The sequence below is a fragment of the Lygodium microphyllum genome, chromosome 9, assembly GCF_053477565.2.
Source record: "Lygodium microphyllum isolate KBCC chromosome 9, Lygodium_microphyllum_v1.1.10, whole genome shotgun sequence".
Taxonomy (NCBI): domain Eukaryota; kingdom Viridiplantae; phylum Streptophyta; class Polypodiopsida; order Schizaeales; family Lygodiaceae; genus Lygodium; species Lygodium microphyllum.
Genome location: NC_141143.1, coordinates 60637528 through 60709616, shown reverse-complemented (window position 1 = coordinate 60709616; position 72089 = coordinate 60637528). Strand labels below are relative to the sequence as shown.

Sequence of the window (72089 nt, the reverse complement as noted above, 5' to 3'; positions counted from 1 at the left end):
GGTACAACTATACTAAACGCACAATGTGTACGATGGTTAAGGTTGATTGGGAAATCCTGCATAGAACCGCACTAAGAGAATTGGAAGGATCGCATGAATCTAGACTGCATCTTGAAAGTCTAGATGAAGAATCGTGTGTTGCCATGTGTGTTAACTGAGCTTGGTTGGAATTAGAGATTAAAAGACCCTTGGTTGGGTTGCCAATAAAGCATGTCCGTTGCCTTGACTGACCGGCTAATGCTTGAGCTAGGGACTAAGATACCCTAAGGTAAAACCCAAGGGAAAAGGGCAAGTATAAGTCAACTTACCAAGACCGTTTGCTTCCGTAATCTTATTTGAAATTATTGGGTTCTTGCCAAGTCACGAAAAGACCCAAGATCGAATGCTGGGAGCAACCGGGGAAAAAAGGAGTCACATCTTAGCAGTCGGTCGTACAAACGACCTCCGAAATGTTCGTGCTTGTACTTAGGTTCATTATTTGATCCCTCTACTCAAGGAACTAATTCAAGGAAAACACTTAATGCTTCAAGTTGAAAGCCTGGAGGGAGAGGCAAGAACAGTTACCTCCGACTGTCTATCTGGCCCTATCCAAGGGGGTTATAGCCGCACCGGGTATATGGACCTAACTCGCCGCGAGAGGTCTCTCCGTGGCACCTGCTTGGAGCAGGAGGGCGCTTGGGTGCCAAGAGAGGCTCTGGCTATAAATCCCTTGCCTCCGGATCCCACACAAGGAGGTTGATGTGACTCGAGATGGGATCTCGAGGCCCATGTACTAGTCAACGGGTGGAACTTGGAGCAGCAATCCTATAGATTGCTGGGATAGCCTTTGGGCGTGATATTGAATGTACTCCAAGATTTTTCTATAAATAAAGAGCAGTTATTGGAGAAAAAGAAACTTGCCTGGCATTGTCTTTGTGTCAGTGCCTAAGTTACCTAAAGGAACCCGTGATTAATTTGTTTAATTAAGGAAGTTGATTTTGCATGTCAAAACGTAATGTGTTAGGTAATTAGATAACTAAAGCAAACTGAGGAAAGTGCGGTGGGTGTGACTTAGGTCCGTCCTACAGAAGGGTGGTCCCGGTTAGCTGGAAACTTTTCTCAAATGATGAGATAATAAGATAGTAGATGTAGAATTTCTGGTTTATTCTATTTTAGGGAAAAGGAATGGGACTATGCCGTATGGCAGAGAGGTTGACCTTCGCATCCCTCTCATTTTCCATTCTCCATAAACCAAGTCCAGCATGAATCCACTTCGACTCTATGGTTCCTACACAAAGTGGTACAGCTAGAGCTCGACGCTAGCTCCTTCCTAGAGATTTTACTGAAAGGAAAGGAACCTTGACCTCAAGTCGATCCCAAGTGGGAACGGCTGGACACTTCTGCTCGGGGCAGACTCGGGAAGACCTAGATCGCAAACCCTGTGTCATTCCCTGCAAGTGCGAGGCGGAGCCTTCTAGACACTCCTCCCGATGGGCTGCTAAGACGTGTCCCACAAGCAGACAAGCGGACACGTTACATTCAATGTGTAATCACTTTAATGAGTTCAACACCATTTTCACCCAATTCACATCTCAAAAGATTGTCTCTCATAATTCAATCAAGGCCACGTTCTTGTTAGTCACCTTGTTTGAGAGTTGGAATACTTTCACAATTGCCATTAGCAACTTCCCACCCATGGTCTTATGAGTGCTAATGTTGAGAACATCTTGCTCATTGAGAATGTGAACAAAAATAATAATGCATGGTGAAAGACCTCCAATGCTTTATGGTGAGTGAGAGAAATGTCAAATGCCAAGGGGAACTCTCATGAGAGAGATAAATCAAGAAGTGAGTCACATCTCAAAAAGAATGTAGAATGCTACTTGTGTAATAAAAAGGATACAAAAAAAGATTGCTACAAGTGAAAGAACAAGAAAAAATCAAGAAGAAAAATGAAGATGATAGCAAAGAGAAAATCAAGGTAAAGATTGAGAAGATTAATGCATGTGGCAATGATGATAATGATGTCGTGTTTGTATCCTCTTTTAGTGATGCTGGTGCATAGATCGGAAACTGTATGCATGCATAGTGAATGCCAGAAGATTCCCAAGAACAAAGAACTCTACAAACCTTCATAATTTCAAGAACAAAGCAAAAGGGAATTTGCACGACGTGAGACAAAGAAAAATTGGGTGCAATCTCCCCCCATGCCTTGTGTGAGCACTTGACAAGGCATGTATTTATAGATTTATTTATCTTCAAGCCCAAAAATAGCCCACTTTACAAATACCATGATTTTGCTTTTGCGTATGCATTTGCCCAATTATAGAGTAAGATGTTTGGGCGTCCAAAAGTCGACTTGTGCCCAAATACAAATATCAAATAATGAAATATTTAATCGAGTGCCTATGTGCATACAAGATAATAAATATTTTGTCATGTGCTTTAATAAATAAGCGTACTTAAATGAATATTGGTGCCATGCCTTTAGTGATAAGGCACACGCCCATCAAAAATAGTAATTCTTCTAGGCATGTGGATTCACACTATCGCCCAATGCTACCCAATGCCATTGCCGCTTACTCTACACATCAATTGAAGCATTCACAATCGTTAGAAAATAATTAAATAAAACCCAACAAAAGTCAATACCTAGCGATCTTCAGCTACAAAATAATTAAATAGGTTGGAACTCTATCCTAACCTTAATTTAATTCAAGTGCGCACTTTAAATTCATAAACATCTATTAATTTAATATGTATTTTACAAAATCACCTGTTATGGAATCACCCACGTGAACATTAAATTAATTTGACGCCTGAAAAGGACAGGCCTTATGTACTAGCCCTGGCAAATAAATAGTTTCTCACAGAATCCATCGTGGAATATACCTCATGGCATCATACCCCTAAGGTGGGATAGCAATTGTCCTCAATTGCTATTAGCTCAATGTGGAGCGAGCAGTAAGGGGTAAGCACTTAGGTCGTAGAAGTGCATCCATTGGGCCTTTTCAACAAGATGATTTTTAAATTTAACCAAACATCTAGAATATCTACAGCCAGTTTTAGTGGTCATAAAGTCAGTGTCTAGAATAGTTTCAGGTTCAATGATTTCAATTTCTTATTCTAACAAAGAAGGGTTTTCATAGACAAGGTGGAGAGGTAATTGGCCTCTGAAAGGTCATTAAAAACTAATATGAAAAGTATTATGGATCTTCCAATGTTTGGGTAGTTCTAATTTAAATGCATTATCATTGATCTTGTGAATTATTTTGAAATGTCCATAAAACCTAGGTGCTAATTTAACAACAAGGTGTTTCTCAACACTTTTCAATCTTCTCTTTTCAATGTGTAACCAAATATAATCACCAACATTGAAACTCATGGCTTGTCTTTTCTTATTAGCTTGTTTAGTGTATGATTGTTGGGCTTTTGCAATCATATTGTTAGCTTGAGCAAAAATAGTAGCATGCATATTGGCAATATCATCAACAACTTGAACTTGATTGTTGAGCTTTTGCAATCATATTGTTAGCTTGAGCAAAAATAGTAGCATGCATATTGGCAATATCATTTGAGCAAAAATAGTAGCATGCATATTGGCAATATCATCAACAGCTTGAACTTGATTCGATAATGATGTGACAGGTGTAGGTAATCTATGTCCATAAATGATTTCAAAATGTGCTTTATGAGTAGCTATGTGTGATGTATTATTGTATGCAAATTCAAGTAGATGTAATTGTGTGTCCCATGTTTGTGGTTTTGAAATTGTGTATGCACACAAAAGATCTGGGATTGTGTTATTATTAGCTTTTGTTTGTCCATTGGTTTCAGGATGGAATGCAAATGAGAAATCAATCTTAGTACCCAAATTAGCAAACAAAGTGGTCCAAAAATTATTACAAAATCTAGAATCACGATCAAAAATAATAACTTTTTGTAAACCATGATTAGTGAAAACAATCTTCAAAAATAATTATGCATTTTGAGATGCAGTTAATGTTTTATTGCATGGTAAAAAATATGCTTGTTTACCAAATCAATCTACTATAGTCCAAATCACATCATGATTAGCTTGTGTATTAGGCAAACCAATTATAAAATCCATTCAAATATGTTTCCATGGATGGTCAAGAATTAGTAAAGGTATTAACAAACCACATTGCTTACCATGGTGTCGCTTGACTCTTTGGCAAATTAAACACTCAAAAACAAAGTTAGAAACATCAGATTCCATTTGCGGCTAGTAAAAATCTTCAACCAATGTTCTTAAAGTGAAAATAATACGTCTATGACCTTGATATGGAGAACAATGAATTTCGTGCAACACAAATTATCTAAATTGAACAGTGACATGTAATCTTTTCTCATAAAACATAAATCCATCAAAATAAGATAAAGAATCAATTGGAATCCAGTAATTAGTGACTAATTTATTCCGCCAACTTGAAAACTGGGGTCATGGTCATAGATATCCTTCATAGGAGTAAGGGAATCAAAAGATAAAAGAGAAATATTATGGATACTTGGTCTTCTACTCAATGCATCGGCAACAACATTCTCTCTTCCTGGCTGATATTGGATAAGTGAATGAATACTTTGAATGAAAGTAGCCCATTTAATATGATGGTCAGAAATTTGTGCCTAACTAAGGAGATGTTTGATACTTTGCTAGTTAGTTTTAATCATAAATTCGCATCCCATCAGATAGTGTTTCCATTGACGTAAGGTTTGAACTACAGCTAACAATTCTTTATCATAGGTGGAATACTTCAACTCGTAAGGTTTAAGTTTCCAACTAGAATAGGATATGGGATATGAATATTGCATGAGGACAGCTCCTATTCCTAATCCGCTAGCATCAATGACTATTAGGAAGAATGGTTGATTAAAATCAGGTAATTGCAAGACAAGTGCATGTATTAAAGCATGTTTCAACAAATCAAAAGACTTTTGCTGTGTTGTTAGACCAACGATACACAACACATTTCTTCAACAATTTCATCAAAGGCAATGCAAGCAATGAAAAATTTCTCACAAATTTTCTATAATAGTTGGCAAGCCCTTAGAAAGAACGTAACTCATGCACATTTTTAGGGATTGGCCAATTCAAAATTGCCTCTATCTTTTTAGGATCAACATGAATACCATCAAAAGAAACAATGTGACCTAAGTATTCAATCTAGGTTTGGAAAAATTCACTCTTGTCAGGGTTAGCATACAATTGATTCTCTTTCAATAATTTGAAAATTAAAAATAGATGTTCACAATTCTCATTCTCATCCTTACTGAAAACCAAAATATCATCAAAGAAAACAATCACACAATTCTAACACTTCAAAAATATACGATTCATCATACGACTGAATGTAGTTTGTGCACTGGTCAAACCAAAAGGCATAACAAGAAATTCATAATGACCAAATTGAGTTCTAAATGGAGTCTTAAAAATGTCGTGTATCCAAGCGTACTTGATGATATCCAAATTTGAGATGTATCTTGCTTAAAACAGTGGCTCCTTATAGTTTATCCATGAGGTCATTTACCCTAGGGATCGGATATTTATTCTTAACAGTGATTTTGTTTAGGGCACGATAGTCAATGCATATCCTATAGGTATTATTTTTCTTCTTAACTAATAGGTCAAGTGCACCAAAAGGAGAACTACTATGCCTAATGAGTCCTTGTGTTTGGATTTCTTTTTGTTCAATCTGATTGTGTCTATAAGGTGCTTTACATGGTGGTTGAGAATCTAGGATTAAATCTATTTTATGGTCTTCAAGACGTGTAGTGGTAAACTAGGTGGTAAATCAGCAGCAAAACAATCTTTAAATTGTGAAAGAAATTGTGCATGCGTAGTATGGATCTGATTTTCCTTAGCTTCAATTTCATTCACCCATACTAAATATGATTTACTATCTTTTCTCAATGCATGTTAAGCTTGTGTGTGACTAAGCAGGGAAAAATTATCAAAGGTGTGTAGTCCATGTAATGTGATTTGGGTACCGTTAAAATGAATTTTCATGGAATGTGTAAAATAATCTATATCAAAGTTATGTTTGTGATGCCAAGGCATTCCTAAAATAATATCACTAACTTGCAAAGACACAACCAAAAAATTTCTGCGCTCAACATAATCACTAATTTTAATCTCTAAATCATGCAATTCTTGTGTACCATTGTATCTAGTGCCTAAGAATGTAGCCTTTATGCGATAATGAGTTGGAACATTAGATAAATTCAATTCTTTTACCAACTTTGCAGAAATAAAATCATGTGTGCTTCCATCGTTATGCAAAAAAATCTTTCCTTGACCATGCGCAAAACATTTCATTGTTAATAATGAATGAGGATTTGGTCTACCTAGTAAAGTATCTGAAGCATCGCCGATATCATCATCATCTTCAGTGAAGTTTGTCATATCTTCATGGTCCTCGTCATCAATTGCTTCCAAGTGATTTATTTGAACAGCTTACTTCTTGGACTAATAGTTCATTGCTAAGTGTCTAGGCTGATGACACTTATAGCAAACAATAGGCTCTGCTTTGGAGACATTGATGGTAAGAGCTGGAAGTTTGGGTATATTGGGATTTGGTTGGAGGGAAGGCTTAGGGTTTGAATTTGTATTTGATGGTAAAGCAGGAGGTCGAGTCCAAGGTTTACAAAAAGAAAAAGGAGCAAAAAAATTTTGATTGAATCTTCAAAAGTTAGAATTAATTTGCTTTGTACCAAAGTTACCATTAACCAAAAATTGTTACAGTCACTTTTCTCGTTCGGGAATTTTATCCTCCGCATCACGCGCTAAAGAAATCGCATCCTCCAAAGTCTTTCGGTTTAACATATTCATTTCTACATATAAGTGACCAAGTAAACCGGACATGTACTTGTACTTGTGGGTCACCTCTCAGGAACATCTTTAAGCATTCAAAGTTGAAGTAAGGCACTCCAGAAACGCTCAGTGTATTGCGGGATGGATTCACGATCTCTTTGTTGTTTGCAGGAGATCCCACTGTTTGATAGCTTTCTCATGGAATTGAGATGGAAGAAAATTCTGCAAAAATTTCTTTTGAAAGGCTTCCCAAGTATGCTATGTCTGCTAGATGATTAGTGACACATTTAAGTTTATCTTTTTCAGCATATTGCTCTTCATGAAAATATTCGTCAAATTGACTAATAAAAGCAAGAACAATTTTTCCATCACGTTGCCCATTAAAAGTGCAAAATTTAAATTTTATTTTACTTATCTTGGCCTCTTTCCTAAGAGCATGTGCATTGAGTGTCGCATCAATAGTACGTCGAATAACATCTTCAAGTTGCGCTCCATCTTGATCGATAATGGATTCTTGAAGTGTAGCTAGTTGTGCTTGCAAGTTTTGACGTTCCCTTCGCTCTTCTTGAAGTTGCATCATGATTAAATTCAATTATTGTTCCATAGTTGGCTCTAGCAAATCGCCTTCGCCCATAAATTTATCCATATTATGATCTGATATCATGCAAAAATCTCAAACAACCTAACTCAAAATCTCGTTAGAAGGATGAGCGTAGCTCAAATTTGGGTTTACGAGGCTTGCTTTTTTTTTTAATGGCTTTTGCTTTTACAATCTTGCTTTTCTCGTATATGACAATAGAAAATGGTCTTCTTCCAAGAAAAATAGTCTTCCACATAGATTGCGTGTCATAGCATACTTGCTCTAAATCCATTCATCCAAGTTGCAGGGTGAAAACAGGGGCTTACTGAAACTCCAAAACCGGTTTGAGAGTACCACAGTATGAACATCTGCTATGTAAAAGATTGATATCTAAGTTTTAATCTTAGATTAAACTTAATAACTTAAAGCTTTTAAAAAGCTTAATAAATTTGACATGATCTGCATAGGAGAATGGCATGCGCTTGCTAGATTCGATGCCAACAAGTGCATGCTTCCGCCACGATTCATTAAATTGTTTAGGCTTGTGCCTCTTTTAAGCTTATTAAGCTTAAATAACCTCAAACTTGATGACTTGTCTACTTCTCTGTGAGAAAAAAAAAAACAACTTGCGAAAGAACCTTCCTAAGTGGTCCTCCACCTACTATGAGAGGTCCTTTGCGATCAGAGGATACAGCACAGGGTTCTTCACCGCCAGGAACACACTTGTGTTGTCATTTCATCGTGAGACTGCCTGTAGAGTCCGTTCATTCCAGGAGCTTTGCCTTTGCAAGAGATGGTAAGACATTGGAAGCTCTTGATCTCAGCTTCACTCTGATACCACTGGTGCACAAATCGGATAATGTATCACATAGTGAATACCAGAAGGTCCCCAAGAACAAAGAACTCTACAAACCTTCATAATTTCAAGAACAAAGCAAAATGGAATTTGCACAACATGAGACAAAAAGATAAATTGGGTGCAATCTCCCCCCATTCCTTGTGTGAGCGCTTCACTAGACATGTATTTATAGATTTATTTATCTTCAAGCCCAAAAATATTCCACTTTACAAACAGCATGCTTTTTCTTTTGCGTATGTGTTTGCCCAATTATAGAGTAAGTTGTTTGGGCGTCCAAAAGTCGAGCTATGCCCAAATACAAATATCAAATAATGAAATATTTAACCAAGCATATATGTACATACAAGATAATAAATGTTTTGTCAAGTGCTTTAATAAATAAGCATGCTTAAATAAATATTGGCTCCATGCCTTTAGTGATAAGGCACGTGCCATCAAAAATAGTAATTCTTCTAGGCATTTGGATTCACGCTATCGCCCAATGCTACCCAACACCATCGCCGCCTGCTCTACACATCAAGTAAAGCATTCACAATTTTTAGAAAATAATTAAATAAAACTCAACAAAAGTGAATACCTAGAAATCTTTAGGTACAAAATAATTAAATAGGGTGGAACTCTGTCCTAACCTTAATTTAATTCGAGTGCGCACTCTAAACTCGTAAATGTCCATTAATTTCATATGTATTTTACAAAATCACCCGTTATAGAATCACCCACATGCACATTAAATTAATCTGACGCCCGAAAAGGAAAAATTTTCCCGTCAGCTTCTCCCACAAGGAATCCACCTCGTGTGCGAGCCCCGACAAATAAATAGTTCCTCATGGAATCCACCGTAGAATATGCCTCCTGGCATCAGATGCATTCTTGGTTGCCATAGATAATGGCATATCTCAAAATTGTCTTATGGATTTTTTAGCATCATTTCATGCTACTTCATGTAGGGAGTGATTCTCTACTTATGATGCTGGAAAGAGAGGATGTATTTGTCTTAGTAATAACTATGCATGTAACATAGGTGGCATTGAGAATATATACTTATCATTGCCAAATGAATGCCATATTGGGGAATATGTAAATTTTCCATAAGTTTGGGATACGTGGTCAAATCTTTGGATTTGTCATAATTTGGACACTATAACTCCAAATCAAGCGCTCTATAGCTCAATAGATTCCATTTTTCAAGCGTTTTCCAATGGTAGGTCACATCATATGATTTTGAGAAAGTTATGGGTATGTTATCCGGGTGCCACCTTTTTAGTATTGAAAACATGAAAATTGGGAGATTCCCAAACTCACTAATATTGTTTTAATGGTTCTTCTTTCATCTTGCATTATGTATAGCATGTTCCAAACTTAATAAAGAGTTTGAACAGTATAGGGCAGCTTGATGATTGTGGTTATAGAGTGATCTTTGGTGATCATGTATGGAAGATTTGCAATAGCTAAAGGATTAAAATTTGATACTTTGTATCCTTTTCATGTTTCTAATATTAAAGACCATATTGTAGCTGTCACTAACGAGCCATCTATCTCTTTATGCCATTTCCATTTGGAGCATATGTCAAAATGAAAGCTTTGTGTTATTTGGACTATCTTCTTTGTATAAATTTTTTAATCTTGGTTTTTGTGAGATCTTTGAAAAGAAAACTAAATTGTTGCATAAGAGAGGTAATGAAAGCAAAAGATTAGAATGTCTTGATTTGGTTCATATTGATCTATGTGGGCCAAAATTGGATGAAGTTTTGTACTTTGTCATCTTTATAGATGATGCAACAAGGAAGGTTTGGGCTTCTCCTCTTGAAAAGAAGAGTGATGTATTGGATGCATTTCAAAAGTTCTTGGCATTTGCAAATAATCGATCAGACAAGAAGCTTAAGTGCTCGAGGCCTAATAATGATGGAGAGCATACCTCGCATATCTTTATGAACTTTTGCACAAGATTGGTATCAAGGTAGAGTTGACAACTCCTAAGAATCCGGCTCAAAATGATATGGCTAAGAAGATGAACATGACCATTTAGGAAAGGATTCATAGTATGCTCTCGAATACTAGACTTATCAATGGATTTTAGAGTGAAGCTGTAAAGACAATAGTGCACTTATTCAATAGGTCTCCTAACAACTGATTGGATTGTAAGATATCAAAGGAGTTGCATGTTTTCTACCATGAAGCATTCATGCATATACCTAGGGACAAGTGGATTAAGCTTAATCTTAAGTCTAAGAAATGTATTTTTATTGGCTATGGACAGTCATGTGAAATGGGCTATCTCTTGTGGAATCATGAGCCAAAGAAGGTGGTACACAACCACAATGTTATCTTTAATGAGAATAAGATACATAAGTAGCCTATCAAAATGGTTGTGATCCATAGAGTGATATTTTAAGAGGATGAACAATCAACACATTAGCATATTGCATGACCTATTCCAAACATGATTGAGGGCTTGGACATCCTACTAATGCTAAGGTGGGAGTGCCACAAGATGGTAAACATCCTCACATTTTACAAGATAAACAGTTGGGATAGCCAGCGGCTCTAGTTGATCCAATTTTACACATGTCTATGAGGGTTTCTAGACTGCTTGACAAATATACTCCATCTATAGACTATGTCATGGTCATTGATTGTGGTGAGCCTTCTTGTTATACACATGCTATAAGTAGGGATATTAGTCATAAGTGAAAGAGGACGATGTAGTCAGAAATGCTATGGATACTAGTCATAATTGAAAGAGGACTATGTAGTCAAAGATGGATTCTTTGGAAAAGAATGCTACGTGGGAGTTATTCTCTTTACCTAATAAGGGCAAAAATGCATTGTCATGTGAGTGGGTCTACAAGTTGAAGGTGTCTCCATCTGATGCATTGCCTAAGTATAAGGTAGGATTGGTAACCAAAGCATTTAAGCAAGAGAAGGGGATTGACTTTGATGAGATCTTCTCGTCAATAGTCAAGATGACCACCCTTCATATGGTTCTTGCTTTCCTTGCTAAAGAGGATATGGAGTTGGTTTAGATGGTTTTCAAGTTTTCTTTCTTACATGGAAATTCGCATGAGGATATTTACATGTAGTAGCCTAAGGGGTTTGTTGTGGAAGGTAAAGAGCAGTTAGTATATAAGCTACATAAGAGATTATGTGGTTTGAAACAAATTCCCAAGGAACGATATCATAAGTTCATACCTTTATGATGTCTTAGGGGTACACTAGGAGTGAGACGATTACCATCTATACACAAGGAAGGCTAGGGATGCTAGCCTTATAATCTTCATTCTTTATGTGGATGACATGTTGATTGTTGAAAATTCATTTATAGATGTAGATGCTTTAAAGAAAATATTGCATGAGACCTTTAACATAAAGGACTTGGGGAATGTTGGTCACATTCTTGATATGCACATTATGCAAGATCGAGACAAAAAGATACTATATTTGTCTCAGAAGGAATACATTGGGAAGGTATTGTAGCATTTCAATATGGAGGGAGGGAAGGCTATTGATATTCCATTTCCTCCATATTTGAAACTTAGCTAAGAGGATAGTTCCAACTCATATAAATAGAAGGGTGAAATGGTCAAGGTTCCTTATGCATCCATAGTTGGTAGCTTGATGGACACCATGGTTGCTACATATCTAGACATTGCCTATACAGTGGGAGTAGATAGCATATATATGTCAAACCCTCGAAAGAGGCCTTAGAAGGTAGTAAAGAGTATCATAAGATACTTGAATGGCACTAGGTCTATGTACATATGCTTTGAAGAAAAAATGCATTTGTTCTTGGATATGTAGATGCTAATTTTATAGGGAGTGTAGACTCTAGGAGATCTACTATAGATTTTGTCTTTACTTTCATAGGTGGTGTAGTCTCTTGGATCTCTCAAATTCAACCATGTACGGCTTTATCTACCACCACTAAGGTAGAGTATGTTATAGCCATTGAGGCACATAAAGAAGCTACATGGCTTAGTCATCCAATGGAAGGCATGTATTATAGGAGAGGTACGTACATTGCAATTATGATAGTCATAGTGTCATTCAACTGGTATGGAACCATGTCTTTCATGCAAAGACAGCACATTGAGGTGAAATATCAATTCATTAAAGACATGCTTGAGGACAAGGGCATTGATCTTGTCAAGATCCATATAGATAATAACCATGCATATCTTCTCAATGAAGAGTTTACCTTCTAAGTGCTTTGCATACTACAAAGTGCTAATGGTTATTGGATAATACTTTTCAATTTATTCTTATACTCCCATAAATGCATGTTGGCCTTTAAGTGGGAGGTTGTTGGGGTAAAGGAAAATGGCCAACAATCTAATAGGAACCCCTTCTATATGTATGCATTTTATAGTCATATAAAAGAAAAGATAACAAAGAATAAGGGTACCATTCATTTTGTACCTACATAACTCTCTTTTGTTCTTATCTATGTCAACCCTCTTGAACTCCATAGCTTCTATCTCACATCCCACCAATGCTTTCCTCTCACTGTTTGCATTGTATACTTGTGTGTGGAATTGTGTACATTAGACATGCCATTCATACACTAGTACATACATCCTACTAGGAAAGGAAGGAAGGATTATAATAGATAGCATGGAAGAAAGGAGGTGAATACTACACTCTTGCCACACATTGGGCACATGCGCACCAATGAGTTGCACCATTGCACTCTATTTTACCATAAGAGCACACTTTAGTGTGCACTGCTTGCTCTGCACTTATTTTACAAAAGTGCTGCATAGTGCACCATTACTTTGGAGACACATACACATTCACAACCACTTGAGCCATCCCTAAATCACCTTGCATATCACTATGTGCATCCACTATATAGACAAGCTCATCATGCACACAATTGGAGGGGCATAGCCTTGTGTGCCCCAATGTCTCCTAGTTCTCTCTTTCTCCATTCTTGTGTGCACTTATGCGTGCTAGTATACACTCACATACACATGTGAGCACTAGCGTGCACTTGTGTGCACTTGTGTGCATTTGTGTGCATGAGGCTCATACCCATCTAGGTGCACTCACCCCTAGGTTAAAAGCATTCACATTATCATAAGCATAAAGAAACCAATTGCACTATAAATCAAACATATTGAAACTCACTACACACATAACATAGTGTCCACATTGTGCACTTATATAGTAGCTTGATTATCAAGCACTAGAGATGCCCACACATACATAAATATTAGACTACATGTTGTCCTCTGCATACTTGACCCTTGTGTTACATGTCCATTAATAGTGGGATAAATTAGAAGCACTCAAATGCTTCTATGTAGTAGTTGATATGCACAACCATCCATCCGTCACACACCCTGTACATCTTCCCTATTGGCAAGGGATGGTTGGAAAGGGAGTGAGACAAGAAGAACGTGTCTATGTGCCCCCATCACACACACCAATGCATATGTGTGCACTAGTGCACTACAATTGTGCACTATCTCTTATGCATAAGCTTGACTAGGTTTCACCCTTAGACTCACACATTTATACTTGCATCAAAGTTGCACTCTCTCAAAGGATCTATGAAACCTTGGCTATGAACTTAAAACTTGATCACTCCAACATCAATAATGTTCTAGGTGAGGCTATCCATGTGGACAATCTTCATCTCCATTGCAATAGGGGTAAAAGATCACATTAATCCCATCAAGATATAGTTGTAGGAGAAACCCACATAGAAATCATGGAAACCTAGGACTTAATAAGTGATATTAGGAAGCTAGCAAGAACTCCTTAAGATGGAAGAATCATGCAAAATTTCTAGACCATACTTCCAGAATGTGCAATGCACTCCCTGCAATAGGAACCATCGTCCTTCAAAATGTTTTGAGCCACCTTATTCATGCATTAACTATGGATGATTCGACTATGAAGTTGCATATTGCAAAGCCCCGCAAAGAATCCTTGCCCTTGGCTTTGCCTACCAACAATTTAATCATGGCCCAAATTATACTAGACAACCCCCACTCGCCCCCACAGTGGGCAGTATTGGCCCCTCCAATGGCTGTACAACAATCTAAGATTAACCTCTACGAGTTCCATAGACCCCTAGTGCCAATTGTCATGCACTTGCCCAATAATGGCAATACCCACTTTATTTAAGAACCAACGGAGGACAAGGAATATAGAAATCCTTTTGTTTGTTAGGTTGGAAAAGGACAACAAATCCTCAAAGACTACCATTCTGTACCCATTATTATGCTAGAATGAGGCCACATGCAAGGCATACCTAGAAATAGAGACCCCATTGCATGTTGGAACTGTGGGCAACCATGACACATTTCTCAAGGTGTTCACAGAAGGAGGAGCAATCTGAGGAGGATGGGTCTTTTTGTGGGGTGAGAGGTGAGTGGGGTGTAGTGACACATTGAAGGTTTGGTGTGTCCTTGTGTGAGCACCAGAAAATGTTCGATGACATGGTGAACTCCTTCCCCATGGAGGGAGGGATTAAGGTGGATTGTTGTGATGCACTGGCCTTGTGCCATGATGTGATACCGTGTTGTTGAATTCCATGTTGAGTTACCGTGTCATGTTGGGTTCCTAGCCTGAAGGGGGAGCCATGATGTGTTGTGTCGAGTCGTGTTATGGTGCCGTGTTGTGTTGGCATGACATGTTGAGTTGGTCCACAACACAACGTGCACGAGCAGGACCGAGTCGGCTTTGTAACAAAGCATTGCCACCATGAATGTGGAATCATGCATATACATCTCCATTGTCCATAGTGTAAGGCAAAAAGTAGCAAGAAAATAGTACCATCTATCCCCTTAAGCATATTCATAGTGTAAATTATTAGTGATGAAGATAGCATTCCCATTCCTATGCACACACACACACAAAGCAAGACTAGGGAAGTGAGCATTGAAGGCCCCACGATAATGAATGGACTAGTCATTGGCAAGAAAAGGAAAAACAACTAAAATCAAACTTAAGAGTGAAAGACTCTCAACACCACCACTAATAGTTGCCACCTCTAGTGTAAAAAGTGCTACAACAACACCACACATTGCTAACAAAAATATTTACAAGGATAAAACATACCCTAACCTGGTTCAACAGCTAGCTGCAATTGATAAGGTCAAGGAATGGGTAAAGGGGATTCAAGACAAGTTGCAGATAGGACAAGCCGACAAAATCTTGAGCATTCTAAGCCTATCCCACGCAGCTCTTCAAGAGAAGCCATGACAACCTAATGAAATCACGATTGAGTCCCTGAATGACCCACAACCATGCAAGTAGGTTATAGTATACCTATGAGATCATCAGTCCTACCATTATTAAAACCACTCCATATGTTAGAACCAACAACTCTAGCTATGAGAGCTCTATCTATAGGGATCAGAAGCTAGCTAGGAGATCACAAGGTGCTAGGGGGTTCTGGTGGCTATAAATCCCTTTGGCATCTACGACTAGTCTAGCCTCTTACAAGCCTGGGATGGTTCTCCCAAAAAGCTTAATGCTAGCTATGGGTGAATTAGTGGTATCGCCTTCAGGTAGAGTTCTATATGTATGATTGATCTAATATAATAAAACAAGTTATCATGTTTTTTTGAAAGGATTATCTTCAAAGTGTCTTTGTATTGTGTGACTAAATAATGTGAATGAACCTTTACCTAATGGGTACTTAAGGAGCCTATCTTTATGTGTCAAATTAAGTGCACTAGGTAATTGAACAATTAAGCAATCCCATCAAAAAAAGGAAGGAGAGAGGGAAGATCCCTCCTATGGTAGGGCGGTCTCGGTAATCCAAGAGGTTTTTCTCAAAATGATAGATTAGGAGCAATTAGGAATAGCTGCATAGGGAAGATCCAGAGCTCATGTCATTCTAGGGGAACAAGGTGAGACTTTTCTTATGGGAAAAGAGTTTGACCCATTAGCCCCTCCTCATTTCTCATCCTCTTTGAACCAAGTGTGACATGAATCTCCTTCAATTTCAGTTAGTTTGCACAAGTAGCTACCCATGACAAGTGCTAGATAAATGTTAAGGGATCTTAGCATAATTAAAAACCTTACTTGTAAGTCAATCCTCTTCAATATGGAAGCAGGCTTCCCTTGCAAGGTAGAGTCAAGTGGTCCTGGTAGGAAAAGTTTGTAATATTTCAAGAAAATTCGACATGGCATCATCTAGGCCTACCTCTTGATGGACTATTGAAATCATGCCGTCAAGGTTGCATTAGATATACACATTACATAAACCTCATTAGGGTTGCCATATAAGAATGCCATCTTATCATCCAAGTACATTAAGGTCCATATCTTCTTTAGCCACTAAGTCAAGCATAGTGTGAAGCTAACATTATCATGACAAGTGAGAGGATCTCAATAAAGTCCACACCTTTCTCCTACTTGAAGCCTTCGGCTACCAAATGTGACTTATGCTTTGGCTTAACATTAGCAACTGCAACCTTTCATTTATAAACCCATTTACATTGCAAAGAATTCTTTCCCTTAGCAAAAGGAACTAACTCTCAAGTCTAATTCTTTGTGATAGAATGCCTTCTTTACTGCATGAGCTATTTCCCACTTAAGCATGTCATCTCACGAGTCATGGCCTCTAAAGCAAGATGGCTCCCCACAATCTATCATCATCACATAGTCAACCCCAAGAAAAAACTCTATCAGGGAAACAAGAGATGTGAGTAGACCTCCATAACATAATGGGCTAGTATATTTAGTCCTATCATAAGGCTCTCAACCTACTGCTCAATAGATCTCATTGCTTCTTTCTCACTAATAGGAGCATCACTTATGCCCTCCTTTTGCACACTTGATGCACTATCACTTTCCCTACATTGGAAAATAATATATGGCACTATATCTTGAAAGGTAACCTTTCTTATTCTACCTCCTTAAGAGGTTGCTTATGCATCTTCTTCTCATTGAAGGTCACCTCCTTTTACTATGGACAATCTTTCTACCTTTTGGATCCCAAAGGCGATAGTCCATCTCATCACTCTATCCATAGCCCAAAAAGATGCATTTACAGGATTTTGGCTCTAACTTACCATGCCTTTCCTTCGGTACATTCTCGTAAGCTTCATGGCCAGATACTCTTAAGTGATCATAAAATAGCTTCTTATAGAGCATGCCTATTCAAGAATGTTATCATCCAAAGTAGTATTAGGTAGCATGTTTATACAATGTATACCAATCGCCCTAGCCTGAGCCTAAAATCCTTGAGTAAGTCCAACATTAGATAGCATAGTTAGCATTCTTTCATTTATCCTCATATTTATATGCTTTGCAACATCATTTTGGACAAGATAACCTTGAGTTCCCTTTCTATCACATATGCTTCATAAAAATTTCTAAAGTAATGGAAGCATATGCTCTACCATTATTAGTTCACACCTAAGTCTCTTATCAAATTGATTTTTTAACAATAATTGCCAAAAAAATTTAAAAAGACAAAGACTCATCTTTCTTATTCATAGCGAAAGCCCATACTTTTCTAATTGCATCATCAATGAATATGACAAAATAGGATTCCCCCTATGGACTTTATAGGCATAGGTCCATATATATCATTGCACCCTAAGTCAAGCAGCTCTCTTCTTTTGAAAAAGGTAAGTAAGACAAATGAGATAGCATGATGACAAAAGGTATATGAAGGGATGCATCGTGCCACATTTGGCTCCTTTAACAATAACAAATAATCCCTTATAGAATTTCCATTAACTCCCAAAAGAAGTTGTGTATCCCAAGTTATCCAACTGACCTACAAATATCAAGCTCTTAGAAAGCTTGGGTACATGTTGTACATTTTGAAGAGTAAAGGTAGATCCATTCTAAAAAGCAAACTGAACATCACTTGCATTAACTATGTCATATACAAATTCATTATATTAAGATGAACTAATCCACATATGCCTACTGTCATATGAACAGAACCACTCCTTATGAGGAGTCACATGAAAAGATGCACTACAATCAAGTATCCAATCTCAAGCCAACTATCAATCTCCTAAAACTAGCATGTGTGTAGCAAGAGTAGAAGTAAAGAGTACTTCACTGTCACTATTATGTGCAATTAATCATTGTATTTATTTCTTGAATCTTTACCTTTTCTTTACCTTATTTCTTGTCAACATCCTCACTATCCTTCCTCTTATCTTTTTTCTTTAGCTATCATTTATAATAGTTCTTTGTAATATAACTTGTTTTACCAAAGTGGAAGCATTTAATGCCTCTTTTGGACCTAGATTTGCTGCCTAACCACCCACAATCCTAGTTCTTGCCTTTATATTGTTTTCTATCTCTTTCTTTGTGAGTTGCCGATGCTTGACCATTTTTCTCTTGGCCTATGAATTTCCTACATATATCTTCAATCGATAAACTAGCAATAACATCATTAGACTTTCATTCACCCTTTGGAGTTGAATTACTTATGGCTACCCTAAAGGTGTCCCATGATGCTACCAAGGAGCACACTAAAAAGATTGCCTTAATCACATATTCAAATTTTAACTTTTGGGCATGTTTTTAACACTAAGTATGATGCTGAATTTATTAAGGTAGTAGTCCTCCATCATCTATAAGGTAGCAGTCAATAGTACTACCCTCCATCATCTATAACTCTAATAACTTTTTCATGAGATACACCTTATTAGATGCATTTTTCTTCTCATTAGTGTCACATAGCTTCTTCCATAAGCCATGTACAATGGCCTCATTTACAATTGTAAAATACATGCATTCTACCAAGTGTAGCCTAATAATCGATTTGGCTAATGTATCAAGCTCAAATCAATCCTCTTTAGGCATGTCTATTGGTTTTGCATCTATGCATCTTATGGACCTCAATTGCTTCTTCTAAATAAGGGCATCAAACTAAAGTTAGTACCATCAAATTTATTGATGTTATACAATTCCATGCCCCCATTGCATACAATGAAACATTGTGCAAAAATAGCAACTATCTATCAAGGAATAGCAATTGGAATATCAACAAATTGCACCAACCAGCAGAATTTTACAATGCCTACTTAGTATAAACAGAACTATAAGAGGATATAAAATGAATTGTTACTTAGAAATAATGCATTTATTACTATCCAAACATTGTAAAAATCACTAGATATAGTTAAAATATTATATTATTGTATCAACAGTTCCTCAGAGATATAGTACCATAATAGTATCCAGTTGTTTAGAAGTACATTAGACTAATCTCCCTAAAACCACAACAATATATCAAAGAGCAATGTTCTTGCTCATTCACAAGAAAGTATGCATGGACAATATGTTGTAGTTTACAATAATATATGTAGCTCAAAAATTGCTACACCAATCAAAGTCTCTACTCCAAAAAAAGTTACTACATACAATAGTAGCCAACAACAAACTCTAAAACTATGAAATCTGCAAATTGCAATCTATATCAAACAACATACAACCCCAAATTAATTATTTTTAATAATCATTATTGGTTACCAATACCTAGTAACTTATATATTATGTCCATACAATGAGCATTGTAAGCTGTGATCTATTTTGTAGATTTTAAACCATCTATGAAAAATTGCCAAAAAGACAAAACAACCAATGTAGCACTTACAAGTCAGAAATGGAGCTCGAAATAGCCTCATTTTGAAAAATGAACTAAAATAACTCTATATAGGCCTTCTTGAGAATTTGTCAACCGCTTCACACAAACCAAATCTTGCCTAAAATGGAGATCATGAAGATTTCCACTAGCAATGCTACCTAAAGACTCCCATCCATTCTGGTACCAATTAATGGAATCTCAATAAGAATTGAGATTGCACAAAGATAGGGAGAGATATATATAAACATGTATAGTTACTGAGTGAGATGGGCAATTGGCCAACTTGGCCCACATTGGCCTTTACCCCAATAACATGTTCCATTTTACTAGAATGAAAGCCCATAGACCTTATATCCAACCAAAATGAGAAGCAGAAATCTCTTAATTAGAGAGCTTGAAAAACATGGAACCAAACGTGGATATACAAAGATTCTTCCAATAGAAAAAAGAGAGATATTGCTTTAAAGTATTGATGTTTGAAATCTTGCCTAGTGATTGTTGGCTGTGAGGAAGACAATGATCTTGTGCAAGATTTTCTTGAAAGCCTACCAATGGAAAAAGGTTTCTTCTTATCAATGATATCCAATGGACAATGAATTTGAGATAGGAGACTTCCATTCATATGATTGTTGAGATATCGAGCTCCACTCGTGATATGTCAGGGTGACAGTTGTGCATTTATGTCACCGACTTGTTAGTTGCAGACGCGGTTGGTACACCGCCCATGAATAATAGCTAGATGACAGCTATCCTTATCTACTCTAGTTCGTGGCTCAATTAGTATGCCACCTTAGTTAGTTGAGTTTGGTTTGAGACCCATATATAGGGTTCTTCTATTTCTATGTACTTGAGTTCTTTTGGCTTACACAACTAAGAAGAGGAAAACTTTTTTCAGCCTCCACTTGTGTGTGTATTCCCCCATTGTGCAAGCAAGAAAGCTACAAGTGAGACTCCTTCCTTCTCTCCCACAATCTTGACATGGTATCAGAGCCTTGTTCATGGTAAGGAGCTCAAGAAAGCAAACCAAGTTCGTGGTGTTCTGGTAAGAGGAGCAGTGTTGCTTTCATTTTCTGTTTTGGGAGCAGATCTCTGCAGGTAGCACAACCGGAAATTGCAAGAGTGCATTGTCTCAGGTTGAGACGCCCTTCGCGATGAAGCAACAGGGCAATATATGCTGCGGGACAGGGCTTTAGCCCTTAGTGACCCTGTTTTTTTTATTTGAGGCCATTTCGGGGCCTGTTTTGGAGGCGGAAGTTTTCTGCACGCACTCCAGAAAATGCCCTGTTTTATGCTGTGCGACCACTGTTCTACAGGTCGGTGAAAAGTTTCCACAGAAATTGCATCGTATGCTTGTGTGCAGAGACATTGGGAGTTACAGAATCATCCTTGTTTCCTGTTTATGCAAAATCGTCACTAGGAAGTGACTGTGTGGTCAAATACCACTTTCGCCAGTTTTGCAGATTTGTCCTTGTGAGGGTGAAGCTGTGTTTTTTGTAGTGACAGAATTTTTTGCAATATTCTGTAATGGCGTCTGATTCTCTTTCACAGATTGTAACTAGAAAGCTTGACAAGAACAACTTCCAAGCATGGAAGTTTAGAATGACGAATTTCCTTATGGAAAAAGGATATTGGGAATTTGTTGCAGGAAATGAAGAAGAACCAGTTCTTCCTAATGTTCCCAATCAACAACAAATGCAAGCATTCAAAGCATGGCATGAGAGAGCCAAGAAAGTTATGTACTGGATGTCTATCAGTATTTCAGACTCTGATTGTGCATATTCAGGATGCAAGTATGCCAAAGGAGGCATGGGATACTTTGTCAAAAATGTATAGCATAAATACACAAGCCAGGAAAATGCAGCTCAAGCAAGAGTTGCATAATGTGCAAAGAGAAAGTATGAGCATCAATGACTACCACATGAAGGTGAAGAAGATTGCAGATGCACTTGCTTCCATTGGGTCGCCAGTGGAAGATGATGATTTAGTTTCTGTGACCTTGAATGGTCTAGGAAAGGATTATGCACAGTTTCGGACATCCATTTCAGTTCGTAAAAGATTTCCTGATTTTGAGGAGTTGATTGCTCTTCTAATTTCTGAGGAGCAGAGAAATGGTAGTGTATCTTCTTTAGGAGAAACTTCAAAAGAAACTGTCTTCTACTCAAATGATGGAAGAGGTAGAGGCAGAGGTAGAGGAGGCCGATCTGGAGGCCGTGGTAGAAATCAGAATATGCAGCAAACTCAAGAAAACCAGTCCTATGGAGGAGGACGTGGTAACTCTAGAGGCAGGGGGAGCCAAAGAGGTCGTGGTGGATGGCAAAGAGGCCAAAATGCAAACAGCAATGTTGAATGCTACTACTATGGTAAAATGGGTCATATGGCTAAAGACTGCTATAAAAAGCAGAATGACATCATGAATAGGAAATTGCAACAAGGAAATTATGCATCTTCTAGTAGACAAGGTGATGATAGAAATGAGCATTTGTTTATGGTACAGCACATGAACAATTCTGTGACAAGTGCAGAAGAAAGCAACGAAGTGTGGTATGTTGACTCAGGTGCATCAAACCACATGACAAGTCATGCAGAATGGATGCAAGATGCAAGAAAAATGGAAAAACCAGGATTTGTGGAGACTGGTGATGATACTGCACATCCTATTGTGCAGATTGGAAAAATTCATTTGTCTATGCAGGATGGGAAAAAGAAATACCTGTCAGATGTATTTCATGTCCCGAATATCACCAAGAATCTGGTTTCTGTTGGTCAAATGGTTGAGCAGGGCTTGCAGGTCAGATTTAATCCTCATGGATGCTTTGTTGAGGATATGAAAAATAAAGGTCGCTTGATAGCAAAAGGAAATAAGAAGGGCAGAATGTTTACATTGGATGCAGACATGCCTGAATTGAGTGCAGCAATGTTTGCACATGGGACCGATGTAGTTGCAGATATTGATATCTGGCATAAACGCATTGGTCATGTTAATGTAGAGCGACTTAAATCAATGCAGGCCTAAAATATTGTTGCAGGATTGCCTAAATTCAAGGTTGCAGAAATGCATAAGGTATGTGAAGCCTGTCAGTTTGGAAAACAAGCAAGGAAACCATTTCCTAGACATGTTCAAGAGAGTAAGAAGCCATTGGAATTAATCCACTCTGATGTGTGGACTACTAAAGCTGCATTTCTTGGAGGCTGTCATTATTTTGTTACTTTTATTGATGACTATGGCAAAAAAATTTGGGTGTATTTTATGAAAAAAGAAAAGTGAAGTTTTTGGGCATTTCAAAACTCTTAAAGCTATGGTTGAAAAAGAAACAGGCCTGCAAATAAAATGCCTAAGGTCAGATGGAAGGGGAGAGTACCTCTCAAATGAGTTTGCAAGGTTCCTGCAGGAGCATGGCATAAAGCAGCAATATTCATGCAGTCATACCCCACAACAAAATAGAATTGCAGAAAGGAAAAACAGACATATTGGAGAGGTATCTCGTGCCATGCTCAATGAAAAAGACCTGCCAGATTTTTATTGGGCTGAGGCAGTTGCTACAGCAATCTACATAATGAACAGAACTCCTACTGCAACAATACATGGGATGACTGCAGAGGAGAGGTATACTGGTAGGAAACCAGATATTTCTCATTTGAAAATTTTTGGTTGCATTGCCTATGTTCATGTGCCAGATGAGTTGAGATCCAAGTTGGATCCCAAAGCTGAGAAGTGCATCTTTATTGGTTACTCTTTGCGGCAAAAATGGTATAAATGCTATAACCCTTCTACTCGTAAGTTTGCAGTGAGCAGAGATGTTGTTTTTGATGAGATGAGTAGCTGGTATAAACCAGTAAATGTGATTGATAATGTAGATGCACAAAATGGTAATGCTGCACAGAATTCACAGCAGCAGTCACAAGATATTAGTGGACTTGGAGCGTCCTCTAGCAGTGGTTCACATTCTTCGCCATGGACAGGCAGATTGAGATCAGGAGAATCTTCTCAAAGCAATGCAGATAGTGGTATGCAAGTATCACGAAAAGGAAAAGAGAAGGTAGATCAGCCCATGTTTGATGTGAATGCAAGTCACTCTTATGTGGATGGTGAATCCAGTGGCTCAAAATAGAGCATTGATGATGAGTTGGGTATTCCTTCTATTGTTACACCTAGAGTAAGGAAGACCGGGGATGTTTTGAGAGCACCTGGAAATGAGCCTACTTTGTGTAGGTCTATCAGAGCTAGGTATCTTGTGGATAGGCTGAAATATGATGGATTTACAGCCATTCACTATGCATATATAGTCAAAGTGATACAGGAACTAGAACCCACCTCTTTTGAGCAAGCCATGGGAAAAGAAAAATGGGAGAAAGCTATGGATGAAGAAATGGATGTCTTGGAAGAAAATGCTACATGGGAGTTGGTACCTTTGCCTAAAGATAAGAATGCAATTGGCTATAAGTGGGTTTATAAGGTGAAGCACAACGCAAATGGTTCTGTGAACAGATACAAGGCAAGATTAGTAGTCAAGGGATATGCACAAACATATGGCATTGACTATGAAGAAACATTCAGTCCGGTTGCAAGGATGAAAACCGTAAGAGCAGTCATTGCTATGGCTGCATCAAAGGGATGGTCTTTACATCAGATGGATGTAAAGAATGTATTCTTGCATGATGATTTGCAAGAAGAGGTCTATATGGAGCAGCCACCAAGTTATGTGCATGCTGTTCATCCTGAGTTTGTTTGCAGGTTGAAGAAAGCCTTGTATGGCTTGAAGCAAGCACCTAGAGCATGGTCTGACAAGATAGGACAGTATCTTGACACTATTGGCTTTCAGATTTCCAAGGCAGATTTCTCACTTTATGTGAGAAAAACAGAGAAAGATATTATATTGCTTGTCATTTATGTTGATGATTTGATTATCACAGGTGATAGTGATGAAGATATCCTTCATGTGAAAATGCTATTGAAGCAAAAGTTTGAGATGAAGAATTTGGGAGAGCTGCATTATTTCTTGGGCATTGAGGTAATTAGATCACCAAGTGGGATATGGCTCTTGCAGAGGCAGTATGGATTGGACATGTTGTCCAAATATGGGATAACAGGCTGTAAGCCTATTTCAGTTCCTTTGGAGAAGAATGTGAAGTTGAGCACAGATGCAGGTGAGCTTCTCGAAGACTCTACTATGTACAGACGCATAGTAGGAAGTTTGATTTATATGACTATTACCAGGCCAGATTTGAGCTATGTTGTTGGATTGGTAAGTCAGTTTATGCAGGCTCCAAGGAAACCACATTTGGATGCGGATAGACGCATACTCAAATATGTGAAGTCCACATTGCAGTATGGACTATTTTATGAGACTGGGGTTCAGATACAGTTACATGGATACACTGATGCTGATTGGGCTAGTAGTATTTTTGATAGACGATCTACCAGTGGATATGTGTTCTCTTTTGGGAGTGCTACAGTCACTTGGAGCAGCAAGAAACAGCCTACAGTTGCCTTGTCGAGCACAGAGGCTGAGTACAGGGGTGCAGCAATGGATGCATGTGAGGTAGCTTGGTTGCATAAGCTACTTTATGATATGCATCAGCCTACAGATGGGCCAGTTGTCATTTATTGTGACAACATGAGTAGTATACACTTGGCAAATAACCCAGTCTATCATGCTAGAACAAAGCACATTGAGGTGCATTATCACTATGTGCGAGAGAGGTTTTTACTAGGTCTTATTGATCTATTTTATGTCAGCACAGAGGATCAGGTAGCTAACATATTCACGAAGGCATTGGGCACAGAGAAGCTGCGCAAGTTCAGAGACCTACTTGGTGTGCAAGAATTAGGATTGAGCTGGAGGGGCAGTGTTAAGATATCGAGCTCCACTCGTGATATGCCAGGGTGACCGTTGTGCATTTATGTCACCGACTTGTCAGTTGACAGATGCGGTTGGTACACCGCCCATGAATAATAGCTAGATGACAGCTATCCTTATCTACTCTAGTTCGTGGCTCAATTAGTATGCCACCTTAGTTAGTTGAGTTTGGTTTGAGACCCATATATAGGGTTCTTCTATTTCTATGTACTTGAGTTCTTTTGGCTTACACAACTAAGAAGAGGAAAACTGTTTTCAGCCTCCATCTGTGTGTATATTCCCCCATTGTGCAAGCAAGAAAGCTACAAGTGAGACTCCTTCCTTCTCTCCCACAATCTTGACAATGATTACATTGTCATGTGAATATACAAAGATATTATTAACATATCTAATTCAACATTTACATAATCGGATACAAAAGGCAAAATTTTATCCAACACTTGAAACAATTTACTTCTGAGTTACAAAGACCTAGGAGTATGCATGAAGCATACCTTCTTTCTAGAGAGGAGTTTCTAGTGAATATAGTTGAAATAGGAGGGGAAGGTCATGTACAAAAAGTACAAGTACTTAAAACACTTTGATAGCATTCATACATCAATTAACTTAGGACATCCATGTAAAGTATATGAGGATGTTTGTGAGTATTGCATGGCAAACTATATTTGTTACTTATCCTTCAAACTTGTAAGATTACATTCATACTTTTTTAGGTTTTTGCTTATAAAAGGAACTATTTTCTTCCATGATCAAGGTGTAAGACAAAATTTTGAGAAAAACTCTTGTACACTAAAAATCAAAACTTAATAAGATCATTTTCAAAGTCTTCCATTGAAAGTTTTTTGATAATGAAGCAAGGATGCTCTCTCAACTTCTATTGTGGACTTCACATTGATATCTATTGCATCATGTTCAATATGAAATACTTTTTCTACTTGTTGTACAATGTGTTGAACATTCCTTGACAAAGGGAAATTTTCATTTGTGTACCACCATCATGTCTCGTTGATTACAACGTATGAGATTGGTAATATGACTGCTCCATGCCTTTACATGTTCTATTACTAATTTTTCAACATAATTGTGTGATATTTCAATAGAATATGTCACAAAATAGTGGTAAAAGAAAGTTCCATGATTGTACATGTTCTATTACTAATTTTTCGACATAACTCTATGATATTTCAATAGAATATGGTACAAAAGAATACTAAGAGGAATTTGTAAAGGTGCTCAAGCTCCACAAAATCAAAGTTATTGAAAGTTTATGAGAGCCAAATAATAAAAGCACATAGAAATACTTACCATTGAAAGGCCAACCAATACCCTCACCTACTTCAACTTATGGCTTTGCAACAACTCTCACGTGAATTCTATTGAATCTCATTTTTCAAAAAAAAAAACATTTTGTTTAATGTCTCTAATAATTCAATGGCTTGATTGAGCACAAATTATTCATAAACTTGTGATTTTCTCATAAGTTTATCAAGAATTCTTAGCTCTACATAGAAAATACAAAAACAAGGACCCTCGTAAACAATGGAAAAAATGAGATTTTAATGTGAGGTGTGAATTTTCCACTTTTCTCCCTTGGTAATATTGTTAATTTGTATCCCTTGATGATACAAGATTGGTTAAATTGTTTGAATAACATTGATGCTACTATTATTGCATTCAAACAATACAAACATGGACTATACATTTGTATGTGTACAAAGCTCATGCATGCATCTCAATGCCTTCAAGTCAACACTAATACACTAGTCTACTACAAAAGAACAAATATTCTATATAAGTAGGTGCTCTCCTTTGTCTTGTGCATCTATTATGTTAGGTATAATTTATAAAAAGACTGTAAGAAGCCTTTTTCATGTTTGACTCGCTTGACACATGCATGGCATTTATACTCAATTCATTATATGTTGGACAATAGAATCATGTTGGGAATAAGTTATAAAAAGCCATTCAACTATTGTATGACTTGTTCAATACATCCATAGCATTTATACACCATATTTATCATAAATCCAACGTCTTCCCTTCTTTCTAAACTCCATAGTTTTTCTTCTCCAAGATTCAATACAAAATGTAAAAATTTCCACCTTTGCAAAAACTATTTAACAAACACTAAAATCATCCTATATCATAGGCTGCAACCACTCATTCAATTTTCACTAGCTCTTGCAAGTCGCCACTACCTTGAAAACTAGCAAGCTAGCTTTTTAAGAAATCCATGTCCATTCTTTGCAAAGATGATAAATTGTAAATCACCAATTCCTTGTAAGCTTCCTAAAATAATCCATGTAAAGTTTTTTTATTTTCATTAAATTAATCCTAGCACAAGACTTTCAATTCATTTGTGTCTCTCCTAGAATATAATTTTCTACTAAACCTAGTTGTGTTTAATCTTTACCTACTAAAACAAGCTAGGCTTGATATTTGCTATCTCAATTTAGTAATTAAGGTTATTGTCTTGCTATCTTACATGCTTTGCTTTGTCAAGTTGGTCAAATCTCAGAAGAGGGAGATCCCTCCGTGTTGTAACATTTGAGAGATCATGCCTTTGTCACTCTCTCGTAAGTACAATGCATGTGTTTTTTTTTTTAAAGCTTGAAGGAAGCCACATTATGATGCTGCATCAATCACTTTCTCCCACTAATCTTGGCTGTTGTGTTGTAAAGAAACCAATTCTACAGGACTGCAGTTACCAACCACAGGAGGTAAGGTTTTATTCATCGGTCTCAAATTCTACTGCCTCCACAATTGTTTGGTAGCATCAAATAGGCATGCAATTCTGTATACACAGTCCTGTTTTAAACCAACAATAACTTCATAATTATATTAAATAGCCCTCAAATGTATGAATATATTAGTCATACTTCAGCATCAGATCTGAATTATGAACTTGTTGGGGTATCAACATCAACGTCAGACCATCAACACACTACCAGTACATGGAAGTAAGCTTGTAAGGCCCAAAGTGAAACTAACCGGGTGTGACTTAAACCCGGAAGACTGATGGAATAAACAGCCCTCAAACCTTAAGTAGACATACAATTTAATGTGCAGTGTCCCATTTTAAACCAACAATAACTTCACAGTTACATAAAACAGCACTCAACACGTTAATATATCAGTCATGCTTTGACATCAGCTCTGAGTTATGAATTTATTAGGGTATAAGCATCTACGTCAGACCATAAAAACACTTTTAGTACATGGAACTTGGAAGTAAGCTTGTAAATGCCCAACGTGAAACTAACCAGGTACATTTTAAACCCCAAAGACTGTTTGAATAAATAGCCTTGAAACCTTAAATATGGATTTGTATACTAGCATCACCATTTTATATACATGAAGATGACTTCAGATCTATTTCACAAAGATACATGTTGTATCTGGAATGGCTGATTACGAAGCTGTAGAGACAGTAGGCAGCAGCAATGCACTTCAACTCCCTCCTTGCTAAGCGATGCCTCAGATATCATCAGTATCTACTGCAAGGCAACCCAGATTGTTTGTGATCACGTCTTCATCCCTCCTTGCTTAGCAATGCCTCAGATATCATCATGTGGTGCAAGGCAACCCAGATTCTGTGTGTTAGCACCTTAATCCCAACTGTGTCTTTCTTGTGTCACACATCCCATCAGTGAACTTGATCAAATCTGAATGCATGAATCCAAATTCCACAAGGAGAAAGATGCTTGTAGCACTTTGTGAATGAACTAGGGTACAACTCCTGCAAATCCAAAGACAATCAATCAATCAATCAATTTCTCTCTCTCTCTCTCTCTCTCTCTCTCTGTGTGAGTGTGTGCGTGTGTGCGCGTGCACGTGTTACAACTCTTCCTGCAAATCCAAAGACAATCAATCAATCAATTAATCAATCTCTTTTTTTTTTCGTGAAGATAATAGAATTAAGTAGTAAATATTTACATCAAACCATCAGATCAGCATTCTCTCTATATCTCTCACTTTCTGTTACAACAGACCATCAGGTCATCAAAGAAACTGACGAAAGAATATCAGGACCTTAATACAAAGAAAAAATCACACAAAAAGGACAGCTGGAGTAGAGCGAACAATACCCAGCCAGGGAGCAGGAATGTCAGGAAGAACCAGGAAAATAAAGGCATTTTCCAAGTACGCCAAATATGCCACAGGGCAGTCCATCTAAGAAAATGGAAGAGGCAGGAATAATCAGAATGCAAAGAAGGCACAGGGGGGAGCTTTCCCATGATCCATGAAGGGGTTGTTATCCGGAGCTGAGTCTCCGAGAACCACACTCCACAGATAAAACTCCAGATCTGTCGTGCAACCAGACGAGACAAAAAGATGAAGCAATGTTTCATCACATGTAGTGCAGAATACACAACAACCACCAGAGATCTTCCGGGCAAGCAACACCTCTCCAATTGGAAGACCACCAATCAGCAGTCTCCACAAGAAGACTTTACCCTAATAGGGAACCTTAGACTTCCAAAGCTGAATGAATCTTTCCTACCACCTCTTTTTACCATCCCTAATATGCCATAATTTATTCACCTTTGTAGCAACCCATCTCTTGGCCTCCACCATCTAATGATATATCTGGTTAGCAAACCTCTTCTCGAAATCATCCGGAAGCACAAACATCTGGTCACGCCATGGATACAATGGCTATAACACCTCTGAAGTTTGACCTGTATGGATAACCAGATGTCACAATATCCACGGGGTACCGAAAGTGCTGATGAATACGCCGAAAAGAATAAAGGCGGGACTGCTCGGGAATAACACCATCAAAAACTGTCTGCAACCCCAAATGCGCCATCTGGTTAGACTTGACTCTCTGCAAATCTTTATCCGGCCAATCCAACAACTTGGAGGATGCCAATACTTCTCCTTGCAATGAATTCACCTCCTTACGAATATTAGGGGGTTACCAAACTGAAAAACATAAAATATCCTGCCAAGATGCAATTAAATGAGAAAGGAGAAAAGACAGGGAGATCTTAATAGGCCTCCACGAATTAAGCACATGCCACTAGGAAGCATGAATAACCAAGTTACCATGAGAGATGCCAATCTTTTCAATGAAAAATTTAGCAATCTTTGACCAAGGATGACTCTGTACACACAAACCCTGCAAAAGGGCCAACCTCAAGACTGTCATACGCAAATTAACATCCAACAAAGCTGCACCCCCATCCATTTAGTGTAGTCACATGCTACCATGAAATCCAAACCTGTCCCAAATGATTGCCTTTCTTTTTCCACAACATGAATCTGATACGCTGAACCAATTCCAAGAGGGACTTCTTAGTCCAGGGAAGCAGTGGCAGAAAGAACGATATCATACTCATCATAATACATTGAGCAACTTTCAGTCTGACATGTAAAGGCCAACCTTGAGATTTCTAGTACATGAACCTGTCATGAATCCAAGAGGCCATCCAATCCACTAGGGCTCGGGGTGCTACCTCCACACCAATAGGATATCCCAAGTGTCTCGATATATTTCCCTTCGAGATCACAATTCCATGCCAGCCCAAGGCCTGCAGATCAGTCTCCGTATAGGAGAGTAGTGTAGATTTCTGAGTATTAATATGAAGATCCGATGCCAAAGCAAAAAGATTCCACGCCACCATTGCCCAATTAACATTAGTGCGATCAGCCTTAAGGAGCATAAAAGAATCATCTGCCAAAGATTGACCCACAAGTTGAGTGCCACTGGGAAGAGACAACACAGCTATCTCGCCCTGATCAACCGACTTATCCCCAACAATGAGAGCATTGCCTGAGTAGCCAAAGCAAACAGGAAAGGGCTGAGAGGGCAGCCTTGCCTAAGAGACCGAGATAAGGCAATTTCCTCCGTGATCCCTCCATTAAGAGCAATATGAGCCACAGCTCCCTGACTAATGGTATTAAGAAGAGAAACCATGTGAGGACTAAATCCCATCCCATTGTAGACAATAATTGCCGCAAAAAAAACCAGCTAACATGATCAAATGCCTTCTCAATATCGAGCTGAAGCGTAACTACTTACTGGCCTGAAGCTTGAGCATAGTCAATTCCCAATTGAACATTCAAAACGTTATGCATTATATTCCAACCTTTAATGAAACCATATTGACGTGGATAAACCAGGTGTGGAAAAACTTTCTGCAATTTGTTGGCAATAATTTTGGAGAAGATTTTATATAACGAACCCATAACCGAAATGGGTCTCCATTGTTTCAAAGAGGTTGGAGAGGGAACCTTGGGCAACAACCGAATGACAGCAATCTTCCAGTCTAATGGCCTCATACCAAAATTCCACACTTGCTGACACAGGCGAGTCAATGGGTCTTTAAGCTGCTCCACATGAGCTGAAAACAGCTCATCAGGAAGCCCATCCCAACCAAGATTTTTCCTTCGAGGTAGGTGGGATAGTTGTTCTTCCACTTCATCTTCTGAAATATCAACCTCCATTAAATCCACCCATTCTGGTTTGACATGATTACTAGCCAACTCACAAAAATATCAGCGAGTAGAGTGAACAGCATCAGAAAAAATCTATTGCGGACCCAGCAAGGACTTATGAAAGTCAACACACATCCGAATAATGGAGGCAGGATCAATCACCATAGCACCCTGTTCATCCATTAAACGCACAATATTTTCATGGGCATATTTCTGGTGCAGACAAGCAAAGAATTGATGGGATTGACAGTTATTATCGTATAAAGCTTCAGCTCTGGCCAACAATTTGTATTTTGCATATTCCTCTTTCTAAAGAGAATGAACCCTGCCTTTCAACCATTCAATGCATGTGAGCAAGTCATCATTAGAATCCTCAGATTGACTCAGAGACAAGGAGTGGGCCAATAAAGATTGGGCATTCTGTAATTCAGCTTGTAATGAGGAAGCATGTTGAATACCAAACTAACGGGATAACTCTTGCGCATTATCCCTAAAAACAGCCTATGCGTCCCTCCCTCCAGATAGGGCCTTCAAGCTAAAAGAAGCGATCATTTGTTAAACACATTCCAAAAACTAATTCTGCTGCAGAAAAGATTGATTAAAACGAAGAGGCAATCGAGCAAGAAGAGCCTTAAATACATGAACAAGTCTATGGGTCATTTCCAAGGCCAAAGGGTAGTGATCTAATAAGACATGCTGCCATTCCACCTACATGTCAATAACTGCAGGAAGAAAGGAATCACTCTGACAAATATATATCCAATCCAATCTGGCCAAGGTGTTAGGATGCTGCAAAGAACGATAGGTATAACCAAATTGTGATGGATACATCCAGGACCACATGTCCTGATTCAAAGACCTAGCTGCAAGGCCATCCCAAGCATGTCGCTCAGGACCATCCATGACTCAGTGCAGAGAAGTCGCCTCATCCCCGGATAAACGTGCATTCAAGTCACCCATGACAAAACCTTGACGAGCCATGGCAAGGCAGTGTAGGCCATCCCAAAGTTGACGACATTCCCTTACAGTAGAATAAGCATACATGCCCACCAACCACAAAACCTCTCCCTCATAAAGTATTTCCAGAATCACAAATCGACCTCGAGGGTCCTCAGAAACCACTGATGGTTGTTGCAGGAAGGATTTGATAGCCAACATAACTCCAGATTTATATGGAGCTCAACCATCGAAAAAAACTACGTAATCCTTATAAACATGAGAAGATCCAGCCAAAGCGTGCTATTTATGCTCCACATCACAAAATAGATCCCAATTTCCAGCAAACACAACTTTCCACAACCAATAGTGCTTGTTGCCCGAAGAGATACCTTTTACATTCCACAAAGCAATTCTCATAATAAATCGGAAATGAGAAAAACTACTGAACCACTTATTTCCCTTCTCCTTTTGCGTCTATAGCTTTAGCTACCTGGAATCTTTCCATCTCACTTCAGATTACATCTACAAGATCTGCCCTCTACAAACCAGCAATCGAAGCACGAGAAGGAAATTGTTGTTGCTGTGAACGAAAAACATCCCTAGGAGGCACAAGCCTCCCCCGCACATCAAAGCACAAAGCAGAATCAAAGTTTCTTTTATCATCCCCTACCGGAGCACGTGAAGATTGAGGGTTCATGTAAAACCCCTTACACCTCTACATTGAAAGGTCTGAGTGATGGGGTGCAGCAGTGGGTGGGTAGGAGTCGAACAAGAAGCTTGTCTGGCCACTGAGACCCAGGAATCTTCCCAAGGAGACACATTCCGGTCAGCCGCAAGGGAAGTACTGTTAGAGATTGTCATTCCTTGGACAGCTAGGAGTGTTACCGTGTGCAGAGCAAGTCAGAGCAGGACAGCGCAGCAGGCAGGACAGTGGAGCAGCCACATCAGCAGTCACGTCAGCAGCCACATCATCGCTGCCAGGGCAGATGCCATGTGGCAATCTAGAGTCGGCCACGCAGGGGCAATCTGACAGTGTTGCACCAGTCAGCCGACCTGGTCATTATTTGGCATTTCTTTCTGCTATTTATTACAGCCCTCCAGCACATTGTCTATCACTTGTATCTGACAGATTACAGCCTGCTGGTGACAGAGACAGCACTCGGGCTGACGGAGATCGACGTCCTCAAGGTGGAGACATACGCAGATATTCTCTCTGCACCCATGTATAATTCTGCATTCTTATATGGCATTCTTCATTGCAGATTTTCTATGTTTCACTCTCTCTCTCTCTCTCTCTCTCTCTCTCTCTCTCTCTCTCTCCGTTCACTCTATCGCGGTCATTCACTTCCGCATTGCTTCACTCTGACATGGTATCAGAACATTGAAGGATGGACCTAGGGTGGAACCTATCTGAAGAGTAGTTTTCAGCGCGGCACAAGGCTGCGTTTTCAGCATTCAAGTGTGAGCAGGTCGACTGCGCATCAGAACAAGGCTGAGGCAAGTGTGGGCGTGTGAGAAAAGAGAAGATTTGCTGAAGCTGTTGTTTTTCTACTGTTAGAGAAGGAATAAGGTTGTGTTTGGCCTTCAATTGTAGATTTTACCTTTTCATCGCCTCCGGCTGCAGAAGAAGGTTCGAGAAGCGGAGGAAAGAGCCCTAGCAGGCTGTGTCTTCACAGTCAAAGGGGGCTGCTTTTGCGTTTGTGCAAGCATTGCAAGTGAAGATGTCTACAGAGATTGACGTGGAGTTCCAGGCGATCATAGACCGGAAGGTGCCTGTCCTACCGGCTCTTCCATCAGATCAGAAGCTTAATGGCGACAATTACCGTATCTGGCGAGTGATGATATTGACCATATTGGAGTCTTATGATTTAGCGGAGCTTGTGATGGAGGAGATCAACCGGCCCTCAGTGAGAGATGAGTCCAAACTCTCTTTCAATGCTCGTGCGGAGTTAAACAAAGCCCAATCTCATTGGGACAAACGAATGCCAGGATTCGTTCTTTTTTTTTGTCTTGTACTACAACTATGATAGCTCACATTGAGCACTTGAAATGGCTCGAAAGATATGGTTAGAGCTCAACCAGATGTACAACCAGATGACCTTGATGAAGAGGGTTTCTTTAGAGGTGCAGATGTGGAGCCTGTCCGTGAACAAGTCTTCTTCGTTGTGGGAGCACATCAATAAGCTGAGACAGCTTCAGATGCAGATTCAGAATGCGAGGAAGCTGATTTCCTCCGAAGACATGGCGATCACTTTACTATCCCAGTTGCCGCCACGATTCAGTGCCTTTTATTCCACTCTTATTGCTTCAAGGCGGAAGTCGACTCTTTGATGGGAAGAGTTGGTTCCTATGGTCTTGGACCAAGGGGAACAATTGAAGGGACAGAATGCCTCCAAGTTGGAGGCATTGACAGGTCAAGCCTCTCAGAAGAAGGGGAAGGACCAAAAGGAGGAGGAGAACAACAAATCCAAGAAGGACAAAGAGAAAGAATCGACATGGCATATCTATGGTAAGACCGGTCATTGGAAGAAGGATTGCCCCACGACAAGGACAAGAAGGACACCAAGAAGAAGGACCCGAAGGATTCTGGAGCAGTGGGTGCACCCTCATCAGCTGCTTTTCTACACTTGGCGGTCATTGAGGACCCTAAACCGAGGAATTTTGATGCTATGATGACAGCTCCCCATGCTCGAGAGTGGATCATGGATAGTGGTGCCTCTCGGCACATGACTCCTCCGTTGGTGTTGCCCATTTGCAACCTTTGCGTGGGCAGATTCTCATAGGAGACAACTCTTATGTATCTATTGCTGCACGGGGTGAGATGCAGCTGATTCCAGATGGACGTGGTGGTACCCACACTTCCGAGGTGTTGCATGTGCTAGGTTGAGGATATCATTTGCTTTCGGTCCATAAGATTTGTTCTCTGGGTCTCTTGGTGAATTTTGACAGTGATGTTGTTCGAGTTCTTGATCGTGGATCAAGAAAGATTCTCTCTTCAGGATATGAGGAGAATGGCATCTACAAATTAAAGTCTTCTTTTGCTCTTACCTCTCTTCTTCTTACCTCTCAGACACAGTCTAAGCTATGGCATGCTCGGTTTGGCCACATGAACTATGAGTACCTTCGGAAGGCGTCGCAAGGATCGCTTGTTCGAGGTTTGCCGGACATAGTGGTGAGTCAGCAGCCATGTGTCTCCTGCATTTGTGGAAGACAGCATCGGGATGCGATTCCCAACAAAGCTTTGAGGCAGTCTACTTCACCTATGGAGCTTGTATCTACGAATCTTTGTGGCCCGATGAGGACCAAGTCCCTGAAGGAGAGCTTGTACTTCATGTTGATCATAGATGACTACAGCAGGATGACATGGGCCTACTTCTTGATGTTGAAGTCGAAGGCTTTCTCCCACTTCAAGGATTGGTTTCTCTCTTTAAGGAGAACCAATCAGGCCGGAGATTGAAAACCTTGCAATCAAAAAAGAGTGGTGAATTTGTTTCTAATGAGTTTTCTCGTTTTTGTGCAAATAGGGGCATTCACCAAGAATTTGCTAACACCCACACTCCTCAAGAAAATGGCATCATTGAACGGAAAAACCACAGTGTGATCGAGATGGCGTGCACCATGGTGGAGCACCGAGCGACAGACACCTCAGTTTTTGTGGGCCAAGGCTATGGCTACCACAGTCCACATCCTAAATCAATCCCCCACTTCGACCGTTGATAGGATGACACCTTTTGAGGCTTACTTTGGGACTAAGCATGAAGTCTCTTATTTCCGGATCTTTGGGTGTGACGTCTATGTGCACATCCCGAAGACGCAATGTGACAAGTTTGAGGCGGCTTTGCGAAGATAAGTATTTGTTACCTACAGCTCCCAATCCCAAGGCTATCGCTTGTTTGATCCTATCAAGCGGGATGTCTACATGAGCCAAGATGTTTGGTTCGTGGAGGTTCCGGCCACAAAAGGGGGTGAGGAGCACCCCGTACTTGGAGATCTAGGGGAGAGTTGGGCTCTTGAGACAAGTTCCTTTGGAGCCCAAGCCTCTTGATGATGATTCTGCTTCAGATACAGAGTCTTCTCTTCCACCGGCCACCCCAATGGAGCTTCCGCCAATGGGTATACCCGAGTCTTCAACAGATGGAGAGCGCTAAGGAGAGATCCGGCCTCCTCCTCGTTGGGCCCATGACACTCTCCGAGATTCAGGTATCGAGGGGGTCCCTGAGGAGTGGAAACCGCAAGATGGACTGCGGAGGTCACAAAGGCACCAAGCACATTCTACGGAGCTTATTTGCTTTAACTATTGTTTGATGACCCGTGTTATACAAGATCAAGAGCCCACCTTCGTGAAAGAGGCTTTGCAGTCAAACCACTGGCGAAAAGTTATGGAAGCTGAGTTGGAGGCTATTGAGAGGAATGGCACTTGGTACCTTGTGCCTCGTCCCTCTCATAAGAAGGTGATTGGCGTCAAGTTGGTCTTCAAGACCAAGTACCTTAGCGATGGTTCTTTGGACAAGCACAAGGCCCACCTTGTTGCTAAAGGTTTTGCTCAGCGCCAAGCATGACTTCCATGATACTTTTGCCCCTACTGCTCATATGGCGACTATTTGAGTTGTTCTTGCCTTGGTTGGCCATAGGGCAAGTATACAAGTTAAAGAAGGCCTTGTATGGCCTAAAGCAGGCTCTGCGGGCATGGAACGTGAAGATTAACTCGTTTCTTCAATTAAAGTTGAGATATTGGCGCTTCAAGGCCGACGATCCGCAACTTTATGTACACACTTCCAAGGCTGGTCGTGTGTTGTTTGTGTTGTATGTTGATGATTTGATTCTTACACGTGACCATACACAAAAGGTCCAAGAGACAAAGATAGCCTTACATCAAATGTTCGAGATGAGGGACTTCGGGATTTTTCATTTCTTCTTGGGTCACGAGATTTATCGATCTCAAAGGGAGATTTTTATCTCTCAGCAGAGATACATTCAGGAGCTCTTGGTGACTTTTGAGATGGAGACTTGTCGGACCATTTCTACTCCAATGGATCCAAACTGAAAGGCCACTTCACACTCAAATTCTTCCTTGATGGATGCTTCCCGATACCGTCAGTTGATTGGATCACTGATTTGGCTACTCAACACTCGTGTTGATCTTTGTTTTGTTGTAGGTCTTTTGGCGGGGTTCATGAGTGAACCCAAACAGGTGCATTGGCAGGCTGCCCTGAGGATTCTTCGGTATTTGAGGGGGACCTCTAACTTAGGGATTTCTTATCCAGCAAGTACAAGTGCTTCAGAACTTATTCTTGCTGGTTGGAGTGACTTGGATTGGGCTGGCGATGTGGACCACCGATGGTCTACTATAGGCTATTATTTTACCTTGGGTGTAGGTGTTATCTCATGGAGCAGCAAGTGTTGAGAAACCCTTCACCCACAGTTTGCGTTTTTGTGTTTCTGTGTTTTGTGTTTAGGGTTTGCAGCCCCAAAAAGAGGCACCATCCTAGACTGACTGTGTCTATTTTTAGGCCACTCCCTCATTCATTCCTTACGGCGGATTCATTCGATCTGTTACCTCTTCTCTCCAGCTTCTCCACTACCCTCACACCCCTTCAAGAGGACATTGCGGTTCGTGGTTCATGGCTGTCTTCATCATCTTCCTTATGCTACAGCACCCTTGGTCCCTTGTATCACATTCACTCCATGATTCAGAACTTCATCGTTCCATTCATCAGAGTCTCTTCTCTCTTCTCCATGTTTGCGGAGTTCACTCCGTGTTCCTCCCCGCAAACCCTATTGTCTCGCTGGTACGTCATCTTTTGACATGGTATCAAAGCTGGATCTGCTCCAACAGCAGCAAAGATCCTCCACTCTAGTGAAGGCAAAGACCGATGGCGGGTTCGGCATCCACTTCTCTTCTTCCGTTGCATTAAAATCTCGTTTCTGCAAATTTCAAGTATTTTAGCTTGCTGCCCACACCCCGTTCACAGAGGACATCTCAGCCGAAGTTGTCCATTGCTGTCTCCATCAGTTGGCGCTCGATTTCCAGCCCTCTTCACGCAATTTGGAGCTGATTCCAGCCAGGCGACTGCTAGTCCTGTGCAAACCTACTACCGTACAGCCTGCCATGTCCTACCATATCATCATAATCCTGCGGCCTACGTTTTTAGTCTTTCTCTCTCCTGTAGGCTGTCCTGTCCTGCCTGCGTTTTTAGTCTTTCTCTCTCCTCACTTGTGGTTTTTCTACTGGTTGCAACCTCTTACTGCTAGTCACATCCTCCTCCCACTGGCAGCTCACTTCCAACCCTTCCAGCCCTTCCACTACCCTCCCACCCCTTGAGGCGGACATTGCGGTTCGTGGTTCATGGTGGCTGACCTCTTCCTTCTTCAGCAAGGCACACTGGTATCCATGGCTTCTTTACCAACAGATGACCAGACTACTGGGTGCTCCTACTGTGGCATTACCGGCCACACCACCGATGCTTGCCAACTTCGACCTTTGCTCCCCACCCCCCCGGAGCATATGCATCTTCCACCAAGCACTCCTTGTGCCACCTCTCCTTTTTGGGCCACAGAGATCGTTCTGCATTGGTTATCAGAGTACTATGCTCAAGGCAATACAACGCATCTGATGCGCAACAAGTTCTTTCGAGCACATGGAGAATCGATCGGCGCTACGACCTCCTGGAGATCGTCACAATGCCAGTGGGAATCTTCTCCCACCTCTTTTCGGGTACAGTGGCTACCACGACCTACGGATCTGCAGTCCGCTCCATCGAGAGACAGTGATTGTTTGATATTGTCTCCTCATCAGTCTGCTCCTTCGAGAGACAGTGGCTGCTCAACTCCTTCCTCTTCTTCGGCTACCCAATCAGCTCCACTCAGAGACAGCGACTGTTGCCCACCTCTTGCTCATTCTCAGCCCTATCTTTCCCCACCCTCGACTACTCAAGTTCGAGAGGCTACCTCTGGGAGCTCTTCAACACCCCATATATCTTCTTCAACACGACCGGCGGCACTTCCTTTGTCATCAGACATTTCGGAGTCCGTGATCCATGAGTTTTGGGGATTCAGAGGGGGATGTTATTTCTTTGCCCTCAGAGGGGGCATCTACTTCTTTTTCGACTCCAGCGGGGGCCCCTCCACCTCTCACCTCAAAGGGGGAACCTACTCCACATGAAGTTCTTCACCCATCCTCTACTTTCTTGGGGTGGTTGTCTTCGACCAATCATCTCTTCTACTGATACCCAGGATCTTCAGGTACCACCTAGATCGGGACCTCGGAGGTTCAGCCGTGACTTGGTGACAAGGTCTTCATATTCCTTCTAGCATGGATGCACGGAGCTAGTGGCTTCTCTCCCGAGGTTGAGTTTCGGGTTCTCCAATTCACTCTATCTATTGTTCTTTACTGCCAGTTCCCTTTCAGGTGGAAATCTTGGATCTTAGTGATCCTCTACCTCCTACGCATTGCATGATTTCATCATCTTTGTACTAGGGCGCTTGAGCAAGTGAACAATTTTCCCACGAGGGACATTGTCCAAGTGGCACCTGTTGCATGAGCATTCTTCAGCATGTAGCATTGCATCTCCACCTCACTCTTCTCTTGTTCCCCTTTTTGGGCCTAAGAGGGGTTGTTGAGAAACCCTTCACCCTTCATCCGCAGTTTGCGTTTTTGTATTTCTTCTTTTTATGTTTAGGGTTTGTAGCCCCAAAAAGGGGTGCCATCCTAGACTAACTATGCCTATTTGTAGGCCACTCCCTCATTCATACCTTACGACTGATTCATTCAATCCGTCACCTCTTCTCTCCAGCCTCTCCACTACCTCACACCCCTTTAGGAGGACATTACGATTCGTGGTTCGTGGCTGTCTTCATCATCTTCCTTGTGCTACGGCACCCTTGGTCCCTTGTATCACATTCACTCCATGATTCAGAACTTCATCATTCCATTCATCAAAGTTTCTTCTCTCTTCTATTCTCTTCTCCATGTTTGCCGAGTTCACTCCGTATTCCTCCCTGCAAACCCTACTGTCTCACTGGTACGTCATCTTTTGACAGCAAGAAGCAGCCCACCGTAGCCCTTTCTTCTACTGAGGCGGAGTATCAGGCTGCATCTTCCACCACATGTGAGCTTGTGTGGCTTCAGAGATTGTTGGAGGAGCTTGGCTACCCCCAAACTCATCCTACTCTTTAAAATGTATCTTCCGATACTTGAAAGGTACACAAGAAAAGTGTACATGCTATGGAAAGGGTACACTAGAGTTGCAAGGATTTTGTGATTCAGACATGGTAGGAGCTCTTGACACTAGGAAATCTACCAGTGGGTATGTTTTTACTTTGGTTGGTGGGGCTATCTCTTGGTGTTCAAGATTGCAGAAAATTGTGGCACAGAGTACTACAAAGGCTGAATATATTTCAGCCACAGAAGCTTCTAAGGAAGCTGTTTGGCTTGGCTGTCCGGTCAAGAATTTTGGTCTTTCTTCACGTACTCCAGTGCTTGGTTGTGATAGCCAGAGTGCAGTATATTTGGCTAAGAATGCCATGTTCCATGCACATACCAAACACATAGATGTTTGGTATCACTTTATTCGACAGGTCTTGGATGATGGTCTTGTCACACTAACTAAGGTCAAAACCCAAGATAACCCTGCACATGTTCTCACTAAGTGTCTTGCAAAGGCTCAGCATGAGCATTGCATCCGTTTAGTGGGAGTTGGTTAGCTTAAAGGTACCACTTTTGGCCTTTAAGTGGGAGGTTGTTGGGTATCTATGCATTGTATGAGAGGGTGGTAGGGTGAGTGAGATGCCCAGGAGGACATTCACGCATGGTCTTTAGCATCATTGGAGTGAAGCAAGAATATCCTCTCTCCCCTACACAGTACACTCTTTGGTCTTTACATCAACCTGATAGAATATAACATTACACAAGGAGGCAATGATGGGATATATGTTTTATGTTGATGATATTGTTATAGTCTCCAAATCACAAGAGAGTCTACAGCAACATCTCCACGCCCTTCATGACTGTTGTACACAACATGAATCGACGGTTAATCTTAGAAAAACCAAGATCCCGATCTTCCACACATCAACCCCCAGTAAGGAGGAGATCAGTCTTTACCCTAAGAGTTGGACAAGTGGAGGTTGTGGACTCGTATGTCTACTTTGGGATTACTTTAACTATATCTATTGGGAGATTCACCATGGCACAAGCAACTAGAGACCAACTCACACAAGCGTAACACAACATTAGCCACAATGGAGAGATAGTACCACTAGGCACACTTCCAAGAGCCTTGAATACAGAGATGGCTATTTGACACACTAATCACACTAGACGTGATGTATGGTGCATCTATTTGGACCCCTAGCTTGGCTACATACCTATGGACACAAATCGAGAGACTACAAATCATCAGGCTCTCATGGATGATCCACAGCAAACCACCAATACCAAGTGAGATTATCAGAGCCGAATTTGTTACACCTCCCATGATGATGGAGGCCCTTTCTCAAACCATCAACTTCATACATAAAGTACTTGACATGCACTGTAACCAGCCTTCCTTCTCGGAAAAGGGTGATTTAACCTGATTAAGCACTTAATTACAGCAATAAATAAATGCACATAAAATGAAATACACACTTTATCATAACATTCTTGGACAGTAGACACCCTGTTGGCCCCAAAATTGGCGCCCCTTGCGGCATTTCTTTAGCTTTCATTCAATTGGAAGGAGTACAACTTGAGATTCTTCAATCTCCTCCTTCTAACCAATTGCTCTTGCTGTCATAAATGACCGGCAAGCCTTTTGGGTCATTTGCCCCTTGATTCACCCAGGACATCTTCTCCAATTTGACCCTTGGCTGGCCAAATGCTGCCCCAAATCAATTTGGGATGGGCTAGCTCCTGAAATCCCTTGATAATCTTCAATTATCAGCTGCTGATTTCAGTCCCTTGAGCCTTCAATCTTTGGCACGGATCCCAAGGTGGCTGCTAAACCCTAATTTCTGTTGTAAATTAGGGTTTACTGCAGAAATTACAGATCAGCCCACCAAAAATGGCTGAGATCTCCTCCAAATGGCTGAGAATTGCTGAGAATGGCTGAGCATAGGCTGAAAGAGATGAGAGAATGCTGTAGAGAGAGAAAATTCTGAGATTTGTCGCGAAGAACTAATCAAAATCAGTTGCTGCCCTGCTGGACCAGCCCCAAATGGAATAGGAGCATCAAAGACTGTGATCTATAGGAGAAAGTGCATCAGCAGCAATTGCCAGCTTCCCAAGGTCAAGAATATGCAATCTCCATCACCAAAATGGTCTCCAATGGCTGGGAAATGGCCCCAAAAGCTGGCAGCAACAGTCCAACAACTCTTCCCAACAACTCCAAAATGAAAAAACGAGATTTTCCTCTCCCTTCAGCCCTATTTAGCCTTTCCCCCACTTGCATGGGAAAGTTTTGCCAAGTGCCAGCTTTCTTAATCCATTTTCAGCAATTTCCAGCCATTTAATTAATTTTCAAAATTAATTAATTCAGCCCTTAATCCATGCCCAGAAAATTGACCTTGCCTATCCAAAATTAATTGGCTAGGCCATTTGCAACCCAAAGTGGTCCCATGCATTAATTGACCCTTGGACAAGCATTAATCTATTAATTAATGCCTAGTCCCTAGTGTCACCACTGACACTTAATGGCCAATTAATGGTCCTAGGGGCAAACTGACACCAAAATTCACCTAGAATCTAACAAGTGTAACTTATTACAACTTTTGCCTTTGACACCCATCTTTTTCACAGGGTCCTTTGGCCTTCAACTATGAAAAAGTAGCTTGCACCTCACATGTGCAACACATGTGCATCTTTTAATTGCACATTTGATTAATCCTTTAATCAAATGTCAATTAAACATAAGCAAAGCATCAAATTTTCACGTCCTCGTGACATGCATCATGATAGACTACCTAGGAGAGCCTTTTAGACCTCTAGGCAATAAGCTCAAGCAAGACTAGAGACTTCATGTAAGCGTTGGGAAAGAACGTGAGAATGACAGTACTTTGAACCAACTAGATGAATTTTCACCCTAAAAATTAGGAGAGAGAGAGAGAAGAGTCAACACCACATTGAGAGGAAAACCAGCCCCTCTCCCTTTACGAGAATTTATTGAAACAAAACCACGGGTACCAAGTACCTGAGAATCATGTATAAAAGGTTGATTTGCTATAATTCTCAAAATTAAGATTTTGAAACTAATTTCTAGGGTTTTCGAGCAGCAAGTTGATTTTCTTCTTTCGTACTTGGATTAGATTAAGCTAAATAGAAAGCGCTTCTTGGATGAGCGATAGATAGGAGAGTACAAAGCACGTAGCTGAAATTTCCGCATGAGAGCTTGTTTCAAATGAAGAGAGAGACCTCTAATATATAGGTGTGGGGCTTGGGTGCTCAAAAGTGAAAAGTAGAGGCTACAAATGACAAGTACAGAGACACTTGTCTCTTCAAAATGACACATGTCCTCTTCTAAATGCCACATATCACTTTTCTAAAGAAAGAAACTTACAAACCTTTTACTCTAGAAATCTTTCAAATAGTTAAGAATTTGAGATAACTGCTGAAGACAAAATTATTCCTTGCGAACGCAAACAGAATTTTCATTTGAGTAATTTCCAAACATAGTAACCTTCTAAATTTTAGGAGTCCCCAAATTTAGCTTCTAGAGAGCTCATTACATAGGTTCACCAGTTCATGGTTTGTTTCTTTAATCATGAGTATCTGGTTTTGAGAATGATAAAAAGAAAAAAATGTAAGCTTTGTATCCAAATTTAAGTCCTTTCCCACTTGGCATTTTGGCCTTTGGCCTTCCGGGCACTCCCTCTCCCACGTTCGGTACCCAAATCATGGTCTGAAAAATCTTGGGCATCCATCTTGAAGTCCTCCACTGCCGGGCATCTCCCAGGGTCTCGTTTGTCATGCCAAAAAATTATGAAAATTCTCCGACCGCCGTCCAGTGGCTCTTTTAAGCACTTTCAGGGCATTGCCACTTAAAATCGTACTGATTGCCGCCGCTGTCTTCGACGAAGTCTATTTTTTCCCTGAAATTCGTAATTTTTGACTATTTTTAAGCACTTCTCGGCATCAAAAGTCATCTGTCACTAACATGGAAGACATTCTGAATCTTTGTGGAAGAGGGAAGCTCTAATTTGTATGCCAAGTCTCCAATTTGCTTAAGAATCCGGTAAGGGCCATAAAACCCATGGGCAAGCTTATTGCTAGATCCATCTTTTAATGTACAGTACCTGGACTTGGGCACCTTCAGTAAGACCGACTCTCCTTCTTGAAACTCTAAAGGCCGCCTCTTCTCATCAGCATACATCTTCATTTGGTCTTGAGCTCATCAAAAAAGACTAGTGGTTCGTGGATCTCTATCACCCATGATGGATTGTGGTACTCGTGACACTTAAAGATTATTGAATAAATATTCTAGCCATATGTTGAGACTTAATAGTCTTCTTGACTGAAATAAAATGAGCATGTTTGCTAAACATGTCAATAATAGTCCATATGCCATCATTGTTATTTGCTGATTTTGTCAAGCCAAAAATAAAATCCATAGCAATGTTTTCCTAAGGTTGGCTCAGAATTGGTAATGGTTGCAAAAGCCCTACAAGCTTTTCGCAGTCAAACTTAATCTTTTGGCACACAATATATTCTTTGATAAATTGTTAAATGTCTCGTCGAAGACTTGGCTAAATGAAATACATTTCAAGTGTCTCGTCAATATGTTCTTTGATAAATTGTTAAATGTCTCGTCGAAGACTTGGCCAAATAAAATACATTTCAAGTGCCTTAGTTATGACCAAAATACCACAATGAGCCATGCAAGAAGTTCCATGACATTCTTCCATTACTTTAGACCAAAATTTCTAGTAACGCATAGCTTATTCTCCATCAAAAGAAATCCATCTTTAATAACATAGGAGTTTACCCTTTTACCAAGTTATAACTCTCCTAGATGATTTTAAAATCTTCATCAAAAGCATACATATCCCTCATATTAGTGAAATCTGTGTGATAAATCATAGACATTACATGAATCTAAGGTCTTTTTTATAGGGCATCAACTACCTTGTTTTACTTTCCAAGAATATACAGTATTTAAAAGTTAAATTAAGCTAAATAATTGGCCTATCAAATATGCTTTTCAAAAATCTTTGGTTGATTGAGAAAATGTCTTAAACTATCATGGTCTATCTTGATAAAGGATTCTCCCCCTAAAAGATAGTGTCTCCAATCTTTTAAAGCTTGAATGATGGCCATTAACTCATTTTCATAGATAGTAGCATTCTTTTCTGCATTTTGCAACCTTCAACTTACATAAGCAATTGCATGTCCTTCTTGATTTAAGACTGCACCAATGTAGTCTCTTGAAGTATCACATTCCACAAAGAAAGGTTTCGACAAATTAGGTATAATCAAAACATGTCATTTGCTAATATAGAACTTTAAAGCTTCAAAAGCTTCCTTCTCTAGTTTGGTCTATCAGAATACCACTACTTTCTTAGTTAAATCATACAATGATCCAGCAACCACTGCAAATCATTTAATGAATCTCCCGTAATAAGAGCATAATCCCAAGAAACTTCAAACTTCATGAACACTAGTTAATTCTGGCCATTTTACAATAGCCTTGACTTTTTGGATCCATCCAAATCCCATCTTTGGATACAGTATGGCCTAAGTATGAAAATTTCGCTCTTTTTGCCATTCACATAAATTTTGTATTTGCAAAGTTCTTGAAACACTATTTTCAAGTGTTGCTTATGCTTTTTTTCATCTTTTGAATTAATCAAAATATCATCAAAAAAAATACCTCTAAACTTCTGACATGCACTAAAGATTCTTTCCATCATTCTATTAAAGGTTGCAAGAGCATTTATGAGACCAAATGGTAGCATTTATAAGTTGTTCTAAATGTTGTTTTATGAATATCTTGAGGAGCAATCCTTATATTATGATAGCCACTCTTCAAGTCAATCCAACTGAGTACTTTGGATCCATTCAATCTATCCAAGATATCATCAATTCTTGAAATGGGAAGTCTATTCCGAATTGTAATTTTGTTAAGAGCCCTGTACTCCACACACATGCGCCAAGATCCATCTTTCTTTTGCATTAAGAGGACTAGAGAGTAAAAAGGTGAGGAAACGGGTCTTATTAGACCCTTCTCCAAGAGTTCATTCACTTGCTTCATTATCTCCTCTTGTTGTGTTGGACTCACTCGATAGGTAGCCTATTTGAAGGTGAGCTCCCAAGAATGAGATCAATGTGATGATCTTCTAGCCTCTCTGGTGGTAACTCACTAGATAAAGTATCTACAAAATAATCTTCATACTCCTTTAAGAAACTCATTCGGTTCTCGTTCATATCTGAGATGGACTCTTCAATTCTAGACTCTTTGTTAGGATCTTTAACAAAAATCAAATACAAGGAAATAAGCTTTTTCATTGCTCTACAAATCTATACATGGGATAAGATGGAAATAGAGTTTCCTTCCACTCTGACATCAAAAGATATATTTTTACCCTTGAAAGGGAATCTAAACTTATTTTTATTCCAATCAATGGCTGGATCTATTTTTCTATTCCAAGGTATTCCTAATGCACTCTCCTTTGGTAAGATGTAGAGCTTCAACAATCCGAGGATGGATATAATGATATGTAGCCCCTATATCAAAACGAATAAAAACAGGTTGAGTAGCAATCTTAACCCAAGGCATAAGTATCAAAACAAATAAAAACAGGTTGAGTAGCAATCTTAACCCAAGGCATAAAAAGCTTCATTTTCTTTGATAGAGTTTCATCCTATTGCAAGGATTCCTTAGCTTAAGGTGTCTTTTGGGGCTGGTTTTCCTTCTTTGCATGAAGTTACCACTTGGGTGGATCCTCGAATGACAGCTGATGTATTACCTTTCATAGACTTAATTGCATCAATAACATTGATACCTTTTATGCCAAGATAGGCCTTTGTAACAATGATACCATCTGTCTCAAAAGCCTTCTCGGTAAGAAAATCTTCAAAAACCTTGAGTTTAGCTTGTGCTTTAGCCCTTCTCTCCATCAAAGCTTGAATTTCTGGATCACCTTCCAACTCCTTGTATCTTTGTATCTTCTCATAATCAAAGAAGCATACAGATACAAAGTGTTCAAAACCTTCTAGTTGTTCACCAAAAAAATTCTCCTCTTCGCCTCTTGACATTATGAGAAAGTTGGATCCAAAGATTGTAAAAGTTCTTGTAAAGAAGTCCTTGCTTTGATATAAGCATTGGAAAAGAACATGAGAATGATAATACTTTGAACTTAACCAACTCGATTAATTTTCACCTCGAAAATGAGAGAGAGAGAGAGAGAGAGAGAGAGAGAGAGAGGATTCGACACCACATTGAGAGGGGAACCAACCCCTCGCCCTTTACAGAAATTTATTGAAAGAAAACCACGGGCACCAAGTACCTTAAGTATCCTCTCATCAGCTTGAGATGGAGACTAGAAGAGCAGCCCACATCCCTAGAGCTAAGCAGATTTGCAAATTATGCCAAGAGGAGGTGGAGAGCAAGAAGTACTACATCTGCAAATGAAGAGCCTATAGCACAACCGGAGCTAGATACCCCACACTATTTGGAGAGGACACCTCCCTCAAACTAGTCATGGAGTTTCCACACCAACGCCACTTGGGTCAATTTCTAGTTGAGATTCAGAGGCTCCGCACATTCCTACTACAAGCTAGTACTACACAAAGAGAGGGAGGTCAATCACACCTTACCGATTTCTTTCAAACAATAACCACACACAACACATACACAGAGGAGTGAAAGTCCAGAGAGTTAAAAAGATCAGAGCAATGCACCGCCCACGAATACAAGGGTATCAACCACAAATGCTACATCAGAGAGAGATGAGAGAGATCTACCAATGACACGAGCAGCAATTGACACACTTAAGAACCCAACCCAGATGCTACCCTAGTCCCTTGTTCTATTTCATCTAAGATATATGACATACTCTACCCACCAATCCTGACTACGTGAAACTAGATATATGGATGTTATTCAACCATACAACTAGACATATACTATCTCATCTTCCCATTGTAACCTTATATGAGCACTATTTTATATTATACACCACCTTAGCTTCTTTTTATAATATATCACTAATCTTCTAGCACATCACACTTAATGTCAAGTGACAATCAAAACTATATATAGTTTTATCTCATCAGCTAAAGTTAATTTCCAAAAATTAATTTTGAAAATTAATTTAATAATAATTTTAGTGCCCAAAAAAATAATTTCACCAACTAATAATTAAAGTGGCTAGGCCACTTTGTCTTTGAAGTATCCCTGAGTAGTTATTGACCCTTAGACCGGCATTAAATAATAAATTTATGCCTAGTCTCTAATGTCACCACTAATATTACTGGCCAATAAATTGGTCTCGACCCAAATCTGATATCAAGCACCACGCAATACCTATCAAGCATAACTTATTACAACTTTTACCTTTGGCACCAACTAATATCTCGAGATCCTAGGTTCCACATTATGAAATAATTAACTTACACCTCACATGTGCAAGTCATCTTTACACATTTGATTAACTTTTAATCAAATGCTAAGCAAAGCATTTAGATTTCACATCATCATGAGAGACCTCCCTCTTGAAATCCTTGCAATCGTCCTCGATTGCACTACAATGTATCAAAGCAAAACATGTTGGACTAGAATTTTCCAAAAGGCATCATAGTAAAAATAACATAGACACTATTGCTTAACCATGCTACTGTCAAACACTTGCTGAAATTTTCTAGCTAGCATAAACAAAATATAAGACTCATGAAGAATCCAAAATTACTGCCGAAAACCCATAGAATGCATTTCTCATTAGCATATCTCAATTGTTTTAGTCCAACGACCATATGAAGACATAAGCTGAGCATAAACTATGGTGAAACTATCAACAGCATTCATAAAACTGTTGGATGTAAAGTCTCTTCGTCTCTGTGTATAAAGATATATGGATGTGAACAAACCCTTATTGTACCCTAACATATAAATACATTCTTTTATTCTTTGTGTACCATCACAACTGGTACACTTATCTTTGCATTCACTCTCTCTTACTCTCAACACTTCTGCTCTCACTTCTATCTCGCACACTCCCCTTCAAACTGGTATCAGAGTGTAGAGTGCACACTTTCCGAGATCAAAGGCAGCTCGTGAACAACTTGAGGCAAAAGAATGACAGTCAAGCACCAATCAGGGCGACTGGCAGTTGTTGAGTGTATGACCATCGGGCAACAGGCAAAAGAAGGTCAGTCGAGCACCAGTCAGGGCGACTCGCAGTTACTGAGTATGTGAACATCAGGCAATAGGCGCTAAGCGTGTGCGACAAACAGGCGCAACAACGTGGACCAATCGGGTGTTCAGTGGCGGGCAGCACGTGTAGCGTGCAGGTTAAGCGAGCAACTGGGCAACCAGGCAACGTGACGAAAGTGACCTAGAGTGTAGGGCGTCAAGCGGGAAGCGGGCAATTGACTGGCCAACGATGCCGAACCACCGCTGACGTCGATCGCGTCAATCACATGGCATGAAATCAAAACTTCCTTAATTTCAAATTTGTTCTTTTTCCTTGATGGGGGGATTCACGAATGGAAGGACAATTCCAGATCTGTGCAAATCTAGCCCGAAAATTTGGGGCTTTTCCTAGATTTAATGCTGTTCATGCATAACAATGACATTTGACCCGGAAATTGCAAAAAATTATGCACATTGGCTTTGAAATTTTTGGAGTTTTTTATGTATCGGTGAAATTTTGCTCAACTGAGCTAGATTTACTAACATTGGTGCACATTTGGACCTGAGAAATTTGGGGCTTTTGCAAAATTTTGTGAAATTTTGCTAATTTTGACCGTTTTATGCTTTCGAGAACATGTATTAATCCAATCAAGGCAGATTGGTCAGTGAAATTTTGGGGCTTTTGCCGAAATTTGTGGATTTTGGCAAAATTGATGTGACAAATGCACTTTGGGAACATTGCTGAAGCAATCTTAGTGCTGTAAGCAATGAGATTCATCTCCCACTTGTGAGATTTTGGAGAAATTGCAGTGAATTTTGGTGTTTTTTGTGTATCAAAAGTTGACTTGCTCATATATGTATGCAATACACATGTTGGGCAACTCCCATTGAGTTGATGTGTTGCTGAATATTCATGTTACAACAGTCTTAGTGATCATTTGCAGATCTGGGATTGTTGTAGATGTATTTTTTGGTGATATTGCTGAAGTGGGAGTCACCTGCAGTGATGTATGCATGTAATGTATGCTGAAATTTCAGTTATACTGCTGAAAGTCATCCGTTCTACTGCTGTACATGTACTTGGACTGAATTTTGCTCTTATTTTCTGAAAATTTGGGTTTAAATCAGCTGAATATTCAGCTCATTGTTTGCTGTCATAAATTGCAGTATTGATTTTTGGTGCATTGCTGAAAAATGGCTGCAAATGCTTCTAGCAGTAGTGACACTAAACCCCTCTTTGAAATCAAAAGGTTTGATGGCACTGGTTTTGATTTGTGGAAGGACAGGATGCAGGGCATTCTATTTCTCAAGGACTGTGAAGATGCTCTCTTGGAAAGTAAGCCGACAGCTATGACAGATGTGGATTGGGCTAGACTCAACAGGAAGGCTATTTCATATATTAAGATGGCCGTGTCTGATGATGTACTTACAAATATTAAGTGTCTTGATACGGGTTATGCTATATGGAAAAAGTTAGAGGACACTTATGAAAATACAACTCCGGGGAATCAAGTGCATCTTATGCGCAAGCTTGTGAACATGGAGTTGGATGAGTCTAAGCCAGCAGCTGAGCATTTGAGTACTTTCACTGGGATTTTGAGTCAGTTATTACAGGACTCTGATTTACCGGCCTTCGATGATAAAATTGAAGGCTATTTTCTTATTGGTGACTTTTCCTGATAGCTAGGAGTCTTTGGTTGTTTCACTTAGCAACAACCTTGCTTTAACCTTTGATGGTGTTAGGGGCTCTATTCTCAATGAGGAGATCAGAAGAAAGTCCAGTGGAGAAAGCAATGATTCGGCCTATCACCTTAGAGGTAGGCCAGAAAAGAGGGGTAATGCAACAAATAAAGGCAAAAGTAGGAGTAAAAGCAAGGTCAAACAGCAGGATGTTACTTGCAATCAGTGTGGGCGTAAAGGGCATAAAAAGCCCGATTGCCGGTACTTCAAGAAAGATCAAGAAAGAAAGAAACAGCAAGGTAAGAAAAAGAAAAATGACAAGAAAGATGATGACAGGTCTTCCTCAAAAGAAGTTGCAAAGGCAAATGTTGCATCAAGTGTGGTCATTGAAGAGCTTCCTGACACTGAAGAGATACTTGTTGTAGCCTCATGTAATGATGCAGATATTATGGCAGCAGCAGGTGATATGCACATCACCAAAAGGGATGTAATAAATGCCTTACTTTTAGCTCATGATGGGCTGTCACAATCATGGATAGTGGACAACGGTGCTTCTTTTCACGTTACTCCCTCTATGGAGTCATTTTCTGAATACACTACAGGTTACCTAGGCAAGGTTTACCTGGGCAACAACTATGCATGTGAGATAGAGGGTGTAGGTATCATTCACTTGGCTCTTGAAAATCGCCGAGCTAATTTTGCATGATGTCAGATATCTACCTGGCATAAAGAAAAGTCTGCTGTCAATTGGGCAGCTTGATACAAGAGGGTATTTTACTACCTTTGGTGGTGGATCTTGGAAGGTCCACAAAGGCTCTATGTTGATTGTTAAAGGCAGCAAAAGGGGGACTTGTATTATTTGCATTGTAAAGTATTACCTGGCAAGATCTTAGCTATGGCTGAAGTCCACTCACAGATGGAACTTTGGCACAAAAGACTTAGCCATTTGAGCCAGAAAGGCCTTCAGGTTCTCTCCTCTTTAGGGAGATTTGATGTGAAAGGCTCTAGTCTCGAATTTGGTAATGATTGCATATATGCAAAACATGTGAAGTCTCCTTATTACTCTGGTGTTGTTAAGAAGTCCAATGCTCTTGATTTAGTACACTCTAATTTGTGCACTATGCTTGTTAATTCATATGGGGACGCATGTTACTTTGTTACATTTATTGATGATTTCAATAGAAAGTCATGGGTGTATGTATTAAAGAGCAAAAAGGAAGTATTGGATGCTTTTAAAAAGTTTCATACTTTTGTTACCACACAGAAAGGGCTTAAGTTGAACCCTATAAGAATGGATCTAATGAGTTCAAAAGTTTTGTGAGACGCATGGTATTAAGAGGGAGTTAACAGCCCCTTATAATCCTGCATCAAATGGCGTGGCTGAAAGACTTAATTGCACACTTTGTGAGAGAGTTAGATGCATGCTGTCCATAGCTAATCTCCCACAGCAGTTTGGGGAGGAGAGGCTCTTAAAACTACAGTTCATGTATGCAATCGCTCCCCCCATCGTGCATTGGAAAATGGCATTCCTAAAGACGTTTGGTCTAGCAAATCTGCTTCATATGACCACTTGCGTGTCTTTGGTTGTGATGCCTTTGTGCATGTTCCTGTAGATCAAAGAATCCATCAAGGGCATCTTCATGGGATATGGAGATGAGGGAGAGATGGGTTATAGAGTTTGGCTCCCTCGGGGAAGGAAGATAGTACGCAGCCGAGACATAGTATTTAATGAGGTAAAATTACTGAAAAATGCTGCACATGGTGACCTTGACAAAAAGAAGGTCAAATTTCAGCATGAGCAGCCAACCATTCAACAGCCATTAGCTGAAGATTTTGTTCCTTTGATGCCGAAAATGAGCAGCAACCTATTGTGCTACAGCCAGAAGATAATGGACAGCAAATAGATGCACAAGATGGAATAGGGCAGCAAGAAGAACATGCTGAAAACAGGTTACAGCAGCAAGGAAATGCTGGAAATCAGCCACCAGGTGATGGTGTGCACATACCTGAGGATGTAGGCCCAGTGCCTGACAATACAGATCATTGGGTAAGAAGGTCTACACGTGTCAGAAGGCAGCCACAAAGGTTTCAGCCATCTTTAGACTGTATTATGTTGACTGATGAGGGTGAGCCTCTGACATTTAAAGAAGCACAGTCATGTGAAAAAAAGAGAAAGTGAAAGCTTGCTATGCAAGAAAAGATGAAGTCTCTGTATGCAAATAACACATGGGAGCTTGTATCTTTGCCCAAGGATAGGAAAGCTATCCCTAATAAATGGGTTTACAAGGTGAAAAGTATTGATGGGGAAGCCCAAGTACAAGGCACCGTTGGTTGCTAAGGGCTATACACAAAAGGAAGGCATAGACTTCCAAGAGGCCTTTTCGCCAGTAGTGAAGATGACTACGCTCCGTGTTTTGTTTGCTCTCACCGCATTTTTGGATTTGGAGTTGGATCAGATGGATGTGCAGACTACTTTTCTTCATGGTGACCTAGATGAAGAGTTGTACATGAAACAGCCCGAAGGTTTTGAAATTCCAAGCAAAGAGCATTTGGTTTGTAAGCTGAAACATAGCTTATATGGGCTGAAACAAGCCCCTAGACAGTGGTACAAAAAGTTTGATACCTCCATGCTCAGCCATGGATTTAAACGCAGTCATGCAGATCACTGCTTATACACTAAAAAAGGCTAATGATGGAAGTCTTATTGTGCTGGTCTTATATGTCGCATAAGAGTACTTTGAATGCTCTTAAAAAGCAGCTGGGTGATTCAGCCTTCTCAATGAAAGATTTGGGGACAGCTGAACACATTTTGGGCATGCGCATTAAAAGAGATAGAGGGCAGCACTAGTTGTTTCTCTCACAGGACAAGTACATTAGCAAAGTACTTGACAGGTTTCATATGGCTGATGCTAAGCCTCTTGGTATGCCTTTACCACCACATACAAAGCTTAGCAAAGCTGATTGCCCGAAGGATGATGCAACTACTAGTGCTATGAAGGGCATACCTTATGCATCAGCTTGTGGATCTTTGATGTATGCCATGGTTGCAACTCGCCTTGACATTGCTCGTGCAGTGGGAGTTGTTAGTAGATTCATATCTAATCTTGGCAAGCCACATTGGGAAGCAGTGAAATGTATCTTCCGATACTTGAAAGGTACACAAGAAAAGTGTATATGCTATAGAAAGGATACACTAAAGTTCCAGGGATTTGGTGACTCAGACATGGTAGGAGAACTTGACACTAGGAAATCTACCAGTGGGTATGGTTTTACTTTGGCTGGTGGGGCTATCGCTTGGTGCTCAAGATTGCAGAAAATTGTGGCACTCAGTACTATAGAGGCTGAATATATTTCAACCACAGAAGCTTCTAAGGAAGCTATTTGGCTTGGCCATCTGGTCAAGGATTTTGGTCTTTCTTCATGAACTCCAGTGCTTGGTTGTGATAGCCAGAGTGCAGTATGTCTGGCTAAGAATGCCATGTTCCATGCACGTACCAAATACATAGATGTTAGGTACCACTTTATTCGACAGGTCTTGGAGGATGGTCTAGTCACACTGACTAAGGTCAAAACCCAAGATAACCCTACCAATATTCTCACTAAGAGTCTTGCAAAGCCTCAACATGAGCATTGCATCCGTTTAGTGGGAGTTGGTTAGCTAAAAGGTACCACATCGGGCCTTTAAGTGGGAGGTTGTTGGATGTAAAGTCCCTTCATCTCGATGTGTAAAGATATACAGGTGTGAAAACACCCTTATTGTACCCTAACATATAAATACATTCTTTTATTCTTTGTGTACCATCACAATCTGGTACACTTATCTCTTACTCTCAACACTTCTGCTCTCGCTTCTATCTTGCACTCTCATTGTGTACTCTCCCCTTCAAAAACATGTTGCTGTCCACAAAACCAGCTGAATACCACTAAGAAGAACTAATGATCATCAGCTGAAAACCAGCGATTGATAATCAATCGCTTGCTAATGATTATACACTAATGCAAATTAATAATGCACACTGATGATCGCCGATGATCATACACTAATGCAAACTAATGCATACTAATGCACACTGATACACATTTATACTTTCAGAGTTGTAGGTGAAAAGCCATATCATATGCATACCAAACTGCAGTGATTAGTACATTGAATAGTGACCTCATGGCAAACATACTATTAGTGTTGGGAATAAAGGCCTCGTGCCTTTTAAATGTGCTCGGGTGTGAACACACCCTTAGCACTTGTACTTACACATATATATCCATCTAAAAACCTAAAGGTACTCTCTCGTCATTGTACCTAAAAAGGTGCTCACTCTCTACTCTGCTCGCTCTCACTCTCTTTGTCTCTCACTGCGCATAACGACTATCTATCTAGATCTTCGTGCCTAACCCGTCACTACAAACTGGTATCAGAGCCTAGGTGCTCAACACTCCATCAATCTTGCAGGAGTCAACGGCAAAGTCGAAGTTGCAAGTTGGTCTGCAGGCATCGTGGGCGACAGGACTGACGAAGTCCAAGTCAACGGACTGTTGGCTGGGGTGCGATAGGTTGTGAATAGGCGACAGTCGCCGGTCGGACACAGCAGGCAGAGCGGGCAGCAGAGTCGGTGAGGACCAACGGGAGCAGAGTCGGCGAGGGCCAGCGGCAGCAGACGAGGACCAGCGGGCAACGGACATAGCATAACGGGGCAGTAGTCGCGCGATAGTGGTCTGTGGCGGGTAGGCGCAGGCGACGTCCCGTCAGCGACCTGCACGGGGTCAACGGACCCCGTCACATTTTTTTTTCAAAATCTTTTTTTTAAAAGAAAAACAAGAAAAAAATTCAACTTCTACCCCTTTCTTGACGGGGTTTCGCGCGCCAGGCACAAAAGGCCAAATCTGTGCAAACTTGGCCCCAAAATTTGGGGCTTTTCCCGGATTTGGGGATTGTGATGCAGAGTAAGGTCATTTGTCTCAAAATTGCAGGAATTTTGTGACATTTTGTCCCCAACATTTGGGGCTTTTCATGTACGTGTGCAGATTGGGCTGAAATTTACCCAATTTCTCGACATTGATGCACATTGGACCCCATACAATTTGGGGCTTTTGCAGTTTGGGCAAAATTTGTGCAGGATTTGGTCATTTTATGTACATGCAGGTTGAATTCCACGCAATTTGGACATCAACACTTGGTAAAATTTGGGGGTTTTGCTGGAATTGATCTATTTTGGCAAAATTGGCCTGTTCTATGCATGATAGAGAAAATGCAGATGTGCGGCTGATGCTTTGAGCACAAAAATTTTGGGGCTTTTGACCGTTCATGTCAAATTTCATGCCCGTGGGTACATGTACAACAGAAATTGCAGCTGAAATTTTGGGATTTCTCATGTAATGTGATGCATATACCCTTGGAACAGCTGTAATCAGTTGGATAATGCTGTAGCACATGGTTTGGTGCTTCTGAGAATTAAATTACAGATCTGAAATCTCTACTTATGCGTGGTCATTTATTGCTGATTGGTACTTGTTTGTACCTTGTCACTTGGGTGACAATTTGGGCCTGCATTTATTGGGTTTTTTTTTTCAGTCACATTTGGGCTGAAAATCATGGCTGGCAGCAATGACAGCAGTAATCTAATGCACATAAAGAAGCTTGAAGGCACACATAACTTTGCCAATTCGGCAAAAGCAGTGCTACAATATCCTGTTGCAAAAGAAGTAGGCAAAGCCGATCAAAACCAAAGGGGCAAAGTCCATGGACAAGGAACAAGAAGATTGGGATGAGTTAAATGAGCTTGCACGCTCAACCATAGAGCTATCGATTTCTAATGCCTTGCTGTTCAACATTGAAGGTTTGGATTCTACATATGCTATATGGACTAGACTGGAAGAACTGTATGCACAAAAGAGTGCTGCAAGCAAAGTGTATTGGCTGAAAAAGCTTATGGATTTGCATATGAAAGAGGGTACAGCAATGTCTACTCACTTGAGTGAGTTTAACTCCATTTTCAGCCAGCTGGTTGCCTTAAAGTTCATGATTGATGAGGAATTTAAGGCTACTTTCTTGCTTTGCACTCTACCAGAAAGTTGGGATACATTCAGGACTGCTATGAGCAATTCTAATGTGATTCTTTTGTATGTTGATGTAGAGAGTGCTCTACTTATGGAAGAGATGAATCGGCAAAACAATGCATCTAGTAAGTCTTCCAGTGCTTTGCATACCAGGGGCAAATCACAACAAAAGGGCAAATATGATAGCAAGGAACGCAAAAAATCACGTGGCAAAGAAGTTGAATGTCATCATTGTGGCAAGAAGGGTCGCTTTAAACGTGATTGCTACAAATGGAAGAAAGAGAAAGGAAAAGGCAAGAAGACAGATGATAGCAAGGAAGAGAAGAAGGACACTCAGCCTAAGAAGAGCAATGTAAAAATTGAAGAGGTGAATGTAGTCGGGCTTGGTGGCCCCTCCTCAGCTGCTTTCTAGCGGTGGTGATGAGATCATCCCTCACGACTCTCCAATGCCAGAGAGGGAGTGTGAGAGGGTGGTGAGATGGGGCAGCCGTGCCTCATCTATATCTCTATACCAATGCACAGGATCCAGAGAGGGACATCCTTGATGTATTCGTCGACCGAAGTCTGGCAGGTACAAATACTGGAGCTAGGATTGGCATCCAAGTTCATGATGAGCTGGTTCTTTGACAGAGACCGGGTGGCTTTTGTTTGGAGCTCACATGAGGGGACACTTTGATAGTCAGGCCAAAGAAGGGGAATCCATGGTCATTTATGCGCTACAGCATTGGTGACAGGATGGTCACATGTGCTACATCAATGGCATTGTTGATAGATACTGAGAGCTACTATGATCTTCTCTATCTTCAAGAGCTGGTACGATCGACATCGACATCAGGTTCTCTCCGAGGCACCTTGGTGGTGGCTTGATCACCCATTGCTTGGGTATCCATGGTTCTACTTGGTGGTTCTATGTTGTATGGTTTCTAATTCATTCTCCTTGTACCATTGTATTATATCATATCACCCATGTTTTGAGAGAGAGTGTTAGCAGATATGTCAGCTCATATATGAGTCTGAGCTGCAAAGGCTTGGGCACATTATTTAGGTTATTTAGGCATTTTTTATTGTGTCATTTTTGGTCATATTTGGCATTAAATGCTGCCAACCTGACATATTTTATGGCATTATTTGTGCCTATTTATTCTGGGCTCCTCCTCCTCAATTGGTCAGTTCACCACCTGGAGGTTCCATGGAGAGAGGAATCGGTGCCAGTGCCCATGCAGCCACTAACTCAATGTTGTATGCGACAGTCTCGTGTTTGATATATGGATTCCATTTCCTGAGCATACATCTGAGTTCTTATCTGTATTGTGTTCTTCTTTCCCTTTCTCTTTTGTCTTATGTTTCAGCAGTTTATTATAGCTTATGTTTATGCTTCCATTGCTGCACCACTTCTGACACACCAAGGCAAGGAATCCATGGTTGCATACATTCAAAGGCATTTTTGATAAGATGGTCTTGTATACTACTGTGAGACATTGTTGATAGACACAAAGATCTATTATGACTCCTCTCTAAATTTTTAGGAGCTGGTATGATCAACATCGACATCAGGTTCTCTCTAAGGCACCTTAGTGGTGACTTGATCACCCATTTCCTGGGTATCCACAGTTAAAGTCTAGTGATTCTTTCTTGTATGAACTGTGATTAGACTTTATTTTTTGTGTATCAAATCACCCATGATCTGAGACAGGGTGTTAGCAGTCCAGACAACTCGTGTGAGTCTGAGTTATGCCGAGCATGGCTTGGCATTTTAGGGATTTTATTATAAAATTTATTATGCTTATTTGGGGCATTTTATGCTAGCCAACCAGCACTGAATGTTGGTCAACCTACTCCTATTTTGGCATTGTTTTCTCCTATTTATACTAGGCTCCCTTCTCATTTAGCTAAATCACACTATATGTTCTATTGGAGAGAGGGAGCTGGTACCACTACTTATGAGCCAATGACTCACTACAGTACGCGTCATTCTCGTATTTGGTATATGGATTCCATTTCCAATTCTATTCTTTGCAATGTTCTTCTCTGTTTTTATCTTATGTCCTTGTGTTCAATTGTTTATTACATTATCTATTTATGCTTCCATTGCTACATCCACTTTTGACAACATCCTCAACCACTTCCAAATGGAGGAAGGCAGCCAATGAAGAAGCAGCCACCACTCCCAAGTTTTTTGTAGTCTTCTTCTTCTCGTCCTTCTTCTTATTGTTGTTCTTCCCCTTCTGTTGAGAAGACTGACCTATCAATGCCTCCAACTTGGGAGTGTTCTAACCTTTGAGTTATTCCTCTTGGTCCAAGACCATCAAAACAAACTCCTCCCACTAAAGGGTATCTATCCACCCAGAAGCAAATCAAGGTGTAATAGAAAGCACTAATCAGAGGGGTAAATGCAAAAAAAAAAGTAATCCCCATGTCCTCCGAGGTAATCACCTTCCCTACATTTAATACCTACATTTGCAATTGTCGAAGCTTATTGACGTGCTCCCACATAGAAGAAGGCTTGTTAGGACTCAAAGTCCATATCTGCACCTCCAGAGACGCCTGCTTTATAATGGTCATCCAATCGTACATTCAATCTAACTCCAACCATATATCTCGAGCCACGGTCAAGTGCTCAATGTGAGCAATAACAGCTCGAGTGCAAGAGAGAGAGGAAAGAGCAGATGTGGACATTCTCTTTATCCCAATGTGCATGTACCTTGAGCAACTCAACTTTGTCATCCATAGAAATCTTAGAGGCATCACAGGCTGTCAAATGGTCTATAGCCTCAATCACGAGCTCTGCCAAATCATAGGACTCCAAGATAGCAAGCATCATTACCCGATAGATACAATAATTCTCCCTATCAAGCTTCTGATTTGAAGGAAGAGTGAGTAACACGGGGGTCTTATAGTCCATAAAAGCTTGAAACTCCATGTCGACCTTGAAAGACGATGTCTCCTAAATAACCTACACAAAAACAAGGGCAGTCCCCCTCTCACTCCGCACACGGTGCTTGCTAAGGCTTCCTTCACTCATCCCAAACATGTTTCAACTGCCAAAGGTGATGAAACTCAAAATGTACTCCAGAAGGCTAAAAATGTAGCCTTTTCTCCTTCACGAACAAGAAAAAAATGCAAAAAACCGTAACTTCACTCCTTTCCCGTACTTACTTGTTCGCCTCAACCTCCGAATGTTGAAATCGCAAACTTTTTTCACACTGAAATCTCCTGATTAGGTCTGCCCATGATCAATCAGCCCTTCAATGCTGCCCTGATACCATGTCAGAGTGCAGCAAACGTGGAAGTTTTGAAGGTATTTGGCAGCATTGCATATATGCATGTTCTTGATGAAAAGAGGAAGAAATTGGATCCTAAAGCTGTCAAGAGTGTGTTCCTTGGTTATGCACAAGACCGGAAAGCTTACAAGTGTTATGTACCGTCTACACATGAGACATTGATTAGCAGAGATGATGTTTTTGATGAGCTGGCATCGGGGTATGGTAATCCTGTTGCAATGGCTACTAATGGATCAACTAGCACTAGTAATGCTGAAAATACAACTACAGTGAGTACATCTATGAGTGGTCCTACAAGTGATGGATCACCTACAGTAAGTCCTTGGTCAAGACGCTTGCGGAGTCGTACTCCTACATCCACTGACATGGATATGTCAGTGAGGGGGAGATTGGATAAGGGAAAAGAAAAGATGCTTGAGGATGTGACACGTCCACTTACAGCAGGTTATGAGTCATCTAACAGCGACAGTTTGAATAGTGAGTTGGGCATTCCGTCTATTATGATGCCTGGAGCAAGGCAGATTCGTTATATACCGCCTCATGAGAGGCGAGCTCAAAGTGAGCCACAGTTACGGAAATCTGAGAGAGTCAAAAAACCAATTGACACGTTTACATACACTGGTTATTCAGCCGGCCATTATGCATATATGACTAGTGTGACAGGTTACAAAAAACCTACAAAGTTTGATGATGCAGTAACAGATGATAACTGGTGTGCTACCATGGATGAGGAGTATGCAACCCTGGCTGAAAATGAGACATGGGAATTGGTTGAGTTGCCTGAAGGTAAAGTCCCCATTAGCTGCAAATGGGTGTACAAGGTTAAGTGCAAGTCAGATGGTTCGTTAGAACGCTATAAGGCCAGGCTGGTTGCAAAAGGGTATGCACAGCAATATGGCCTTGACTATGAGGAGACTTTCAGTCCAGTGGCTAAAATGGCAACAGTCAGAACTATCATTGCTTTGGTAGCATGCAAAGGTTGGAAATTATGGCAAATGGACATCAAGAATGCTTTCTTGAACGGTGATTTGGTTGAGGAAGTATATATGGAGCAACCTGAAGGCTATGTTCACCCGGACTTTCCTGCACATGTATGTAAGCTGAAAAAGGGTTTATATGAACTGAAACAGGCACCTAGACCATGAAATGCTCGGATCAGCAATTATTTACAGCAACATGGATTTACATTGGGTGATGCAGATCATAGTCTGTTCACGAAGAAAACAAATCATGGATATGTGTTTCTAGTGGTTTATGTAGATGATCTTATCATCACTGGAGATGATGAAGAGGGCATTGCTGAAATTAAATCATGTTTACAGGCTGAATTCAGAGTCAAAGACCTTGGTGAACTAAAGTATTTTCTTGGGATTGAGGTAGTCTCTACGCCTCAAGGTATATGGCTGCTACAGAAGTAATATCCTCATGACATGTTACAGAAGTATGGTATGGCTGAATGCAAGTCTATGGAGACACCTCTTGATCAGAATGTCAAGCTGCAGATTGATGTTGGGAATGGCATAGAGAATGTGACCATGTATCAGACGGTGGGCAGCTTGATATACTTGACTATTACCCGTCTTGACTTATGTTATGCAGTGGGGCTGATTAGTCAGTTCATGTAGAAGCCTCGCAAACCACATTTAGATGCAGTCAGGAGGATCATGAGATATGTAAAGGGTACTACAGATTATAGGCTGTTTTATGCATATGGAAAATCCCTTGACTTGACAGGGTTTACTGATGCTGATTGAGCTGGTTGTGCCTATGATAGGAAGTCAACCAGTGATTATGCATTTGGATTGGGTAACAGTATGATTAGTTGGCAGAGTAAGAAACAGCCTACTGTTGCATTGTCTAGTACAAAAGCTGAGTACAGAGAAGCTGCCTTAGCGGCTTGTGAAGCAATTTGGTTGATGAAACTGTTGAAAGACTTGGGAATACAGCTGAAAAACAGAGTGAGATTGCATTGTGATAACCTCAACAGTATTATGTTGGCTAGCAATCCTATCTACCATGCTAGGTCCAAATATATTGAGGTTCACTACCATTTCATCAGAGAAATGGTTCTTACAGGGCAGATTGACTTGATTCATGTGAAGACTGAAGACCAGGTAGCAGACATATTTACCAAGTCTCTTGGTAAAGAAAAGTTCATATACTTCAAACAGCTACTTGGAGTTTATCAAATGGTTTGAGCTTGAGGGGGAGTATTAGAATATCAAGCTCCCGTTACTCTTCAGTCAGTCTATCTTTATGTGTGTAACCGACATTAGCTGGATACAGCTGTACATGTATGTGACATTCAATAAGTCGATGTAGTCAGTGACTTAACCACAGTTAGTCTTGGTTAGTCATACCTATGTGTATAAGTCTCTTTCACTTAGTATGATGGAAGAATAATGGAAGAATAACAACAATGAGCTGAGACTCATCTTCCACTCCACTCTATCTCTCTCCCTCTCTTCCAACACAAATAAAGGCTGGTCAGCCAACATTAATGCTAGCCAACTAGCATCAAAAATGTCAAACTAACATGAATTTTCCACCAAAAGAAATGCCTAAAATAACTACAATGAGCCCAGCCCTAAATGGCATACACAAACTCACACATGAACTAACATATCCGCTAACAATAACTTCTCTTCAATTTGTCACATGGTGCAGCCCCATGTCCACTCCATCACTAGGCAAGGTCATTTATCTCATGTTGATTGTTGATTATTTCTCTAGACATAATTGGGCTTTCTTTTTTAAGGCCAAGTCAAAGGCATTTCATCACTTTCTAATTGGAGGAGTGTGGTGGAGATATTGCCTACTCACATGCTCAAGATAATGAGAGCAAATCAAGGTGGTCAATTTAGGTCCCATTAGCATCAAAGATATTGCACATCTCATGGCATTCAAATGAAGTATACTAACATTGACACACCATTGGAAAATGGTGCAACAAAATAGGACAAATTTTGGGGCATGTCCTTATTTATAGGGCTACTCCATTCTTTTTGGGCTGAGGAAGTTTCCACAACCATACATATCCACAATAGATCTCCTACTATTGTTATTCCAAGTATGACTCCTATGAGGCTTATCTAGACATAAGCCATCAATTGCTCAAGGTCTTCAGTACTTGCACCTTCCATAAATATTGAATTCACACACTACTAAGGTCTCCCAATCATCTAGTGACAAGGTTATCAGAGAGAAATTGGTTCAACAATCTTCCCAATAAGTGTAGACATCAAAGATAGTAGCCTCTCAATCATCTAGTGACAAGGTTATCAGAGAGAAATTGGTTCAACAATCTTCCAAATAAGTGTAGACATCAAAGATAGTAGCCTCTCAAAAGCATCCATATTCCGAAGGCTCAAGACAGTCTAGAGTGTCTACAAGCACATCAAGAAACGAATTACACTTAAGGAACCAGTCTCAAAGTTAAGGATCCAAAAGGCCAAAGGAATCTGCCAAAGCCAAAAGAAGGAAAACAGTGTCTAAAAGATAATCACATTCGATTAAAAACGTATGGAATGGTAGCATTCAAAGCAACACATCGATGACAAGTAGTTAGAATTTCTTAGCAAACATTAGAAAAGTATACATATCCCCAAAAAAAACCTCTCTCTAGGCAGCAACTAGCAAGACCAAATCCTGATAATTCTTCTTCACCACTCAAGAAGAGAATCTGAGCGATGCTAATGTGAAATTTGAATTAGCATGATTGACCATTGAAGGCATTAGTTGCAGCAGAGTACACATCTCTTAATTGCCATGTCATGAAGAGAAACTTGTATTTCATGAAATGCTCCAATATTGTAGCTCATTGTTTCAAAAGAGGAACAGGCTGAAAAGGTCCCATAATGTTTCAAATCAATCTCCACAAAGTCTATTAAGGTTTGCCAGAACATATACATTCTGAGCCCCAGGAAAAGTATCATTATTCCCTGCTAAGTGAGAACACCATTCACTCTAGAAACACATTTGACTACCAAAAAACAGGTCTCTAGATTTGGCAATGACCAAAAGAGGATCAAATACTCTAGGCCAGAGGAAACCTTCATCTGAATCATTCCTACTATCCATTTCCTGAATCCTCTTAAAAGGTGGCTCGTTCTAACTATACCCAATTTTGTGCACAGTTCACATTGCATATGCATGCACACAAAGAGAAAGTGAGAGGGAAGGTGAGATCAGTAAACACCAGAGAACAATACATGGAAGTTGGCATGTGAGACAACGTCACCTTTAAACAGATATAGGCAGATTGCTGTTTTTCTCAACAAAATGCCAAAATTCAGGAGTAAGACAAGGAACGAATGTGTACAGATTCGACGCATGGTTTGGCACTTTAAACCACCAAACTTTTTTGCAATGAATTTCTCCCTCAAGAGAGACCAGATTGAAAGACATACATTCCCCAAGCTTTTTATTACTTTATTTATTTTTTAAATACCATCTCAACATAAGTATCAACTATAAAAATCCCCAGCTCCTGCCTAAAGTCTATAACATGATTTTCCACTGTCTCTAGAAACATGTGAAATCATTTTTCCATTACCTCTTCTTTGGTTGCCGAGAATGCCTGGTTAAGATCTGTTACTAACATCCCCTCCATGGTTGAGACTCTTTTTCGATCATGCACCAAAAGAATATGATTCTGCTGTGTAGTGGGAACTAGTATTTCTTCATGAATTGAGACTGCATGTGTTTGAGAGCATCTGTTTGGTTGCTCCATACATGCAATCACTTCTTCTCCTACAAGTGTTGTAACTGCCTTTGTATGATCAGGAGCTACCTGAGACCTGCTCCTGACTGCTCCTGATTTTCTTGAAACTCTCCTTTTTCCAAGTCGTAACATCATATTCTCAGATTGTAAATTTGTTTCAGATACAATTTCGCATGTGACATATCGTTTGTGAAACTCCTGATCTGTACATGCAAGCATAGCTGCCAAACTTTTATGAATCCCTAGTTCAACCATTTTCTCATGCCTAGGCTTCACCCTTTTCTCCAGGCTGTAGCCGAAGTACTTTTGAACATTAAAAAACCCCCCAAGAAAAAAACACACAACAAATTACAAAATAATTGAGTGAATCACTATTAATTAATGAAGCTGCAGTTCACAAAGAGATGAAGAAAGACAATTTTTGCTCACTTGAGGAAAATCATACAGGTCCTCCAGTGGCCGATTCATGACATTAACTAAGTAATTCAACTTTGGTTCCAAAGAGTTTTCAATATTTTGGCCCAACATAGCTGGGAACAGTACTATCATCTTTGCTACAGCGTCCTTAGGAATCCCAATGCTTAGAAAATATTCAAATTTTGGCTGCAGGCAGTTCTCAATACTGCAACAGAAGATTTGAGCACTTCTTGAGAAAATGTACTCTATGTCCTTTTCTTTATCAAGACCAATAGACTGGAAAAATTCCACGCCTCGTTTTAATTTGGCTTCTGAATTCAGAGTCAAGACCTGAGAATATAGAGTTAAACTGCGCCTCTCTCTCTCTCTCTCTCTCTCTCTCTCTCTCTCTCTCTCTCTCTCTCTCTCTTTTTCGTAAATCTCTCTCTCTCTCTCTCTCTCTCTCTCTCTCTCTCTCAAAGTCCCCCTACACACTAAAACAATTCACAATACTATATGATGTTTATATATACTAAAAGTTATATGACTTCAAAAGCATCACAAGCTAGACAAGGAATGCAAGGAAGTAAAATGTTAGGAGAGATGAAATGGCAGAAGCTGTAAGAGATTGAATAGAACTTGAATACCTGAGGTGCTAAAGTCAACACTCGTCCAAAAATTGCCTCACTCACCCCTAGGCTCTTCAAATAAGCCACTGTTCTTTGTAAGCTTGATACTGAATATGCCATGAGCTGAGGCCTTCTAAGTATAACCTTGCCAATATCCTTCTTCTCTACTCCCAGAGTAATAACATACTTGATTACTGGCTCTAATCTGCTTTCAGGGTCATATGACAACAGCTCTGCAAACCTTTGTATACATTTCAACAGCTCCTTGGGTTCCATCCAACATTGCAAATAGTCCAATGTTGCTTCCATGCGCGCTATATCACAGCTCAGAAGACTAGGCTTTCGCAGAAGTGCTCTACTTAAAACCTTTCCCTGCAACCCTACACTCAACAAAAACTCTAGCCGGGTGTGAAAATTTGCTTGGACAGAGGGGTTGAACATCACAGATGTCTTTTGAAACAATTTCCAAATGTCTGATTCTGGCATATTTGCTCTCAAAAGAGCAGAAACGGTCCTTTTGATAACGTTCACATCATGATCCAGAATATAGCGCCTGCTTAGAAGAGCAGCTGCAATGTGGTCCTTTTGCATGCCCAAACAGATGAGGGCATCTAACATCTGACTTAGCTTTTCCAAGTCATAAGCAAGCAAGGAAGGTCTTTTCACAAAAAGGCTTCGGACAAAATCGTTAGTGAATCCGAGACATCCATAATAATTGAATGCTTGATCCACTTGAACTCCAGTAAGCCTCAGAAGTGAAGGATACTTGAAAAGCATGGTCTTGAATTCACTGGTAGTCACTCGATGTTTTCTGAATACAGATACCAATGTCTTAAGTTCTTCTTCGGATGCCCCAAAAGCATATTTTAGACATTTCTGCAATGTGAATCCTTGTAGGCCCAGCTGTCTGAAAATCATTGCTAGTTTTTCAGAAGAGTCAAGATCTTGGACATCCTGTCTGCTCAACCCATTAGAAGGTAAACTCGATACAGGAAACATAGGCCTGGCCATTTCATCAGTTGTATTGATTTTACTTTCCAAGTAGGGTAAACTATCGGTCAGGTTTTCTCTGAAGTCATAAAAGAGTGCTGTGGGAGCTTCGATGGTAGCTGCTAAAGCATACGACTGGCATCTATAACCAGCCATCCAACTGCAAGACAGTTCATTTTGCTTGAGACGCCAAGGAATTTTGGCTATGTGAGATAAAAGAGCAACCCAGAAAAAAGGATTCATACCGTTTCTTGTGTGCTTTGGAGCTGCAAAAGTGAGTGCAGGCAGCCGATGTACCCATTTGAACATCCACAGGTGTACCATTGACGAAAGCATGCATTACATGCCTCATTGACAAGCTGCTGCACCTTGCAACATCCATGCTACAGTCAGTTACTGGACAACAGAGAACTTGTGCCTTTCTTGGAGTATCGATGGATCTTTTCTTCTACCCAGGAGTTGATATCCCATACTGAGCAACCTCAACAATGAGACTCTTTTGCAGGCTGAATACCTAGAAAATCATTGAAGACTCAAAATACCCTTTATTAAAAAGATCTGGAGAGACAAATCAAACATCGATGATCACTTCTCCTGAAAAGTAATGCCCTGTGCAAGAATCACCAACCTCAAGTATGTCTATAGACATTCTATTCCTGGTTCGATTAAGATTATGTTCTTCCGGTGTACAAATAGTACAAATTTCTGGGCTGTGCCTAGTGCAAAATCATCAATACCAAGTGTATCTGCAGAGATCCTAATCCTGCTTTGGTTAAGATGTTGCCTTCCGGTGCAAAAATGCTACAAAATTCTGAGCTGTACCTAGGGCAAAATCCCCAGCATCAAGTGTATCTGTTCGTTAAGATTCTGTATAGATTCTCTTAGACATTGCCTTAGTGCATAAACAGTACATAAATTATGCCTTGGGGCAAAATCACCGACATGAAGTACACTCTGTTTGACATGCAGAGACGAAGTAAAAATGGCTTTGCCGATTCTCCTCCTGAGAAGCACAATTTCTGAGACTATGCCTGGAGCTGATGGCCACCACCCTGCAGCTTATTCAATAAGAAGCTCACTTTATTCTCCTGAAACTGAACTTGTGAAGCAAGCTTCCGACGCTTTGACGCACAATCCGCTCACACTGTCGAGGGTGGCCTGCAGCCTCGACATCAGCTCACACAAGCACGAGTCTTCTTCCCCAAGATGGGATGGTGAATGCCTTTCAATTGATGGAGTGATGAATGTCTTCGTCCCAAAAAGCTTAAGAACTTACCAGCTCTCGTAATGACCAAACAATATCATTCCATACCTTTCTCATCCAGAGCCTTTGCATGACAATATTCATACGCCTACTCGGCTATGTACAAGATGTAGCAACTAAATTATCTAACTAGTAAGAAGATTTTCAGTCTAGAAAATACAAGGTCCATACCTAATCTTTGTAGGAAGTACAAGTTCCTTATGGTTATTTTATATGCCAATTTTCTACCCTAGCTAGTAAGAACATTGTGCAAAGCATAAGAATGTCATGCTTACTGAGAGAAACTCCACATACCAAATCTTGTTGTGCTAGATCACGCGGCGTTGTTGGTCTTTCGTTCCATCCTTCCTTTTTAGATAGGAAACATCTCTACAACAAATGAAATATACACGAAGTATGGCTTGCAAAAGTTCTAGCCCTTAAATATCAATTTCACTATATGTAATTCCAACTAGTAAATGTCAATTTCACTATATGTAATTATCAAATAAGTAGCAATATTTCACCAATGATAAATTGCAATCAAGTTGTAATGACAAAATCGATTATTTACATTGGCTATGGTAGAAATCAACATAGATTGGAATTCAAATGCTAGATAAATGCACGTTATAAAATGAGATGGGGAAAGCTTCATATCCTATTTGCCAACCACAACATTGCTTGCTTTGCTTGGATTAGGAATCACATACAATACCAAGCACCTTCATGGACCTCCATAAACATGAAAGTGGCATTATATAGTATGTAATTGGCATTGACATCTTCCATTTAGGAGACAAAATGCATTCATAAAAGAAAGTAGCTCTCTAGCCACTACAAATTTGTTTAAACATATTTTAATGAGCATCAAAATTATAAAAATGAAAAGCTAGTGCCACCTACATATGCACATTTCTTTACCACACATGCAATGTTAAACCTAATTCTCATGATGTTGGGATTTATTGTGCATTTATGCTATGTACAATCCCTATGTTTAATGATCCATTTTTTAGTGTAAACCCTGAAAGTTGTTTTGACATGTTACTAGCAATTGTTGTTAGTCTTGACTTATGGATATCTCCATTAGAAATGAAAAGATTCTAGCTAAACACATGTCACTTATATATTGCTTTATACATCAAGCCAAGTTGAATCCAATCTACTTGAAAGTTTTAATAATCCTGAAGGTTGAAAAGGATAAATACATGTAAATCAAAGTATTTTGAATTAGAGTTATGGGACTTGAGGTGTCACTTAAAGATCAAGAGTACCCTCAAGTCTCACTTAAAAATCAAGAATACCTATAATGTTATATAGCCCAACCCTACATTAAACTCTTACACATTATGGGACTTGAGGTGTCACTTAAAGATCAAGAATACCCTCATGTCTCACTCAAAACTTAAGAGTACCTATAATGTAATAAAGCTTGGTCTTATATTAGCCTATTGCATATTATTTCTCGTGTTTCTCTAATTCTCTCCATGTAACATCTATCTATATTTATTGTATATAGGAGAGATGTGATGGGACTGAAGTGCTGAGGTAAGCACTTAATGCATTTTAAGTCATTAAGGGCCATAAGTGCCCATTAAAGTAGGCAACCTCACTACCTACAGACACATGGCCATTGTCCATGCAATAATTGGGTGTAGGAAATAGGCATTGCAAGGATGGTGGAGATGCTAGGACGCTAAGTGGGAAGAGCTTGACGAATGATGAATCTTATATGAAAATAAATTTATTTGGTTACTGGTAAGAAACATGACTTGGATATGGAAAAATTTGAGAAGCAATTGTAGGAGAATATCAAACAAAGGAGGTGAAAGTTGGCCACATTCGGCCGTGTGAAGACACTCAAAGCTCCCTAGCTTTCTCCCTCTAGAAGATCAAGAAGAGGTATATTGATTTTGCTATGTGTGGTCTATTTTTATAACTTCATGGGGAAAATGCCTAGCAAAGAGGAACCACAATCGTGCCATGCTTAATAAGTTTATGTTCATGGGCCATGGATTCTACTTTCTACTTGTTAACATGCGACAATTGAAAGAGATGGGATTCTTACATCCACAATTGGATTCAAACAGGATTTTGTGTATACTCTCCCTTGGTCACCTCAATATAGTGCCAAAAATCTCAGTAGCATGAGTGCTCAATCTCGACCACATTCCTAGGGCTACTACGTTTGCTAGATGAGGAGATTAGGGATTTTACAAAAGTGATTGGAAGGGTGCTCTACATCCAGGGTCCAAGCAATGGGCTTCTTAGAATGGAGAAGAAGGCATGAGTTTTGGTGGGATAGGGTGGAAGGAGATCGTGAGATGCCTTGAGGTGTTCAACATTCACATCATCAAAATATGCATCAAAGTCAAGTTTAGCCCCTTCCTTGATGTGTATTACCTCTATCATCAAACACATCAATGTGCCTAAGATTGTAAGTAGAGGAATGGAATCAAGCAAGACCCTCCTAAAGGGATTGAGATTAAAGCATAAATGCCCTGGTCTAGGATAAGTATAAAAGGTGGAGGTGTAACATGTGTAGCATCTTTTTGCCATTTTGCAAACATTACTTGTTTGAGGTCTCAACCTCCCACCATCTAAGAGGGCGAATACTCTTGGCCACCATAGCTTGGGGTGCATACCTTGCTGCAACCTCTCATGATTTGATTCTCAACCAATATTGGTAATACCATTTCT

General features: G+C 40.1%; 1 protein-coding gene across 1 annotated transcript; it reads right to left on the bottom strand.

Annotated features, from left to right (window-relative positions):
• Positions 1–28826: 28826 nt before the first annotated feature.
• On the bottom strand, positions 28827–69507 carry LOC148031088 (uncharacterized). The gene is made up of 6 exons (XM_087684618.1): positions 68772–69507; positions 68389–68657; positions 67172–68303; positions 66558–66875; positions 65961–66431; positions 28827–29422 (listed from the first exon to the last, which is right to left on the bottom strand). The coding sequence occupies exons 2-6, from the start codon at positions 68523–68525 to the stop codon at positions 29330–29332; spliced, it is 2151 nt and encodes a 716-aa protein (XP_087540744.1). The 5' UTR covers positions 68526–68657; positions 68772–69507; the 3' UTR covers positions 28827–29329.
• Between the last annotated feature and the right edge of the window lie 2582 nt (positions 69508–72089).

Bases quoted from the DNA above. Each gene is read 5' to 3' on its own strand.
- LOC148031088 (XM_087684618.1), bottom strand. From the start codon at position 68,525: ATGGATGTTGCAAGGTGCAGCAGCTTGTCAATGAGGCATGTAATGCAT. The intron at 66,876-67,171 runs GTATTCAAGTTC...CTATATTCTCAG, and splicing joins TGTTGACTTTAGCACCTCAG to GTCTTGACTCTGAATTCAGA. The intron at 66,432-66,557 runs GTGAGCAAAAAT...AATGTTCAAAAG, and splicing joins ACCTGTATGATTTTCCTCAA to TACTTCGGCTACAGCCTGGA.